Source organism: Helianthus annuus, chromosome 15, assembly GCF_002127325.2.
Source record: "Helianthus annuus cultivar XRQ/B chromosome 15, HanXRQr2.0-SUNRISE, whole genome shotgun sequence".
In the NCBI taxonomy this organism is placed as follows: Eukaryota; Viridiplantae; Streptophyta; class Magnoliopsida; order Asterales; family Asteraceae; genus Helianthus; species Helianthus annuus.
This window is the reverse complement of record NC_035447.2, coordinates 41,520,822-41,592,910: the sequence shown is the minus strand read 5'-3', so window position 1 is coordinate 41,592,910 and position 72,089 is coordinate 41,520,822. Positions and strand designations below refer to the sequence as shown.

The following is a 72,089-nucleotide window of genomic DNA, read 5'->3' as shown; positions in this document are numbered from 1 at the left end:
CTACGTAAACCCCACGCGTACCACTGTCCTCGGGGAAGGGCACTCACGTAAAACCTACGTGACCTTGTACGTATTCCTGTTCTCGGATTAAGAAGAACACATGGTTACAATAGTCTAGTAAGGATAAACATGGGAAGCCCCCATTAGTAATAAATATAATCACGGGAAACCCCCACTAATAGTACATACATACGTGGGAAGCCCCCACCAAATGAACATACGTATTACTGCTACGAATTTACTTTCTGTGAACTCGCTCAACTAGTTGTTGATCCTCTGTTACATGCCTTGCAGGTCGTTAGATATATGGAGCTTGCACAGGGAGGAGCAGGTCGTTGTGGAGCATGGATCGTGGATGCCATGTTAAAACATTTAAACATTTGAACTATGTTATATTTTGGGCTTTCATACTTATGCTTCCGCTACACTTGATACTATAATTATGTTTTGAACACCTATCGTATTGAATGATTGGTTTGCATTTATTTTACTTGATATTAATTACGTGTTCAATATGATTGGTGGCTTGATCCTGGTCAGTCACGCTCCCAAGCGGTGATATTCCGCAGGTGGATTTTGGGGGTGTGACAGATTGGTATAAGAGCCATTGGTTATAGAGAACTTGGTTTTAATATGGGAAAACGTTTTTATTAAAACCAAACTATAACCAGAACAGTGCTCTCAACGATCCACAACGACGCTTCGATCCACGTGCAAGACTCAACATCCTAGGTAATAAGGTTTATATTTATTGCCTACATGCTAGAATTGCATAGAACTTTGCTCGTAGTATGCTTAGATTACATTGCTCACTACTTGTTATTGCTTGAGAACGCCTATGTGCTTACACTCTTCTGTCATCGCACTATTCGCGAACCTTTCTCACTTATGTTGCCTTTGATATGAAGATCAATGGCCGGACGAATTAACTTGACACAAGCCCAGTTGACGGCTCTTATCAATGAACAACTTGCTGCGGCACTTGCAGCTGCAAACGTAGGAGGTATACCCTGCAGTCGTAACTCATTCTAGGATCTTTAGATCCTACGTTCCTAAACAACTCTTATGTTTAACCTCGTTCTGTTCTTACACATTAGGTCAACACGCACATCAGCCTGTTTGTACATTCAAGAACTTCATGGACTGTCGTCCAAGCACATTCAGTGGCACCGAGGGGGCAGTGGGACTCCTCCATTGGTTTGAGAAACTAGAGTCAGTATTCGAAATGTGTGAATGCCCTGAGGCTCGCAGGGTCAAGTATGCCACTGGTACCTTAGAGGGGATTGCGTTAACTTGGTGGAACGCACAAGTGCAGATCTTAGGTTTGGCAGCTGCTAACGCCACCCCTTGGAATGACTTCAAGGAACTGATTAAACGTGAATACTGCACACGGGAAGATATTCACAAGTTGGAAGATGAGTTGTACCATCTGAAAATGATTGGGTCAGAGATCGAAGCTTACACTAAATGGTCGAACGAGCTGGCCGTGCTGTGCCCAACTATGGTGGAAGCTCCAATCAAGCGCATTGAGTTGTACCTCAAGGGATTAGCGCCAGAGATCCAGAGCCATGTGACATCGGCTAATCTTGACAACATCCAGGCTATTCAACGCCTCGCTCATCGCCTCACGGATCAGGCAGTGGAACAGAACAAGCTGCCAAAACGCATCAGTGCTACCACTACTGCTGTTACTACTTCTGCTACTCCCAGTGACAACAAAAGAAAATGGGATGGGGATTCCAGTAAAGGTTCAGCAACAGTTCATTCTCAGGCTCAACAGCAGAAGATTGATCACTACCAGAGTCCTAGTCAGCAATCTTCTGGTGGTCACAGGCAGAAAAGGTATCAAGGATTTCACCCCAAGTGTCATAACTGTAACAGGCATCACAGCGGCCAGTGCAACAAGGGTCGTTGCCAAAGGTGTCTCAAGATGGGTCACGAGGCCAAAGACTGTAGGAGTCCACGGCCTGCGAATCAGAATCAGCAACACCCACCACCAGCTCCACAGTACCAGCATCAGCAGCAGCAACAGCGGGGCAACAGGGGATGTTTTCAGTGTGGGGCTGAAGGTCATTTCAAGCGTGATTGCCCACAGTTAAACCAGAACCAGAATCGCAACAATAACAACAATCAGGGAAACGGCAACAACAACAACAATGGTGGGAACAACAACGGCAACGAAGCTAGGGGACGAGTTTTTGTGCTGGGGCAGGGAGAAGCGAGAAATGATCCCAACGTAGTCATGGGTAAGTTTCTTCTTGACGACTTTTATGTTACTGCATTGTTTGATTCGGGTGCGGATACAAGTTACGTGTCATTGAAAGTTAGCCAAATGTTAAAACGTGCACCAACTCCCCTAAATACCAAACATGTTGTAGAATTAGCTAACGGTAAAAGTCTAGAGGCTACACACATAGTTCAGGGTTGTAATCTTATCCTCGCTGGTCAGACTTTCTCCATCGACCTCATTCCTATAGTTCTGGGTAGTTTTGACATCGTCGCCGGCATGGATTGGTTATCCAAGCAGCAAGCAGAAATCCTATGCAAGGAGAAGATCATTCGTATTCCTCGTTCGGGTAAGGAACCTCTCGAAGTTCAGGGCGACAAGAGTGGTGCTGTGGTTGGCATCATCTCTTTCCTGAAGGCTCAGAAATGTTTACGAAAGGGGCACACTGCTATTTTGGCATTAGTTACTGATGCATCGATGAAAGAGAAAAGAATAGAGGATATTCCAGTTGTACGCGAATTTCCTCAAGTGTTTCCTGAAGATTTACCTGGTCTACCGCCTCATCGCCAGGTCGAGTTTCAAATCGAGCTAGCTCAAAGAGCAGCACCTATAGCTCGCGCACCGTATCGTTTAGCTCCAACTGAACTGGAAGAACTTTCAAAGCAACTACAAGAGCTCTTGGATAAAGGCTTCATTCGTCCAAGCTCTTCGCCTTGGGGAGCTCCGGTACTATTCGTGAAAAAGAAGGATGACACTTTCAGAATGTGCATAGACTACCGCGAACTGAACAAGGTCACAGTGAAGAACCGCTATCCTCTTCCTCGTATTGACGACTTATTCGACCAGTTGCAGGGGTCGAGTTACTACTCCAAGATTGATCTCAGGTCAGGGTACCATCAGCTGAGAGTCCGGGATGAGGACGTCTCCAAGACAGCATTCAGAACTCGCTACGATCACTACGAGTTTCTAGTCATGCCATTTGGGCTTACGAACGCGCCGACAGTTTTCATGGATCTTATGAACAGGGTGTGCAAACCCTATCTAGACAAGTTCGTCATCGTTTTCATCGACGACATCCTGATCTACTCTAAGAGTCAGGAGGAACACGAGCAGCACTTACGACTTATCTTGGAACTTCTTCGAAAGGAACAACTGTACGCAAAGTTTTCAAAATGTGACTTCTGGCTTCGTGAAGTCCACTTCTTAGGCCATGTGGTGAACAGGGATGGGATCCATGTTGACCCATCCAAGGTAGATTCGATCAGGAACTGGCCTGCACCGCGTACACCAACGGAAATACGCCAATTCTTGGGTTTGGTGGGGTATTACAGACGATTCATCAAAGACTTTTCAAAGATCGCACAGCCGCTTACAATACTGACACAGAAGGGTGTCACCTACCGTTGGGGAGATTCCCAGGAAACCGCTTTCCAGTACTTGAAGGATAGACTATGCAGCGCACCTATTCTCTCACTGCCAGAGGGCACAGACGATTTTGTGGTCTATTGTGACGCATCGATACAGGAGCTTGGTTGTGTATTGATGCAGTGGGATAAAGTTCTTGCCTACGCTTCGCGACAACTCAAAGTTCATGAACGGAACTATACGACGCACGATTTAGAGCTGGGAGCTGTTGTTTTCGCGCTTAAGATATGGCGACACTACTTGTACGGTACCAAGTTCACTATTTACACCGATCACAGGAGTCTCGAACATATCTTCAAGCAGAAGGAATTGAACATGCGTCAACGACGATGGGTCGAGTTACTTAATGATTACGAATGCGCCATCAAGTACCATCCAGGCAAAGCCAATGTTGTGGCTGACGCACTCAGTCGAAAAGACACTCTACCTAGGCGTGTACGAGCTTTGCAGCTCACTATTCAGTCTAATCTTCCTGCACAAATACGAGATGCTCAGGTGGAAGCATTGAAACCAGAAAACGTCAGGGCTGAAGCCTTATGCGGCTCAAGGCAACGATTAGAACAGAAAGAAGACGGTGCCTACTATGTAACAGGACGTATTTGGGTCCCACTATATGGCGGTTTACGAGAACTTGTGATGGATGAAGCTCATAAGTCTCGCTACTCGGTACATCCAGGTTCGGATAAAATGTACCACGACATCAGAACTGCATATTGGTGGCCTAGTATGAAGGCCCACATTGCAACTTACGTCGGCAAATGTTTGACTTGTGCGAGAGTCAAGACAGAGTACCAGAAACCCTCAGGCCTACTTCAACAACCCAGGATACCACAGTGGAAATGGGAAGAAATTTCCATGGATTTTTTTACTGGCCTGCCTAGGTCCCAGCGTGGGAATGATACTATTTGGGTGATCGTTGACCGACTCACAAAGTCTGCTCATTTCTTGGCTATCAAAGAAACAGATAAGTTCTCTACATTAGCAGACATCTACTTGAAAGAAGTTGTTTCGAGGCACGGGGTGCCAACTTCTATTATTTCGGATCGGGATGCACGATTCACTTCAGAACTATGGCAAGCAATGCACAAAGCTTTTGGCTCTCGATTAGACATGATAACAGCTTATCACCCTCAGACGGATGGGCAGTCTGAGCACACGATCCAAACTCTAGAAGACATGCTTCGGGCGTGTGTTATCGATTTCGGCAACAGCTGGGAAAAGCACCTCCCGTTAGTGGAGTTTTCGTACAATAACAGTTACCACACCAGCATACAAGCCGCTCCATTCGAGGCATTGTACGGACGTAAATGCCGGTCACCTCTCTGTTGGGCAGAGGTGGGGGATAGTCAGATTACAGGTCCAGAAATGGTAGTTGACGCTACTGAACGAATTGCACAAATACGACAACGCATGGCGGCAGCTCGTGATCGCCAGAAAAGCTACGCTGATAAACGCAGAAAACCGCTCGAATTCCAAGTTGGGGATCGAGTGCTACTCAAAGTCTCACCCTGGAAGGGTGTGGTTCGATTTGGTAAACGGGGCAAGCTCAATCCACGGTACGTTGGACCATTCGAAATCACTGAAAGAATAGGCAAAGTAGCCGACAGACGAAACCTACCAGCTGAACTCGGGACAGTTCACAACGTATTCCACGTGTCGAATCTGAAGAAGTGTCTGTTAGATGAGACCCTCATAGTTCCTTTTAAGGAACTCACTATCGACGAACGGTTGCAGTTCGTCGAGTAACCAGTTGAAATCACGAATCGGGATGTCAAGGTCCTCAAGAACACTAGAATACCTCTTGTACGAGTTCGTTGGAACTCCCGTCGTGGCCCAGAGTATACCTGGGAACGTGAAGATTAAATGAAACTCAAGTATCCCCAGTTATTTGAAACCAATGCAACTACTACTGAGGCTGAAGCTACAACAGCAGAATTTCGGGACGAAATTCCAAATCAGCGGGGGGATGATGTGACACCCCCGGAAAATCAGTAAACGATACAACTCACCTAGCTTCCTCAGTAACCGCATGCTAAATTTCGGGACGAAATTTCTTTCAAGTTGAGGATAATGTGACAACTCGAATTTCCAAGATTCCTATTTCGCATTTATTGCACGTTCATTTATTGTTTAGTTGTTTATTTGCACAATTAGTTGCTATGGAATTGTATACGTTTTGATGCAATGAATCGTATTGTGTGATTGTGCATGGTTATATGTTAATTGTGAAAGACTTGTGAAATGCATAAACTTGGCGGTGAAACTATGAAATTGTTTGAGATGGCGCACTATTGTAAAATATAATAATTAAGGGTGTATAGAGTTATTAGTGAAACTTAAACTATTCTTAACCCTAATCTCTTTTCACTAATCACTACACAAAAACCAAAAACACGTACTTGCAATCCTCTGATCTTCTCTGGCAATCATCATCTCCATCACAAGCACAAGTCTCCTGCATCAATCTTAATCTTGCAATCTAGCTAGAATCAATTCAAGGTAATTGTTTATTGATTGTTTGGTTGTCCTTAATTCTTGAATCTTGTAATACTTGAAAACCCTAGTTCTTCATATGCTATTCTTTGTTTAATTGATTCTGATTTATTGTGAAAGGAAGTTGATCATTGTGTAATCATTGCTTGATGATTAAGATACTTGATTTGTAGAATGACTGATTAAGAAATTGGATTACCACTATACAAATGCATAGGAAATTAGGGTTTTGGATCGTATGAATGCTAGAACGTAACTGTTTCAATCGATTCTGTAAACTAGTTCTGGAAAATCACGTGTCTGAGTTTTGTGAATGTCATAGGTCCGAGTTTTGCTTTTGTTATGAATGGTCCGAACTTTTTATCATGTTTGAAGGGGGTCCGAGTTTTGTTGCTTATATACACGTTGTCCGAATTTTTGAGTATATATACATGTTGTCCGAGTTTGTTATAAGGACCCTAAGGTCCGACTTTTATGGACAACAAGATGTCCGACTTTTATAGGGAATAAGGGGTCCGACTTTCTCATGTTATACCCTGTCCGATCTTTAAGCATTGAAGGGGGTCCGACTTTGTGGCCCTTGCCCCTTTGGTCCGAGCTTTGAACCCCCACCCCCCCATGTCCGAGTTTTAATCCCCAACCCTTGGTCCGACTTTTGACCCCCATGTCCCCTAGTCCGAGTTTTACCCCCCCTCACTTTATGTTCGACCTTTAATAGCACCACAAAGGTCCGAGTTTCATGCTTAGGGACTCTTGTCCGACTTTTGAACAGGGGAAACCCCCCCCCCCCACACTTGTCCGAGCTTTTAAGAAGGGCAAGGCCCTGTCTGACTTTGTGTATGATTAATATGAGGCCATGAGTTGTATGTTAATCGATGATTGAATCTGTTAAGGTTTGAATGATGTATATGTGTCCAAATTTCATATGTATGATGTGTTGTCCGAGCTTTAAATATATGCACACATGATTCACTGTTGTTAATGTTTGAAAAGACTGAGTTTATGTTGATGCCAAGTTCAGAACTCCGTGTGAAGAACAACATACTACTGCATGCTACTGCTTACTACTGTATACGATTATGTGATACTGTCTGATATGATGCTACGTGTTACTGAATGATACTGCATGTTATTGTGCGATACGTTACCGTATGTTACTGTTTGAACACCAAAGAGTTGTAATGGACTTAAACACAAATTAACCGTAGAAGCAATAACATACCGAGCAAACCAAGGTGAGTTCACACAGCCAAGGCATGGGATTCCCGGGTTGGGAATTGGGTTGGAAAGATTGGAATTGGATAATTACTCGTATTTACACCATTGCTAGACTATATACCATCGTCCTCATGTTAGTCAGGACACTTACGTAAAACCTACGTAAACTAGTATCTGCCACTGTCTCCCGGGTCGGGAGGACACTTACGTAAAACCTACGTAAACTCATGCCTACTACTGTCTTCCGGGTCGGAAGGACACTTACGTAAAACCTACGTAAACCCCACGTGTACCACTGTCCTCGGGGAAGGGCACTCACGTAAAACCTACGTGACCTTGTACGTATTCCTGTTCTCGGATTAAGAAGAACACATGGTTACAATAGTCTAGTAAGGATAAACATGGGAAGCCCCCATTAGTAATAAATATAATCAAGGGAAACCCCCACTAATAGTACATACATACGTGGGAAGCCCCCACCAAATGAACATACGTATTACTGCTACGAATTTACTTTCTGTGAACTCGCTCAACTAGTTGTTGATCCTCTGTTACATGCCTTGCAGGTCGTTAGATATATGGAGCTTGCACAGGGAGGAGCAGGTCGTTGTGGAGCATGGATCGTGGATGCCATGTTAAAACATTTAAATATTTGAACTATGTTATATTTTGGGCTTTCATACTTATGCTTCCGCTACACTTGATACTATAATTATGTTTTGAACACCTATCGTATTGAATGATTGGTTTGCATTTATTTTACTTGATATTAATTACGTGTTCAATATGATTGGTGGCTTGATCCTGGTCAGTAACGCTCCCAAGCGGTGATATTCCGCAGGTGGATTTTGGGGGTGTGACATCAACCCAAATTCATCTCTTTCTCTCTCAAAAACGTTCGATCTTCCCAAAACCCACCGGAGAAGAAAAGGGGCACCGGAGAATATAATCTGACCGGAGAAGAAAGTCTCGCCGGAGAAGAATAAAAAGGTGCTACGGTGAATCGCAAAACAAAATAAAAACAAGGTGCGACGGTGAATCGAAATCCCTATATATGAGATCAACATTTCATTGTTATCGTCCGGTAAAAGTCACCGGAAATGGAAGAAAGCAAGAACCAAGTGCAGAAGCAAGTAAGTTTCATTCAGTTTTTTATCGGTAGGTGTTTTGATTGGTGATGATTTTTGTTTTTTCCGATCGGTAGGTGTTTTGATTGGATAAATGTTGGGTTTTCTGTTTTTTCCGATCGATCGGTGTTTTGGTCCGATCGGTGTATGATTTGATCAGTGGTGATTTTTGTTTTGAATGAGACTAGAAAGTGTTAATGTTGGTTTTTATGTTTTTTTCCAATCGGTAGGTGTTTTTTGGTAGAAATTGTCTCGGGTTAACGTTGGTTTTAATGTTGGTTGAATGAGACTAGGAAGTGTTTGTTATTTTGAGTAGAAACTGTCTCGGGTTATTATTATTATTATTATTTTTTTTTTTTTTGGATTGCCAACTTGCCAACAGCACGTTAAAACTATTGATTTGTAACAATAATTGGGTGGTTCAGTCGTGTATGGGATTGATTTGTAACAATAATTTGGTGGTTCAGCCGTGTATAGGTAGGTTAAAGTTACATGGCGGGAACAGCGGCGAGTTCAAGAGGTAGGTGTTTTATCGAAATTAGGTAACATGTGTTAAACCTACCTTGTTTTTATCGAAAACAAGTTAGGTAAACCTGTCTTATTAGGGTTCGATGTGTTAAACATCTGTAAACATATTATCATAACATGTGTTAAACCCGTCTTATTTTTATCAAATTAGGTAACATGTCTTAAACCTGTCTTATATTTTTTATCAAAAACATATTAGGTAACATGTGTTAGACCTGCCTAGTTTTTTGTCAAAAACAAATTAGGTAAACCTCTGCTATTAGGGTACAAGTCTAAGGGCTCAAAAGCATATAAATATATTAGCGTAACATGTGTTAAACCAGTCTGATATTAGGGTACAAGTCAACGGACTCAAAAGCATATAAACATATTAGCATAACATGTGTTAAACCTTCTTATTAAGGTACCATGTGTTAAACCTCCCTGATTAGGTAAACATATTAGTGTAACATGTGTTAAACCTGTCTCATTTTTATCAAATGATGTAACATGTGTTAAACCTGTCTTATTACTATGTGTTAAACCTCTCATATTAGGTAAACATGTTAGTGTAACATGTATTACACCTGTCTTATTTTTATCAAATTATGTAACATGTGTTAAACCTGTATTATTTTTATCAGATTAGTTAACATGTGTTAAGCTCTCATATTTTTTCTAAGTTATCTAACAAGTGTTAAACTTGTCTTATTTTTATAAAAATAGGTAACATATGTTAAACCTGACTTTATTTTATCAAAAACATATTAGGTAACCTGTTTTATTTTTATGAAATTAAATAACATGTTTAAACTTGTTTTATTTTCAGCAACAAAGAGAGTAACAAGATCGCAAACTGGTAAGATACCAAAAAAGCGAAAGAAAGTAGACGAAGAAATGGACGATGAATGGGATGAAGAAAGAGAAGAAGCTGAAGGGGAGGTCGTGTATAGGTTGAGGAAAAAGTCGAAGCGTGATAATTGGCCAGGGATTAGAACGAGATCATCACGAATCCAACTGGCCCGATGCATTAACGTGTTGTCGTTCGAACAAAGAATGGCAATAAAAGAAATGGGATTTGGTTTTTGTAACTATCGTAGTCACCACGAATTTTGTTTATTTTAAATTATGGCCATAACACAAAATACAATATGACCATTCTGGTCTTCTCTGTAATATGTTGTAACTATCGTAGTCACCACGAATTTTGTTTATTTTAAATAGTTATGATGGGAAATGTATTTGGTTACCACTTATCAGTTAACATGTGTTATTAGTTAACATGTTTTATTCATTACCAATTGTAAGAAAAGAAGTAGACGAGTATTGGGTAGTGAACATACTGTTTCAATTGTAACCTGTGATACTCATTAACAAGTGTAATGTGTGTTACACAGGATGAAGTAGAAAACAAGGTACATACCTTTACTGTTACTTGAAAACAATAAGCAATTGTAACATGTGTTACACGTCTTACGTAAGTATATGTAGTACATGGTGGAACATGTAAGTAACATGTGTTACATACGATGTAGTGAATAAAAAACAAGGCACATATATAGTGAATAACATACGTATAGATGTAACACGCGTATATGCACCACAAAGGCATACGCATGTTACATGTGTGTATGAAACACACTTGGTATATATAAAACACTTAGTATATGTAACGTGTATACATCCAAACATGCTAGTACATGTGATTTGTAACACACGTTACAAAAGTATATGCAACACATGGGCATCATTGTCATCTAATATGATTGAAGTAATCGCATAAAAGCAGTGTGTAACACAAGTAATACATGATGGTTTGATTGGTTACCGAATTGGTTACAGGGGTGCACCTGTCACGACCCCCGTACCCGGTTTGACCCGGTCCAGGAGCCGCGGGACAGAAAACCCGTGGTATTCATGTTTACAGTGGAAGTCTTATCAGGATCGTTTTAAATTTGAAAAAAAATGCCCGCGTATTATTTATTTACATTTCGGGATAAACCCCGTAAATATCATAATTTCATTATTTTACAAACAGGTTTAATTATCTATTTGAGCCACCACTTCAAGCTTGATAGTGCTCCGTAGCACGTGTACTTAATTCAGTAGGTCACCTGAAACATGTTGTAAAAAGGTTTTGTCAGCGGGGAAATACTGAGTGAATCATTCATTTTGATTAAAATGACACATAGTTATAAATTACAGCATAAGAGCGATTACTATGGCAGTATCTTAATTAATATCTGGCCTTGCCACCCGTGTGACGATGGTCATACCACTATTGGGTCCAGTAACCCAATTAGTGACGTTTTGTCACTGTTAGGTCTTATTAGCCTAACCCATGTTAGGGCTTATTGCCTAACTGTGAAAAATTAGTAATGTGCACAATACCCCATTAGCCAGCGGTTAAGATAACCACGACTTAATCCCTGTAATTATAACATTTTGAAAATAATTTGAGGTATTGTAAAACAGTTGATAAAAAGAGAATGACTCACATTGCAGATTTAGCGGGCAAGGTTTAAGCCTACTGATTAGCCTAGATTACACCTAATGTGATAATAATGCACACACAACAGGTTAGTAACTTAATACAGCAGTTACGACAATTCACGAGATTAAACCCTCACAACGATTAACAAGTGCAATACTTAACAATTCAATCGGATTCACAATGAATAACAGAGCATAGTCCGAATTCGAACAGCACTCAAATATTCAAGTCGAAATCACGACGAATAATCATAGTAGAAGCTCAATTTGAGCAGCACTCGGACAATCGTTGGATAGTTATAATCGATCGGATGTTGAATCGTAATAGCGATCGAGTTATTACCCTGATTGCGGTAGCACTTCGTGACCGTGTGTGTGTTTATTGTAGTATTACAGCCTTAACTCGACGTATAGACAGCAACTTTACGTCGTTTTCATTTCTCAGTTCAAGTCCCAAGGTCGGCTATTTATAGCAATTTTTGAGACTCGCTTATGGACCATAAACCCTTTCCCTTGTGGTCCGTAAGCTAAGCAGTCTAATTCATAGGCTGCCTAGGCTCGGGATTAGCTTTGGTGATTCAACAATTGGGCCAATCAGAGCATAACAACGTTTAATTTAGATAATTATTCAACTAGGGTTTGCCCCCCTTGAGTTTTAGGGGCCCTGATCCTGTTTCCGATTGTTCTGAAAATTTTAGGGCCAATGCAGAATTACTTGGGTGTCTCAATTAGGGTTTTCTTATTGACTAATTATCGTCCTAATTATTGATTTTAGTGACAGTTGTTACATCCTCCCCACCTTGAGAAAAATCTCGTCCTCGAGATTTACTGAAATAGATGAGGGTATTTTTGCTTCATCTCTGATTCCAGTTCCCAAGTGTACTCTGGTCCTCTTCTGGATTCCCATTTGACTTTCACTAGTACTAGTCGTTTGTGTTTGAGAAACTTAATCTTCAGGTCTTCTATTTGTAGGGGTTTCTGTACGAATTTCAGCTTTTTATTTACCTTTATATCTTGAAGAGGTACTACCAGGGATTCGTTGGATAAACATTTCTTGAGATTGGATACATGGAATACATCATGTATTCCAGCTAATTCTTCTGGTAGTTGTAGATGATAGGCTACTGGTCCTATACGTTGAATTATCGGAATGGCCCAATGTACCTTGGACTCAATTTTCCTTTCTTACCGAATCGTACTACTCCTTTCCAAGGAGAAACTTTCAGAAAGTACTTTATCTCCGACTTGGAATTCTAATGGCTTGCGGAGATTGTCTGCCTAGCTTTTCTGGTTTTGGGTAACTTGGTAACAAAATCTATTGTTATGCGTCCCCATTTCCATACAGGGATCTTTTAATTGTTGTAGTAATCCTAAAGGTTTCTGGTGTTTGGCCTTAAATTGTGAACAGGTGAAACACTTAGATACGTATTCAACTACATCCTTTTTCATTTCTATCCATCAGGAATTGTTTCTTAAATCTTGGTATATTTTTATTGTTTCCTGGATGTACAGTATACCTAGATTTATGGGCTTCCTTTAAAATCCAACTTCTTTTCTTGTGGAATTTCCAAATTCCATCACTTTCTTGTTCCAATTCTATTGTTTGTCCTTTCATTCTTTCAGCATCATCCTTGATTGCTGTTGTTTGAACGTTCTTTAATTGTTCTATTAAATCTCACTGTAAATTTTAATCTAAGGGTACGAATTTCGCTTTTTTTTTTTGCATGATACTTACGACTTAAGGCATCTGCAACTACATTTGACCTTCTCCCGTGATATTGAATATCACAGTCGTAATTGCTTAGGATTTCCATCCACCTCCTTTGCCTCATATTTAACTCTTTTTGCCTAAATATGTACTTTAAGCTTTTATGATCTGTGGAGGCTGTAAACTTATTTCCATACAAATAATGTCTCCGAATCTTAAGGGCAAAAATTACTGTTCCTAATTCTAAGTCATGAGTCGTATAGTTTCCCTTATGCTTTTTCAATTACCTTAAGGCATATGCAATTACCTTTTTGCGTTGCATTAGCACTTATCCTAATCCTACTTAGAAGCATCACAGTATACTTCAAAATTTTCCGTTCCTTCTGGAAGTGCTAATATTAGAGCATTGGTAAGTTTCTGCTTTAAAAATCTTAAAGGCTTTTTCTTGTCTAGGTCCCTACTTAAGCTTAACTGTTTTATATGTTAACTTAGTCAAAAGTACAGCTATCTTAGAGAAGTCTTTAATAAATCGTCTATAGTATCCAGCTAATCCTAGAAAACTTCTAACTTCGATAGCCCTTTGTGGAACCTTCTAATTAGTAATTGCTTCTATTTTAGCAGGATCTACGTGAATTCCTTTGTGATTCATCATATGACCTAAAAATTGTACTTCCTGCAGCCAGAATTCATACTTCGAGAATTTGGCATAAAGCTTTTCCTTTCTTAACAAGGTTAAGAGTGCATGCAGGTGCTTACGATAGTCCTCCTGATTTTGAATAAATAAATATATCGTCGATGAAACAATTACGAATTTATCCAAATATGGTTTACACATTCTATTCATCATGTCCATAAATGCGGCTGGAGCATTAGTTAATCCGAAGGGCATGACTGTAAACTCATAATGACCATATCTAGTCCTGAAAGCAGTTTTAGATATGTCTTCTTCCGGTACCTTCAGTTGATGATATCCGGAGCGCAAATCTATCTTAGAAAAATACCTAGCTTCCTGAAGTAGATCAAATATATTATCAATCCTAGGTAATGGGTATCTATTCCTAATTGTAACTTTGTTTAATTCCCTATAATCGATACATTCTTATTGATCCGTCCTTCTGTAACATTCGTAAAAAATGGATATCCAAAAATCCGACCCGTTTTGAATCTCGGATCCTAACCCTTAAAACTCGAATTTTTTTTCCAAAGAATAAGTAAATCGTTGAAAGATTTTTTATCATTAATGTAATTCATTTATAGATATGAATTATTTATTAAAAATTAATTAATAAACTTTTGTGATTACGTAGATCACAAATTGGTTTTCCTTTTCATATTATTACAAGGTTAAAAGGTATGGAGATGTTATTATTTATTATTTAAATGTTTTATTTTTTTTCCTAAGAGAAATTGATTGGTAAAAATAACATTAGCTATAATTTCGTTTAAACCACAACCATTTTTTCCGCCAAAAAACTTCCAGCCTTTGACCACGAAGAAACAGCTTCACCACCTTCCTTTTTGGCTTATAGTCGCTAACTTATCGGTGATTGATATCGATTACGCGTTTCCGTTTTTACAATCAATCAAGAACGAATACAAAGGTGATGTCCACATTCATCGAGTCTTACCATGTATCGCTTTTCGGAAACTTCAATCAATCTCGAGACCGAAACGTGCTATATATACGACAACATCTTCGAACAACCTTACACCCTTCGAACAACCCAGAACATCTTCGAACAACCTTACACCCTTGTCGGAGAAAACCAAAGCCGCCGAAACCTTTTCCTTCTTGAACCACCACGAACGAATACGGCAACCACCACCTTTCATCACCGGTTTTGGACGCTCTCACTCCCACTCGATCTGTTTCGACACACATCCATACTCCCTCATACCCTCACAGCACCGTTTCGTATCTCCCACACACTCACTGGAGTCTTTATCATGCGACTTGAAGCTTCGCCGGAGAATTCGCCGGAGGCACTCGGAGTCCACGACAAGAACCACCTTATTTCGTTTCGGTATACTTTCTGTTTAAAAATCCATTTTGTTGTTTCCTTGTTTCATCCTCATATTTGTTCACTATATCAATCTTTCAAACAAGAAATCATATCACAATATGGCCAAGTTTAAATAAAGATGATAATTTATGATGCTACTGTCGATGTTTTCTTAATGGAAGATGATGTCTGATTTCAAAAATGGTTGGTGGGTAAATATTCTATATATATTATTCTGAATTCTGAATTTCAGTAATTAAATTTGAAATTCTGAAATAACAGACCCAAAGATTAAAAAGGTATAAAAAAAAGTATAAAAGTATGTGATACCAGATTTGTTAAGCTTGAGTGATAACTTTATCACTTTTCCAATATCCAAATCAAAGATATTCAAAAGGTTACTGTTTGATATTTTAGTTGTGATTTCTAAAAGATGGCAAAGGTATTTTACAAAAGAAAATAAATCATTTTAATCCTTTAATTTTTTTAATATATAACAGTTTACATATCCTTTTGTTTATTTATATTCTTTTTCTTTATAATTAAAATCTTAAACTTTAACTTAAATAAATAACAATTTATTAAGGAAAAGAAGTATTATATACAAATAATTAATTTATAAGCAAAATATTAAAAACTTCAAACCTAAATGTTAACAAGTTCGTTATGTGTTATTCTAAATATCTAGGTTAATCACTTTTGATCGTCCCCTTGGTTTCCAATCAATTACTCGTGCGTTTTTACAAGAAATACGCAACGCAATCTAAGGTGAGTATACTCGATCCCATTTTCGTTTTAAACACATTTGGGTGCAACATGTATTACATATTCAAATTACACAACACTTGAGTCTTGTTTTTATCACACTCTATCCACATTTAAACATGAAACGGTTTGATGCTTGTAACCCCACATTCTATGCAACTTGAACGATAGTTGAATGCAACTTCAACACTCTTTGAGTGCAACTTCATTATATGCAACTTGAACGATATTTGAATGCAACTTCAACACTCTTTGAGTGCAACTTCAATATATGCAACTTGAACGATATTTGAATGCAACTTCAACACTCTTTGAGTGCAACTTCATTTGGATGCAACTTTATTGGAATGCAACTTCAACACTCTTTGAGTGCAACTTCATTTGGATGCAACTTGAACGATATTTGAAAGCAACTTGAACAATGTTGAAAAGTGGTAGCTAGTGTCATCGTCTTCATGTTGGATATTGAGCAACTTCAAAACTTGTTTTATCCTACTATGCTATGTATCAAACTTGTATACTCGCCAACTTGTTGTTGATTTTATTTTAATACATGTTGCAGGTTGATTTGTTCAAGATTCAAGAAACAAGCTAGGATGGCTTTAGATACCCATTTTAGCAATTAAACCATGTGAATTTATGTTTACTATTTGAGACATTGTATTACTTTCTTAGTTTTAATAAAACGAATTAATTCATATTGTCACCTTTAGTGTTATGTTGTTTTGAGCAATTTGTTCGTCTCATCCCGATGTTTCCGCCATCGGTTGGGGTGTGACAGATTAGTATCAGAGCCATAACTATAGGGAATTAGGTAGGATTGCCTTACTTTTGCCTAGCCTATAGTAGGAGTACTCTGATACCAGATTGGTATCAGAGCCATAACTATAGGGAATTAGGAATGCCTTGCCTAGTCTATAGTTTAGGAGCTTTTTCACTATGTGTTGCTTAAAACAACTTCCTTTCTACCTCACTTGCTTCTCTCTATTCCTTTGGACTTCCAATATACATGCCTTTCCTAAGGCTAACCCAATACACACTTGGGAGACACTCTTACAACACAATCGAAATGACTTGTCAAGATAGGGGTGATTCCCATACTTGGTGATGATTTTCACTCAGCTATACTTTGATTTTTGCACGAAATCTACCCTCAAGTTAGGAGTGATATCCAAATCTTGAAGGAAAGTTCCATTTCACACTCTAGTGGACCCTTATCTTTTGATAAGTACCAACCACGTTAGGGTACGATGTTATCAAGTTAGAAGTGAAACTCGCATCTTGTTTAACTAGTCCCACTCCTCGATTTTCATTCTCGCCAAAGTTTTGATTTTCCCAATCGATTAAGGACGTGTAGTAACTGGAAGGACAAATATCGTTAATCGCTTCTCGATGAGAGTATTTGTCTATTAGGCCATAACACGTTTCCTTAATTCGAAAAGGACTTCGATTTACATTGGAATAGTCTTATGTTACGTTCCGTGACAATCCAATTTTTATGTTAAATTTTTTTTATGCTATCTCAATTTTCATGTGTTTTACATTTGTGCGATATATCATTTCAATCTGATACATGCATGCTAGTATGTTATACTGGATTCGTGTTACTGGGTTATTCTTATGTGATGAACTTGTCCTTTAACCCACACCTTAACATGTATAGCACTATGCGTAGTGCTATAGGAGTAGCGCCCGCCCGTATTCTAGTGGTCATGTTAAATTAACAACATTACACCCTCTTCGTTGCGACGATGTTGGGTAGTCAACTTTGCGGTACACGATGGGTTGACCTGTTTATTCACATGCCAGTGATACGTTAATCTTGTTTACAAAGTATGTCATGTGAATTGTTCTGAATTTTATGCTAATACTCATATTCCCAAGTTTATCATCAAGATAGGAGTGATTTCCTTACCTTGACGATTAGCTTCGCTCAATTTTCAACTTCACCAATGAGCTAGGGGTGATTTCCTTACCTCAGAGGTAGTTGCCAACTCTTTTTCGTTATTAATGAAACTTTTTATTTGAACGTTACTTTCATTTCAAGCTTGGAGACATGAATTGCACTATCTTCGCAATCTAAAACAAATAATAATAATCTCTATTGAACAAACTAAATTTACGATGCTTTCATTATCTATGTTACCCTACGTGAAATTCATGATTATGCTATGTGAAACTAAGTGAGCCTTATATATGCTATGTGAAACTATATGCTATGTGACGCATTCGTGAAAACAATTTCCTTAAACAAACAACTATTATTTATTTTTTTTTTTTTGAATCTTTAGATTTCATATTTTCAAAAGTCTTCCTCTTAGATTTCGAGGACGAAATCTCCTAAAGTAGGGGAGACTGTAACATCCGTAAAAAATGGATATCCAAAAATCCGACCCGTTTTGAATCTTGGATCCTAACCCTTAAAACTCGAATTTTTTTTTCCAAAGAATAAGTAAATCCTTAAAAGATTTTTTATCATTAATGTAATTCATTTATAGATATGAATTATTTATTAAAAATTAATTAATAAACTTTTGTGATTACGTAGATCACAAATTGGTTTTCCTTTTCATATTATTACAAGGTTAAAAGGTATGGAGATGTTATTATTTATTATTTAAATGTTTTATTTTTTTTCCTAAGAGAAATTGATTGGTAAAAATAACATTAGCTATAATTTCGTTTAAACCACAACCATTTTTGCCGCCAAAAAACTTCCAGCCTTTGACCACGAAGAAACAGCTTCACCACCTTCCTTTTTGGCTTATAGTCGCTAACTTATCGGTGATTGATATCGATTACGCGTTTCCGTTTTTACAATCAATCAAGAACGAATACAAAGGTGATGTCCACATTCATCGAGTCTTACCATGTATCGCTTTTCGGAAACTTCAATCAATCTCGAGACCGAAACGTGCTATATATACGACAACATCTTCGAACAACCTTACACCCTTCGAACAACCCACAACATCTTCGAACAACCTTACACCCTTGTCGGAGAAAACCAAAGCCGCCGAAACCTTTTCCTTCTTGAACCGCCACGAACGAATACGGCAACCACCACCTTTCATCACCGGTTTTGGACGCTCTCACTCCCACTCGATCTGTTTCGACACACATCCATACTCCCTCATACCCTCACAGCACCTTTTCGTATCTCCCACACACTCACCGGAGTCTTTATCATACGACTTGAAGCTTCGCCGGAGAAGTAGCCGGAGGCACTCGGAGTCCACGACAAGAACCACCTTATTTCGTTTCGGTATACTTTCTGTTTAAAAATCCATTTTGTTGTTTCCTTGTTTCATCCTCATATTTGTTCACTATATCAATCTTTCAAACAAGAAATCATATCACAATATGGCCAAGTTTAAATAAAGATGATAATTTATGATGCTACTGTCGATGTTTTCTTAATGGAAGATGATGTCTGATTTCGAAAATGGTTGGTGAGTAAATATTCTATATATATTATTCTGAATTCTGAATTTTAGTAATTAAATTTGAAATTCTGAAATAACAGACCCAAAGATTAAAAAGCTATAAAAAAGGTATAAAAGTATGTGATACCAGATTTGTTAAGCTTGAGTGATAACTTTATCACATTTCCAATATCCAAATCAAAGATATTCAAAAGGTTACTGTTCGATATTTTAGTTGTGATTTCTAAAAGATGGCAAAGGTATTTTACAAAAGAAAATAAATCATTTTAATCCTTTAATTTTTTTAATATATAACAGTTTACATATCCTTTTGTTTATTTATATTCTTTTTCTTTATAATTAAAATCTTAAACTTTAACTTAAATAAATAACAATTTATTAAGGAAAAGAAGTATTATATACAAATAATTAATTTATAAGCAAAATATTAAAAACTTCAAACCTAAATGTTAACAAGTTCGTTATGTGTTATTCTAAATATCTAGGTTAATCACTTTTGATCGTCCCCTTGGTTTCCAATCAATTACTCGTGCGTTTTTACAAGAAATACGCAACGCAATCTAAGGTGAGTATACTCGATCCCATTTTCGTTTTAAACACATTTGGGTGCAACATGTATTACATATTCAAATTACACAACACTTGAGTCTTGTTTTTATCACACTCTATCCACATTTAAACATGAAACGATTTGATGCTTGTAACCCCACATTCTATGCAACTTGAACGATATTTAAATGCAACTTCAACACTCTTTGAGTGCAACTTCATTATATGCAACTTGAACGATATTTGAATGCAACTTCAACACTCTTTGAGTGCAACTTCAATATATGCAACTTGAACGATATTTGAATGCAACTTCAACACTCTTTGAGTGCAACTTCATTTGGATGCAACTTTACTGGAATGCAACTTCAACACTCTTTGAGTGCAACTTCATTTGGATGCAACTTGAACGATATTTGAAAGCAACTTGAACAATGTTGAAAAGTGGTAGCTAGTGTCATCGTCTTTATGTTGGATATTGAGCAACTTCAAAACTTGTTTTATCCTACTATGCTATGTATCAAACTTGTATACTAGCCAACTTGTTGTTGATTTTATTTTAATACATGTTGCAGGTTGATTTGTTCAAGATTCAAGAAACAAGCTAGGATGGCTTTAGATACCCATTTTAGCAATTAAACCATGTGAATTTATGTTTACTATTTGAGACATTGTATTACTTTCTTAGTTTTAATAAAACGAATTAATTCATATTGTCACCTTTAGTGTTATGTTGTTTTGAGCAATTTGTTCGTCTCATCCCGATATTTCCGCCATCGGTTGGGGTGTCACACCTTCTTCTTTACAAACAATAATGGAGATCCCCACGGGGAGGAACTTGATCGTATAAATCCTCTAATTGTTTCTTTAGTTCTAACATTTCAGTAAGTGCTAATCGATAAGGTGCCTTAGCTATCGGTACAGTTCCTGGAATTAGATGAATTCTAAATTCTATTTCTCTATTGGGTGATAATCCTGGTAGGTCTTGGGGGAAAATATCAGGATGTTTCGATACAATCGGAATGTCTTCTATTTTCTTTTCTTTGGTATCAACAATTATCGATACCATATATGTTATTCCTTGTTTCCTTGAATAATTGGACAACTTCATTACTGAAATTAAATTTCAGTGACTTTTATGGTTTATCTCCGGTTATTATTACTAATTCTCTTGTGGTTGTATGGATTTCTATGGGACTTTTATTATAGAGAATTCAAGCATGGTTGGCTATTAACTAATCTATTCCTAATATAACATCGAATCCGGCTAAATTTATTAGTAACAAGTTTTGCAGAAAATTTATATCCTAACTCTATCTTTGCTTCTCGCAAAATCTTATTTATTCTAACGGAATTCCCATCTGCTGTTTCAATCGTAAAAGTCTGCCTAAGGTTGGTTAAGGGTAATTTAAGGGCTTGGCAGAATGAAGTATTTTTAAAACTTTGGTTTGCACCAGAGTCGAATAATACTTGCATAAACGTTTGTGAACTAAAACGTACCAACTATGATGTCAGGAATTAGTTCAGCTTCCTGAGTGGTTAATTGAAAAGCTCTTGCGTTTTTCTTGGTAGTCCCTTCTGCAGGTTTCGTCTTTTGGTTTGCTGGGTTGCCTAAGTTCGGATAGTTTGTTCTGAACTGTCCGGATTCTCCACAATTATAGCAGGTTATTGTCTTCTTTTTCCTGCAATCCTCTTCTCGATGTCTTGGAATTTTGCAGTAATTGCAACATCCTTTGCATTTTCTAAAATGCTTTCCCTTGCAGGTATTGCAAAATGGGATAGTGGAAAATCGTCCGGTTCCTCTTTTTCTGAAATTGCTACTATTACCCATATGGAATTCTTGGGAAATTTTCTGGGCTAAATCCTTCCTTATATTTTCTTCTCGAGTGCGTACCAGTCCGTCAGTTAGAGTGTTGGCTAACTCTACCGCATCGTCAATCGTGCGGGGTCTCGCAGCTTTGATAATGTCACGAATCTCACTAATCAAACCCCAGATATAGCGAGAGATAAGTACCAGTTCTGGCGAAGCCAGAGTAGGTACAATTCTGGCATACTCAAAGAATTTTGAAGTATACTCTCGACAATCTACATCCACCATTCGGTGACTTAAAAACTTATTTGCCATTTGCTCTTTCTCATATTCGGGACAGAATTTTCTTTCTATTAATTGCTTAAATTCTTCCCAACTCATGGCATAGGCCACGTCACTTCCTTTAGCTTGTAACACTGTATTCCACCATTCTAACGCTTCTTCTTTGAAAAGGTGCGAAGCGTACATAACCTCATCTTCCTCAACACATTTACTTATTCTGATCACTGCCTCGGTTTTCTCTAACCAACGCAGTGCCGCAGTTGCCCCTTCATTGCCTGCGAACTCTACAGGTTTACAGGCAAGGAATTCCTTGTAAGTGCAACCAAGCGTTGCAGCTTTCCTTTTCTTAGGGAGCGGAGCTTGTCGTGGTTCCTCATTATGATTAACATGATCATTGCCTCCATTTACACTATTACTGAAGTTATCTTCAGAAATACGTTTGCTAGGAATGATTTGCTGTGGTTCTACCGGATTTTTAACAGCAGCAATGATTGCTGGAATAGCGTTGGCTATCCCTTGAGCAATTATTGTTGGAATAGTGTTGGCTATCCCTTGAGCAACGATATTTTCTATATCATGTCTAGTCATATATTGATCCCTTGATTGTTGCTCAGATTGATTAACCTCGTTAACTGGTTCATTATTAGCGTTTTCCATCGGATAACTAATTTATAGATAAATAATTAGTATACTAGAAGTATTCCAATGTTACCCTTAATTGCACATAATTACGTAAACAAACCAAAATTTCTAAAATTTTATTATATCATGCTTCTATATATAACCGTTTTATTATTTATTTTACACATACTGGTTTTTACTATTACTATTACACAACCAAAATTTCATAAATCCCCTATCCTTTTGTCGCGAGTGGATTGAAGGGTTTGGAATAGATGGTTCTATGTTAATTGGTAGTTGTGTTTCATTAACAGTCTTGATAGTATTATAATCTATCAATATAAAATCTAACTCTTCCTGAGATGGTAACCCCTCAATTTGCCTAGAGCTTTCCCCAATTTCTATTTTCTTAGGCGTGGGTTTTTCGAAAGGTACAGCGTTGAATTCTATAGGTTCCTCTATGTCCGGTATATATCTATTGAAATCTCTGGAAACTTCTATTCTTACTGGATAGAGATTTAAATTCTGAAGGGCATCAGACAAGTCACTCATGCTGTTCAGCAACATACACACAATGACTAAGTCAGAATTTATAACAAATTTGGTAGAAAACTTTGAAATACTATTTCATACTGTTTAACTGAAATTTAAAACACCCTAGGTTTTATTTATAAATTTATTGTACTGAATAAGATAAAGGTGCTAAAGCTTAGGTCAGGAATTGCATTATTTGCTACATTGGCTAGCCTATAAAGATCTGCCCATCCTATACCCAACTAATCAGATAATAAAACATATATTCATAGAATGACAGTTTAAATATTTTCTAAATACTTAATAGGCTTAAATCAGTGGCTTGATCAGTGGCTCTGATACCACCTTTTTCTATCACGACCCCCGTACCCGGTTTGACCCGGTCCAGGAGCCGCGGGACAGAAAACCCGTGGTATTCATGTTTACAACGGAAGTCTTATCAGGATCGTTTTAAATTTGAAAAAAAATGCCCGAGTATTATTTATTTACATTTCGGGATAAACCCCGTAAATATCATAATTTCATTATTTTACAAACATGTTTAATTATCTATTTGAGCCACCACTTCAAGCTTGATAGTGCTCCGTAGCACGTGTACTTAATTCAGTAGGTCACCTGAAACATGTTGTAAAAAGGTTTTGTCAGCGGGGAAATACTGAGTGAATCATTCATTTTGATTAAAATGACACATCGTTATAAATTACAGTATAAGAGCGATTACTATGGCAGTATCTTAATTAATATCTGGCCTTCCCACCCGTGTGACGATGGTCATACCACTATTGGGTCCAGTCACCCAATTAGTGACGTTTTGTCACTGTTAGGTCTTATTAGCCTAACCCCTGTTAGGGCTTATTGCCTAACTGTGAAAAATTAGTAATGTGCACAATACCCCACTAGCCAGCGGTTAAGATAACCACGACTTAATCCCTGTAATTATAACATTTTGAAAATAATTTGAGGTATTGTAAAACAGTTGATAAAAAGAGAATGACTCACATTGCAGATTTAGCGGGCAAGGTTTAAGCCTACTGATTAGCCTTGATTACACCTAATGTGATAATAATGCACACACAACAGGTTAGTAACTTAATAAAGCAGTTACGACAATTCACGAGATTAAACCCTCACAACGACTAACAAGTGCAATACTTAACAATTCAATCGGATTCACAACGAATAACAGAGCATAGTCCGAATTCGAACAGCACTCAAATATTCAAGTCGAAATCACGACGAATAATCATAGTAGAAGCTCAATTTGAGCAGCACTCGGACAATCGTTGGATAGTTATAATCGATCGGATGTTGAATCGTAATAGCGATCGAGTTATTACCCTGATTGCGGCAGCACTTCGTGACCGTGTGTGTGTTTATTGTAGTATTACAGCCTTAACTCGACGTACAGACAGCAACTTTACGTCGTTTTCATTTCTCAGTTCAAGTCCCAAGGTCGGCTATTTATAGCAATTTTTGAGACTCGCTTACGGACCGTAAACCCTTTCCCTTGCGGTCCGTAAGCTAAGCAGTCTAATTCATAGGCTGCCTAGGCTCGGGACTAGCTTTGGTGATTCAACAATTGGGCCAATCAGAACATAACAACGTTTAATTTAGATAATTATTCAACTAGGGTTTGCCCCCCTTGAGTTTTAGGGGCCCTGATCCTGTTTCCGATTGTTCTGAAAATTTTAGGGCCAATGCAGAATTACTTGGGTGTCTCAATTAGGGTTTTCTTATTGACTAATTATCGTCCTAATTATTGATTTTAGTGACAGTTGTTACAGCACCCTTTTAAAAAAATAAAAATAGGTCGTTAAACATAAAAAGTGGTAAAGGTAACATATAAAAGTGGTACCATACACAAGAATATACACATCTAGTAAAACAAGTTAAGAGCAATCATGCCATTGTCAAATTACAACCAAAATACATGTTGAAACACGAGCGGTATATTGTTTATGTTTCACATGAAACGTACATACGTTAAACTAAGTAACGATGAACATACTGAGCTTCACCAATCAACTTCCAAAAAGTAGCTTACCTAAACAAAAACAACCATTGGAAAATGCGTGTTACACACGTAACACATGTTACAACTACCTATTGTTTTGAAGTAACAATGAAAAAAGATATCTTTACTGTTACTTCTAAATAATAAGCAATTGTAACATGTGTTACACATGTTAGGAAAGATTGTAATATAAGAGCTACATGTGTAACACATGTTACAACTGCCTATTGTTTTGAAGTAACAATGAAGGAATCTTTTTTCACAACATTATGCAGGTACATATAAGAATGTCTATTGCTACCTCAAAACAATAGATAATTCTAACATCTTTGACACATCTTAGAAGGCCCACATGTAAAGGTGTAAGAAATGTAAAAAATGCAGATATGTAACACGTGTAACACATGTTACAAATGCTTATTGTTTTGAAGTAACAGTAAAGATATCTTTCTTCACAACCATTTACCTTAATAGTTAGATGTGTAACACATGTAATACGCCTAATGTTTGTTAGGAGACATTGTAAGACAAAAGCTACATGTGTAACACATGTTACGACTGCCTAATGTTTTGAAATAAGAATAAAGAAATCTTTTTAAAATGTCTATTGTTACTTCAAAACAATGAACAATTTTAACATGTGTAACACATCTTAGAGGGCAGGCGGTTAGCACAAAATCATGTTACATGTCGGGGGTAACACATGTAACAAGTGTCAGAACTCAAAATAAAATGAATATTCTTATTCGAACCCTTAACATTATCTAGATACATGTCATAATGCCTGTTGTTATTTGAAAAAGATAGACAATTTTAAGATGTGTAACACATGTTACAACTACCTATTGTTTTGAAGTAACAATGAAAAAAGATATCTTTACTGTTACTTCAAAACAATAAGCAATTGTAGCATGTTTTACACATACTAGGAAAGATTGTAATATAAGAGCTACATGTGTAACACATGTTACAACTGCCTATTCTTATTTGGAAAACCTTGTCATAAGGGCCACATTTTGTAACACATGTTACATGTGTAATGTGTACGTGTTACGTTGATCAATGCATGTGAGACTTGTAAACAATGCATTTCTTTTTAAATATACAAACGTAAAAGTTATTTTTATTGCAATGCTAACACTTTTATTGGAATGCTAACACATGTTACAATGTTACGAATGAATATTTTTCAAAAATATTTATGGTTTCATGCTGCCAAAAAGGTTAAAGATAACCTTCATGAACATCAGGTCCGGTTAGCGAGAATTTCCCTCTGTCTTTAGCTCGTGCGCGTAGCGGTGATTCCTCGTCATACTCATCACTCCACATATCTGAAAATCGAGTTTGCACCGGTAATTAGAAAAACAAGAATAAGATATTTTTTTTAGAAAAAAAACTTTTAAATCTAAATGTTAAAACCTTCTTCATTTGGTGAAAACATCTGAAAGTGAGACTGTTGAAGTTCTACCTCTGGCTGCATGTTCTCATCTCTAATATGTCCAACATCTGATTATACAATAAATCATAAACTTGTATAGTAATGAGTTTCAAACACCAACAAAACAAAAAGAAAAATACAAATTGGTTGCTTGGGTTTGCAAGATATTAAAAAATGTGAAAAAACTTCAAATAAGTTAAACAAAAGGATCCAAAATAAATCATCTAATCCGCAACACCAACAAACATGTAAATGGCAGGGTGTTCATGATTCACTCATAAAAAATGAAGAACATGAACCAAAAGAAGATGATTACCCAGAAAAGAAGATGAATGACTTCTAAAAAAAGAAGAACAGGAACAAAAAAAACATGATTGTCTTCTAAAAAAAGAACAGATTTTTTATTCATTCGCATATCTGAAGAACCTGATGCCTGTTGGAAGTAAACCGCCGGTGATTCATCACCGATGAAGTTGTTCCGGAATACACGACTAGGAGAATAAGCCTGAAAATCGGCCATGAAAGATGGAAGAAAGCAATGGAGTTAGGGGTTTTAAAGAAGAAAGGAATTGAGGATGAAGAAGGAAGAAAGAAATGGAAGTTTTGTATATATTTTTTGGTTTAAAAAGGTGATGAGTTGATGGGTAATAAATGTGACTTGATGGGATAGGGAATAAGGTGAAGTGATGGCTTGAACAAATGACCAATTTGCCCTTTTAACATGTGTTTTAAAGATATAATTTGGATCAATCTTGTCCATACAATTCAGGTTTCCCATATTTTATAGATTAAATGGGTTTTCCATAGATACTTACATTACACAACAATTATATATAATAGTTCCCGTTATTACTTCCACACAATAATTTCACACAAAGCTACATCATAAAACAAGACGTACGGGAAAACCCGAACCTAATAATACATATTTAAATCTATAAAAAGTCAACTTGTTACCTAATAATACATATTTAAATCTATAAATAGTCAACTTGTTATCTAATAATACATATTTAAATCTAATTGCCATATTCCAATTTACACTATTACCTACATATACATAAAGAAGTTGAGGGAATAGTGCCAGGCAAGCGCTACAAGCGCTACATATACATAAAGAAGTTGAGGGAATAGTGTCAGGCAGCTTGTCTGGCACTCCCCTATTGGATCAAACAAATTTTTTATTTTATTTTATTCCTAGCTTAAAATTACTGTTTCGTCCTTTGTTTAAAATTATGTTCTCGCCCCTAATTCAAAATAAAATTATATTTTTTGCCCTGGCTCAAAATTTACGCTTTTGTCCTCAGTTCAAAAACCCATTTATAATTCTATTCCCAGTTTAAATTTACGGTACGTTTCGCCCTCCGTCTAAAATTACGCTTTCCCCCCCCCCCCCCTTCAAAATAAAAATATGTTTTTGCCCCTAGCTCAAAATTACGATCTTGCCCCCCAACTCAAATTTACGTTTTTGCCCACAGTTAAAAATAAAATTTCCTACATATACATTTATAAGTTAGGGGAATAGTGTCAGGCAGCTTGCCTGACACTTCCATATTGGACCAACTTTTTTTTTAATTTAATTTTTTTCCAGTTTAAAATTACGCTTTCGTCCTTTGTTTAAAATTACGTTTTTGTCCCCAGCTCAAAATACAATTGTAATTTTGCCCTAGCTCAAAATTATGCTTTTGCCCTCGGTTCAAAAACTCACTTTTAATTTTGTTCTCAGTTTCAAATTACGGTTTCGCCCTCCGTTTAAAATTACGTTTTTGCACTCAGTTCAAAATAAAATGTTGTTCTTTCCTCTAGCTCAAAATTACAATTCTGCCCATAGCTCAAAATTACGTTTTTGCCCACAGTTCAAAATAAAATTATGTTTTCTTCCCTAGCTCAAAATTATGATTTTGCTCTCAGTTTAAAATTATGATTTCGCCTCCAGTTCAAAATATAATTTATGATTTTGCCCTCTGTACAGACATACATGTTATGAGAAAGAAATATTCGGCTTATTGCCCCGCAACGCAGGCGGGGCAAAAACTAATTTCTACAACAATTGCGAATCACGTTCACTGCATATAATATTCCAATTTACAATATTTCTACAAGGATTATTTTAAAATTATTATATCGTACTATTGCCAATCACGTTCCCTGCTTATAATATGCCGATTTACACTGTTTCTACAACGATTATTTTAAATTATCGTACAACTAATTCTAATCTTTCAATATGTTGCACGCATCGTATAATTAATTCTAATATTTTAAATTAATTTCTAACATTATATTCGAATAATAATTATAAGTGTATTTTTTTAATTTGAGTTGTATTTTGACCAAGTTATCGCAGTTTTTTCATTCGTTCTCACCGTTCTCACAATATTTAGCGTTCTCATTTAAATCTTCGCCAATATTTATATATTGTTAGGTTCCAGTACAAATAGGTCTTAGCATAAAATTTACGCTTAAGGTGAGAAGTGAAACGCATCAACATCAAACAACAGTCTTTGCTTATTTATATATATGGAAGTTGAAACTCAACAATATCAAACAAAAGAAAATGCTGGCTTCCATCTACTGGCGTTCCTCACTACCCTTACTCTCTACCAAAACCTCAACTTTCTCAAACACATTGTTTCGGGTTAAACAACGTGTTAAAACACCATTAACATGTATCTCCATTAATAAAGAAGCAGCCTCTGATGGTACGTTACATTGTCTCCTGCTTAAAACTACTTTTTCCTCAACTATGCCGGAACCAGAACGATTTTGTTAGGGGGTCATCATAAGCTTAAATTCTATACCGGTTCAAATTAGGGAGTCCATCTCTAAGTTTGTCATTCAAAAACTCAAAATTTATAAATAAAAATTCAAAAATTTCCGGTGATCGGAAGGTCAACGGACCCTCTTGACCCTCTCTGACTATCTAACTCTTTACTTATTTATAACTCGCAATTACACATGCATGGATAGTATGATTTTTCAAACTTTTGTAGGCAATGCTTGCATTGTTGATTCTTTATCTCATCATTGTGACAATGACAACAATGTAGGATTACTACAAACTGAGTGTGAAGATGCGCCAATGGTGACGCTTGATTCAATGCAACGAGCAAATTCCACTTTAGAAGATTTTGTAAGAATTACCAATCATTTTTAGTTTATACGCATTTGATATATAGATAGTTGTCAAAAATCAAATTTTTCATCGCGTGGAGAGCAAAGAAGGTCGTTCGAAATTTGGATGCTAACTTGATCCAAATCTGGCTCGCTAGCTTGATCCAAATCTGGCTACGAGTCAAGCCGGCTCTGCTAGCTTGATCCAAATCTGGCTCGCTAATGTCCCTATGCTTTTTCTGAACTCTAATCTATTTCTCCATCCTTATGTGATTAAACAGTGCAAATCTTACTTTATGTTTCATGAAATGGATGCTAACTGTGCTGAATCTATATTCAAATACCTACCATTGCTTTCCTTCACAGAAAGTTACATTTATCAGGTATCATAACCTTTGGTAATTATTCTGGAATCCTCCATTTAATCATATTAGCTATCTTGATGTAAATCTGCAACACATGTCACAAGTCGTTAAAAGCTCCGTGGTGCACGCCTTCTAATATATCTGCAGTTGGACTCCCGAAACGAGAAACTTATGCAGTCTCCATCTGGTGGAACTTCAGATTTCTTAGTTAGAAAACTTTTTGTTCTTCTAGAGAGCTGTGGGCTATTGACAGACAGGTTAGAAAATTTTAATTTCTGTTTCATATTTCCTTGGAAGGTGTCATTTTATTTGTGGTCTTTTTGATGATTTTAGGATAAGAAATGAGTTAAAGAGTGGGAAAGAATATTTTGCTCTTGAAAGAAAGCTATGTTGTGCATTAACAAGCAAACAAGAGGTAAAAGATGTTGTGTTGATGGTTGTCCTAATATAACATGTAACAGTTTAAAACTTATGACACAGATTCGATTAGAGGACGTAATGAAAGCCAATTACTTAAGATCCACTGACTATCGGGTGCTGAATCTACTCTTGTACCAGTTAAATGGCAAAGAGGTAAAGGAATTAATAATAGTTTTATTTGTCACATTGTGAGACTATCACAGTGGCGCACCCAGGAATTATTTGCTAGGGTGCGGATGGGACGTTTAACCATATTTTTAAGGGGTGCGATCGGGTTTTTTTGCCTAAAATATACACTAACTTTTTTAAGGGGTGCGGCCGCTCATCCACGATTATAGATAGGTCCGCCACTACTGATCCATGAGTTTAGAAACTCCCAAGTATAGAGGAAGGGCACCAAGGGTAGTACCCTCTCTCCAACGAATCAAATCTTACCCTTGCAATAAACATTTTTTTAATTTAATAAATTCAACAATTAACTTTAACTAAAATTAAATTTCATTAAATAACAATTTAAATTGAGCAAACTAATTAAATTAAACTAAAAAAACATAACTTGAAAAACAACAAAAAAAAAATATAGAACAAACTACTCCTCGTTTTCCTGTATGAGGTACGGTAGATCTTGAGCTGTAAGATGGACTATAAGATCATTTCTAAGCCGAAAATGCATTTCTCGGTCCATCAACTCCCGAAGAATAGTATCATCAAAATCGGGTTCGACGACTAGATCCTGGATGTGGACCGATGAGAAAGCATGCCTGTCGTCCTTTAAGATCATAGTGTGCAGTATGATGCACGCATACGTCACGCTAATAATCTTGTCCATAGTCATAGCATGCATGGGTCTCCTAAGTATGCCTCATCTTCCTTTTAACACACTAAAAGCATGCTCCACATCTTTTCTTGCCCCTTCTTACAATTTCATTAATTTCTTTTCATTCAGATCGGCGGGATATGAAAATGTTTTCACAAGCGTTAACCAAGTAGGGTAGATCCCGTCGGTTAAATAGTATCCACGTTTGTATGTATCCCTTCACTTGAAATAGACACTTACGTGCGGTTCCATTCCGTTCAACGAGATATTTTGGAGATTGTTGGAGCACATTGATGTTGTTTAGTGAACCGGGTAGACCATAATACGCATGCCAAAACAATAAATCTTCTGATGCAATCCTACCATGACCATTGGGTATTCTTGATCACCTCTCATATGTTAGCCTCAAACTCAGTGGGACACATCCTCCAAACAAGATGCATACAATCAGTGACAAGTGACACCCCTGGATTGTGGTGTTTTTCTTCATGGTTTTCGAACAAATTCGCTACGTCGTTTCTTGTCAGCCTATGCAAGAACTCATGACCGTACAATTGATTCACGACATTACAAAAAAAAAAAAAAAAAAATGCAGGCATTCGTGAAGTCCTTTTGGACATTTGTAAGTACTCGTTGTTCTGGTCGGGACTATTACCGCTCGCAAGTTATCTACTGGCGGGTGTAACTTTTTGTATTGCCATAAAACTCTTTTTCACCCGCCTGTCATATCCCTCTTGAAACAAAGGATATTGTGCTTCTACATCACCATCAATTTTTAAGAACAATTGTTTCGACATACGAAACCAGTAGCAGAATGTTTCATGAACATACTTTGGTTCATCAACAAAATAATCATTCTTAAGATTTTTTGTTACCCTGTACGGGATCACGTTTGACGATTTTTTCTTGGAATGCCCGATGACGTTGTTGTGTCTTCCGCTTTGGCTTCCTCAAGCATCTCTTTGAAAAAAAAAAAAAACTAAGCTACTATCGATTGACAAAAAAATGTCTTCGAAATCTTCTGGCGGTAAAAAATACCCAAGTTATCGTAGGAGAAATTAGTCATTGAGAAATGAGATTGATTTGAGTGAAAATGGTATAAGATTTGAGTGAAAATGGTTTAAGATTTGAGTGAAATGTAAAATGGGGTGATTATTTATATGGCAAATAATAAAATAATTTATTTATTAAACGTTCCGTTGCTTGGTCAACATGTGCATCCATCAACTGCAATTCTTCACGGCTAACCTTTGTGGCAAAACCAACCCGCCTGCCTAACCCACATCGGTGGCAGCGGTGTTATGACTCGGTTACGAACCCGGGAAAAGTTTTTTATATGAAACTTTTTGAGAATTTCACTTGGTTTATCTTTATAGATTCATTTGGTTTATTGTTTTTCTATCCTGAAGGTCAATGAGACTCATATGGAATTCCTGTCCGCATCCGAGTTCCTTGGTGAAATATCCGATGACTTGTTAGTACTTTCCTTTTTCTTTATCCAAAGCTGTGTACTTTTACTTTTGAATATTGCGTTTAATATTACACTTAGCTTGAGCTAATGAATAACTTCATTCTTGCATTAACTTTGAAACATGTACACATGCGTGCTGTAGGTTTGACTATGAGGTGAGTCATCGGTTCGCATTTTCACCAAAACTATATTTTAATTGGTTGGAATCATAAATGGTGTCTGATGCAGGATGATGTGTTGCATGTGGTCATGACCCTCATAACCACCATGATCCTCCACATAGGCACTATGTCATCCATCTTTAATTCATCATTTAAAACCACTATCCTAAGGGTGTGGTCATGACCCAAACCACTATCCCCTTTATTTTTTTTAATTTATTTTTGTCTTAAAATTTTCAAATGGGAGGGTCGTGGCAATCGTGGTTTAATCCATGGGAACCACCATCAATCAAGGAGGGGGGTGGTATACCATTTAATTAATGGTCCTATGTGGAAATAATGTTCCAATCCATGACCCCCACACCCCATAGCCTAACACTTTCAATATGTTGCGCATGTTTATCGGAATATATGGAGCTTCCTCCGGACCGACTTTGCTTGTGAGTTCTTACAAATAATATAACTTGTTCAAATATAAATTATAATCACACCAATCTCAAGGTTTTTAAGCTCGATTGAAGTAACCATCAACTTCAAAGCTCACAATATATATAACTAAATCAGACTTCACATCAAGATCACGTGAGTAGGTGAAATAGAATATTTGGTTACAGCTAAATCGAAAGGTGCATGCATCAATTTAATAAATTCTACCAAGTGTCAAGGATAATGATATACGTTTACAAATCAAATAAGGGGAGGCGGGGTGGTCCGTGATGGCCACCCCATCACGCGTGAAAAGATAACGAACACCGCCGCCACCGAAAAAGTAACGCGTTAAATTTGAAACGCGTTGAAATAATCACGCGTTGAAAGTTTAAAAAATTCGAACGTTTGGCTTCTTTTGACCGTTGAATAACGGTACAATTCAATTAAAAAAAAAAAAAAAAACTTTAAACCCTTTATCTATTTATATCTCCATTTTAAACCATTTTACACACACCAATCTACATCTTTAAACCATTTTAAACCCATTTCACACAATCCACATCTATCTTAAATGGAGTTCCTTACGGATTCGACGTTTCCGATGTCTAGCGATAGCGATACCGAGTCGTCTTCCGACAATGAGACGCTAAAATAATTTGTGTCGGTGTATAACGAACTTGATGTCGAGTCGTCCCGCCCAAAGAAGAAGATGGTAGACCGTAATCGTATACGTGCCAACGAAGTGTTAATGAACGATTATTTTGTGGAAAATCCGCTCTACAATGCCGAAACGTTTAGAGATCGGTTTCGTTTACCCAAAGAATTATTTTTAAAGATTGTTGGAGACAATGAAGCAAGCGAGGAATGGTTTCAAGAACGTTACGATGCGATGGGCAAACCAAGTTTCATGCCGATACAAAAATGCACGTCCGCCATTCGCCAACTAGCGACAGGTAACCCTCCCGATCAATATGATGAATACCTAGCTATGTCGGCCAGAACTTCACGTGAATGTTTGCAATTTTTTTGCAACGCGGTCATTAAGTTGTATGGTAAAGAGTTTTTGCGTAAACCGACGAGCCACGACATCTCACGTATTTACGCCGCACATGAGGCTAGATGGCATTTTTCCGGGATGCTCGGTAGCATCGATTTTACACATATCGAGTGGAAAAATTGTCCAAGAGAGTTGCGAGGGGCGTATGTTAGGGGAGACATCAAAAGACCAACCATCATACTAGAAGCGGTGGCGTCGAATGATTTATGGATTTGGCATTCGTATTTCAGTGTTCCAGGTTCAAACAACGACATCAATGTGTTGCACACGTCGCCGTTGTTTCAAACCGTAACGGATGGTACCGCACCTTCCTCTCCTTTCTATGTTAACGGTCGACATTACAAACGAGTCTTTTTTCTTGTGGATGGTATCTACCCGTCATGGTCTGTTTTTGTGAAAGCTCCCTCATTTCCTGTCGAGTCGTGTTCAAAAAATTGCAAGAATCGGCAAGAAAAGATGTTGAGAGGGCATTTGGTGTTTTAAAGGGTAGATGGGGTATACTACACCGACCGGTTCATGCGATGAACAAAAAAGCAATACATAACATAGTGTATGCATGTATCATATTGCACAATATGATGATCAAAGAAAACGAACGTGCAATATCCACGGATTGGGTGCCGGATCCTCCTACACAAGTTCAAGTTCCACAAAATATCCAAGAAGAATTGCGTAATGAAGAAACTCACTTTCGGTTGAGATACGATTTAATTGAACTAGTAGGTTCTCTAGGTTTGGAGTTTCATGAGTCGGAATTGTAGTCTAAAATATTTCTAGTATGTTAAATTGAAGTAGTTTGTTTTAATTTTAATGAAATTTATAATTTTAGTGTTTTATTGTTAATTTCTAATTTAAAATAACAAATTAAAAAAAATTGTGAGTGATGGAATTCTATCACTAGTGACCACCCCCACTACATTTCTATCACTAGTGATAGAATAGTGGATGATGACATGGCATGAGTTGATTGGATATTGGGAGTGATAGAATTCTATCACTAGTGACCACCCCCACTCCCCTAAGAGTGATGAGAATTCATTGTAAACCAAAAGAATTAGATAAGGAAAGATACGAAAAATCAACATATGATCAAGATTTAAAATCAGAATTTAGAGAAGAGAAAACCAAAGGCATATAGCCTACCGTCTAGCTGTACTAATGCGTGTTGGAAAGATGTTCCTCCTCACATGGTTGAGATAGTGCATATTTAAAGGTGGGTGTAGAGGGTGTATGAGTTAGCTGTTACGCGTTCAAAAAAAGATAAATAAAGAAATAAAATATAGTTGATCTAGGACGCCAAGATAATAGATGATGTCTATCAAGCAAAACAATAAATTGGAGCAAATTTGGGTCACTTAAACTGGGGCCATAAGTAGAGCTTTTCTTTCACTGAGTTATGTTCTTTTTCAATATATCTATATCTACTAAATGGGCTATATAATGAGTTGTTAGATTTACAAAATTCTGCTATTTTCTGATAGTCAATAGTATGGTCTAGAGTGTGGTTTCTTATTTGTTTACATCTAGGTATGTTTATACATATGTAAGTTTTCATGTGTACCTTAAGCAACTCTTCATATCACTAGGCAAGATTAATTACAGAGGCGCAGGAGAAGTACAAGCACTTGCTAAGCATTTTGGATCCTCAGCTTGCTCTTAAATATCAAAACGGGCGTGAAGAGGCCGCCAGACAAAGTAAGAACTGGATGAGTATTTGATTTATATTTAGCCAAACATATTTTGAATTTGCATATATTTCAGGTGGGAAGGAACTTGCTTCTCGTCTCGGGAAATGGAGCATGCCACCGGCTATCGAAGATGAAGATCTGTATAGATACGAGATCTCAAACACTAGGTTCATATCAAAGTGAAACATTACGAGGGAGAAATGGGCACTCAGGAGTAGTACAGTTGCTCTAACCAACCTACACCTGCTGTTGCCCCGTCCGCCATGAAACTACATACTCCATCGAGGGTTAAACTATTATCATGTATGTGTGTAATAACTGGAAAACTGATAATCCTAAAATAATTAATAATGTTTGACAATCGTACATTGTTGTCGCATGCTATACATTGCATTTATGTTCATTTTGTATTTTTCGATGGATTGCACATCTTCGATTACACTATAGTTGGTTTCAGAGAATACACACTCTCACGGTCACTCAGATTATTTAAGGAACAAGAATTACTTTGGCAGAAAACATGCAAATTTCATTTATCACACAATGCTTAAATAGGCAAAAAACAAAACTACCATGACTCCACGAGACAAACATGCAAAAGGTAACTGACACACTACTTTAGACCCCACTACATTACTTGACCCACTACTATTAAACATAAAATAAACAAACACAAATAAGAAACATGTGCAGATAGTTCATGCATGCAATTGAATTATATCAATATCCCCCCCCCCATAATTCAAATGCTTCTCATTCCCAGCTTAGACCTCAGAACACAGAACTGCTCCACTCCAAGAGCATTAGTAAAAATATCAACCACTTGCTCCTTTGTATCACACGGTGTCACAACCCCCGACCCCTTATACAAACACAGGAACAGGCGGTCGCGAGCCAGTTTCGGTGGTATCGTGTATTGTCTAATTTGGCAGCGGAAAAATTTCATCAGGACCGTAGTTAGGAATATTTTATCAGAGTAAACCACCATATTTTATAAATACAAATACATGGGAAAAACCCACGTTTGCAGTACACACATTTTCATAGGAAGAAATCCTATTTTATATAATAAAAGCATCTATTTTTATTTGAGGTAACTTTATTGCCACTTTTCCAAGCCTTCAGTGCTCTCCAGCCGGCTTTTATTGGTTTCACACTAAGTTACCTGAAACACGTGTTTAAAACATTTTCTCAGCAGGAAATACTGGTGAGTGAATCCCAGTTTAATCAAGTTTAAATAAAAACCAATTTACAGTATTGAGGGCGCATCCGCAATTACATTTGTTTCCAAGTTATATCAATTACCACCACACGGTACTATCGTTCCGACTTATGGTCATATACTCCTTTACCAGGTGGTAACAAATTTTGTATACAAAACCCCAAATTTACCGACTGTAATTGTATTCTTACAAATACTCAATAACTGCTATTCGCATGGAAAAATATTTAAGGTTTTGTAAAACAATTCACAAAATAGGTTTACAAAAAGAGGATTAACTCACATTGCTATTATAGGGCTTTCCTTTGTGATTCCCTGGTTATAATCTACTTAAATAAACAATGCACACGTGTTAGTATAATAACTCATTTTAACATTAGTAATACTCTCCCCGAGACGGCATTCCAACGACTACGATGGGTAGAACCACGACAGCCGTTACGGAACCCTAGATCAATCGGGCAGAGTATCTAATACGTATCCAGGGGTTATGATACTTACAACGAGGCAGAGCTTCGCTAATTATTGGGGTATTATACCCGCGTATAAAGCCTACACTTTAGAATTGACAGAAAGAACATATTTGTGAACGAATTCAACTGAAGATCCGATGCATTCTATATATAGGTGCTGATCTTGACCTTGTCGCGGCCCGCGTAACACAAGAGCAGGGCCTACGCGGCCCGCGTTGACCCCAGGTCAATGCGTAGCTTGGCTGGTTCAGCTTATAGACTCGCCGGGTGTTGGGCCACGTGGCCGCACCGGGCTGCGCCACCTTTTTAGCCTCTCGCGGCCCGCGTAAGGGTTATGGGGTACCTTACGCGGCCCGCCTCAACTTAAATTTCATATTTTTAATTAAATTTATTTAGGGTATTCGGAGCCCGTTTTCGCGTATGGGGTGTATTTTGGGACCTATTGGGATATTTTAAAATATATTATGGTGTCAGAAAAATATTCGGGAGGGTTGTTATATTTTGGGTAAAACTCCTGGATTATTTAATAAAATATATAGTGCACTCACATTAAGTATAGTAACCCAATTCTACTTTATCCCAACGTCACCAGACAGAACCCCAATGAATTTAGGCAGAGCCTTGACATACGTTACGGGGCCCTACGTCAGTCGGACAGGGCATCAGTGACCCGGGATTATAATACTTAAAATGGGGCAAGGCTTTACTATTATTATTATTATTATTATTATTATTGTGGGGGTGATGAAAAGAATATAGATATACAGAAGAGATAGTCGATAGAAGGAAAAGAATTTTTGAACACTTGAATGTTTGTCTTCAGCCTTCTATATATACTCTATTTGGAAGCTTGAAGTATACGCAAGGATAGCCAGTCATACATACACGTCAACCTTTAGATTATGATTATGATTATTTAATTCAAATATGACACGTACGTTTCTATACGTCATATGTAAAGTTGATTTTGATTTTATCTTAAAAGTGTACACGTACTTTACACATTTCATATGTAAATTGGTTAAATTATTATTTTATTATATATTAATTTAACTGCTTTACTTATTTGGCGCTTATAACTTCTAAAATATGATGTTTTATAAAATAAGGAATATGTCATTAGAATGAGAATAATTTTATCTACATTTTGAACCAAGTTTTATTAAAAAACGAAGTAGGTTCAAATATAATGGATTTTTACAATTTAATTATTAAGTGGTTCCTACTCTTGCCCAAAATACCTCATATTTCCCTTGGTCAACTTACCCATAATGCATCCTTTCAATAACATAAGTTTTTATATATTTTATATAAATAAAAAAATTTTTGGGAATGTTACATCCTCCCCACCTTGTTTTAAATCTCGTCCTCGAGATTCCTTGAAATATGGATGAATATTTTTAGTTAGTTTAGTTTTAAGATATATTCTGGTCTTTGTTTTGAATTTCACTTTACTTTGACCAGAACTATTCTCCATGAGATTCTTATCCTTGACTGAAATATGTTGTGTATTTTAACACAGCTTTTAGTTACAGGTTTCCTAATGCGTTAATAATTGCAAAGGAAATTCTTACACTTTTGATGACGTCCCAACTTAAAGAGTTCCCGTCATTCATCTTGTCACACGAATTTCGAGACGGATGATCAAACGAAATAATGTTTGATATTGGAATTATAGATGTATACGAGAGATTCCTGATTAAATCTAAAATTATCATTGACACACCTGTTCGTGATTTATTTCTAATTGTCAATCATTATGGTTTTTGGATTTCCTCATAGACATACATGTCTATATAATCATATAATTCACATACTAGTAGTATACATACCATTTATAAGGTCAGTGTATTTAATAGATTCATATTTCCAAAAACATGTCATACATCAGGTCATGGTACTATTTAGGGAATTTCATTATCATAACATATACCCCATCTCACCCGGTCTCGCCGGAGAGGTACCCTCATCTCACCCGAACAAGCTGGAGAGTCTACTACACCATACCCAGTCTTGCCGGAGAGGTAATTATCATTGTAATTCCCTTAAATAGGATTTTCTCAAATCATGATTTTAAAAGTGCATCATTTATTATGGCTTGCATCAAGAAACAAGGAAATTAGTATTCTCATGATGGATCATATTCTAGAACCGAGTAGTACTAATAAACAAGAAATAACAGTGGCCAGGTGTTATCGCTTATTTATCATACTTACACTGTTCTAGTTATTATCCTCACGGGATACCAATAACCATCACACTTTATCTCTGCAAGTAATTGGCTTATCTCAAAGCTTTATCCTAAGGCATTTTCTTAAGTTCAAGTCTAAATACTATTCTAGGTGTTACCTGTAATTATCAATATCCTAACTCTTTCATTAAGCATGATTATTATTATGGTTGTGGCTTTCTTTTGCTTGGAAAAATGGAGTTTCGACAAAATATCGTTGTCTCCATTGACTCTATGGTTTGGTTAAATGTGAAGAGTATGCTTACAACTAACTTTATTAGATTCCGTCACAAGGAATATTTTATTGAGACAGATGGCATTTTAAAACATAGCAGGTTTCATGGTTTATAATGACTTCATGTTTTCATATGAATTACCAATGATATTCTCTCTCATGTTTATCTTTCAGAAGATATTATATTGGGTATACCATCAAGAAATTCTATTGGGTATATGCATATATGTATATAAAATTTCAAATCTCTAGTTAATATTAAACTTACGGAAAATATACACACATATATAAAATAATAACTATACATCCGATGGTACCAATCATCAAGCTTATTTCCATGAGTTTATTTTATCCTCTTATAAAAGTAGTATATTGAAATAAATTTCTGTCAAATATAATATTTTGGAATTAAAAGTTTAGGGAAATAAATTACTCAAAATATAAATTTTCTGGACTCATAAGAACAATTTCATTTTTAACTAATGGGTTAAACTATACAAGACTCACTATTTATATTACCTTAATAATTTCTCCTCAAGTAACCATCTATATATATATTCCAATTATCACATTCCTACCTTTTCCTTTATATGAATCAATTATAATATACATTTAAGATTGAGAGGCATTATTTAAAAGAATATGTGCATATGTGACCCATGACATTGTATTTATGGGTTACCAAGAGATATATATACTAAACATAAATTACTTTCTGTAATTGAAAACTTTAGTTATAACAATATAGCTGATATATAAGATTAAATATTAATATATAGTATAAATTTAAAACACATAACATATTTTTTTTCAAACCTTATGTAGCATACTTCATCCCATACTATCAAAGTTTGTCTATTTTATATTCAAAAATATGTTAAGATTAATACCCTTTACTTTGTATATACTCGAGATCTATTTTTCAAGTATTTAATTAAATAGATCTTTAATAGATTCATGTAACCGACTTTATAAAATTTATTTGTGTCACGGTTACATTACTTGATATTTTATTACTACAGTTATTTTATGAGAACCTCCATCTTTATTATTTTAGTATTAAGTTTAACCAATCACAATTCAATCTCATCTCTTTTATTTTCATTATAATCTTCTTAAAGTACGAGAACTTCGAGATTACTTAAGGTAAATTTAACATCCAATTCATCAACTCAACCCATTTACTAATATTGTATTATTTAGCTATTATACATCAGCGAGCTGACTCGAATACTTTTCTTTATAATTTAGGATACACAATCCTATAACTAATATGACTGGTTAATCTTATAATATTAATTATTTCCATGCATAATACCTATTCTGGACATACTTTAATATTAAAGATTTGTAGAAATGCTTTCAACGATTAGTTAGGCCTTTCTACGTAGTCCAAACAACCCAAATCTCAAAAAATTTTAAATGATTTTATTTAATCATGAATAACCATCATATTCATTTAACCATTTATTTTATTGCTAAGTATTTTAATAGAAATCTTTACAAGTAATCCCAACATCAGTTATTTCATAAAACTATGAAAACATGAAGTCTTATGGCCAACTGGTTATAAACCAGAAGGAATAAAATGGAGTGGTAAATTGGTACACCTGGGTTTCAAAACTTGCTTTGGCTAGATCCACTAAAGAAATCTTTTAAATTTTTATAAATTCTTAAAATCCTTTCGGTTAATTTAATAGCTTCAGTTTTATTTATATAAATTATTTTGTAACGATATTATGAAAACCACGAAGGTTTAAAGTTTTATACCATATATTTCAATATGTATTATAAACCAAAGTAAATGATTGGTTCCAAAAGAAAGTTATGAACATGATTACTTTGTTAACAAACTAACTTAGTTTGATGTATATTATAATATTATTTGAGTAGGTGGTATTAATTATCACAGACAAATTTCTAGTATAAACATTTGGGTACAATCATAAAAATAGATTGATTAAAAACGGCGAACATTGCGACTTATATATATATATATATATATATATATATATATATATATATATATATATATATATATATGTCTTTATTATAAACTACAACTGGAATTCAAAATATACTAATGATTATGCATCCATAACTTATTTCAGTCTATCTAGGTTATAGGAGTATTATGCTCAACATGCTTTTATATAAAGTTTATTCTATCTCCTGTCTCTACTAAGTTGTTATTTAATGGGCGAAGTTCTTTTAAAGTTTCTAGCTCATAGGTGGCATGGGTGCTGGTACTGGTTTGGCGGTTCAACTATTTAATATCAGTTAGCATTTACTGTTGTAGTGGCTAACATATGGAGATTTACCTATTGTCCATTTAATTCATCTTTCCATGGTAGGTTATTGCCTGTTTCCTGAGTTTGTGCATTTATTTCCTTATTAATTATCGCTCCCTTTGGTTGTGACTTCTCTATTTTCTCTCGACTTTTTCTAATAATCCTACTTCTCTTCTTAGTGGTAAATGGTTTTTCAGACTGTGCCTTACGAATAAATATTCCTTCCTCAGTATCTACTACTCAGTAGTATCCTGAGGGATTTGGTTGAAATGAGGTTCCCATATATTTTGGTGAACTATCTAATTGACGATAGATGTCCGAAATTCTTTGCTTACCCATACTGTAGACTATCAAATAGTCAAATAACATGAAGCACATAATTACATAAGTTATTTCCTAACACAGAATTTAAAACTTAAGTGTCAGCAGAACACTCCTTTGGCTTGAACCAGTGGCATAGCTCTGATACCACCTTATGTCACAACCCACGATCCCTTATACAAACACAGGAACAGGCGGTCGCGAGCCAGTTTCGGTGGTATCGTATATTGTCTAATTTGGCAGCGGAAAAATTTCATCAGGACCGTAGTTAGGAAATATTTTAACAGAGTAAACCACCATATTTTATAAATACAAATACATGGGGAAAACCCACGTTTGCAGTACACACATTCTCATAGGAACAAATCCTATTTTATTTAATAAAAACATCTATTTTTATTTTAGGTAACTTTATTGCCACTTTTCCAAGCCTTCAGTGCTCTCCAGCCGGCTTTTATTGGTTTTACACTAAGTTACCTGAAACAAGTGTTTAAAACATTTTAACAGCAGCAAATACTTGTGAGTGAATCCCAGTTTAATAAAGTTTAAATAAAAACCAATTTACAGTATTGATGGCGCATCCGCAATTACATTTGTTTCCAAGTTATATCAATTACCACCACACAGTACTGTCGTTCCGACTTATGGTCATGTTACTCCTTTACTAGGTGGTATAACAAATTTCGTATATGTAACCCCAAATTTACCGACTGTAATTGTATTCGTACAAATACTCAATAACTCCTATTCGCATGGAATGATATTTAAGGTTTTGTAAAACAATTCACAAAATAGGTTTACAAAAAGATGATTAACTCACATTGCTATTATAGGGCTTTCCTTTGTGATTCCCTGGTTATAATCTAGTTAAATAAACAATGCACATGTGTTAGTATAATAACCCATTTTAACATTAGTAATACTCTCCCCGAGACGGCATTCCAACGACTACGTCGGGAAGAACCACGACAGCCGTTACGGAACCCTAGATCAATCGGGCAGAGTATCTAATATGTATCTAGGGGTTATGATATTTACAACGACGAAGAGCTTCACTTATTAGGGGGGTATTATACCCGCGTATAAAGCCTACATTTTAGAATTGAGAGAAAGAAAATATTTGTGAACGAATTCAACTGAAGATCCGATGCATTCTATATATAGGTGTTGATCTTGACCTTGTCGCGGCCCGCGTAACACAAGAGCAGGGCCTACGCGGCCCCCGTTGACCCCAGGTCAATGCGTAGCTTGGCTGGTTCAGCTTATAGACTGGCCGGGTGTTGGTCCACGTGGCCGCACCGGGCTGCGCCACCTTTTTAGCCTCTCGCGGCCCGCGTAAGGGTTATGGGGTACCTTACGCGGCCCGCCTCAACTTAAATTTCATATTTTTAATTAAATTTATTTAGGGTATTCGGAGCCCGTTTTCGCGTATGGGGTGTATTTTGGGACCTATTGGGATATTTTAAAATATATTAGGGTGTCAGAAAAATATTCGGGAGGGTTGTTATATTTTGGATAAAACTCCTGGATTATTTATTAAAATATATAGTGCACTCACATTAAGTATAGTAACTCAATTCTACTTTATCCCTACGTCACGAGACAGAACCCCAATGAATTTAGGCAGAGCCTTGACATACGTTACGGGGCCCTACGTCAGTCGGACAGGACATCAGTGACCCAGGATTATAATACTTAAAATGGGGCATGGCTTTACTATTATTATTATTATTATTATTATTATTATTATTATTATTATTATTATTATTATTATTATGGGGGTGATGAAAAGAATATAGATATACATAAGAGATGGGTCGACAGAAGGAAAAGAATTTTTGAACACTTGAATGTTTGTCTTGAGCCTTCTATATATACTCTATTTGGAAGCTTGAAGTATACGCAAGGATAGCCAGTCATACATACACGTCAACCTTTAGATTATGATTATGATTATTTAATTCAAATATGAGACGTACGTTTCTATGCATCACATGTAAAGTTGATTTTGATTTTATCTTAAAAGTGTACACATACTTTACACATTTCATATGTAAATTTGTTAAATTATTATTTTATTATATATTAATTTAACTGCTTTACTTATTTGGCGCTTATAACTTCTAAAATATGACCTTTTATAAAATAAGGAATATGTCATTAGAACGAGAACAATTTTATCTACATTTTGAACCAAGTTTTATTAAAACGGAGTAGGTTCAAATATAATGTATTTTTATAATTTAATTATTAAATGATTCCTACGCTTGCCCAAAATACCTCATATTTCCCTTGGTCAACTTACCCATAATGTATCCTTTCAATAACATAAGTTTTTATATATTTTATATAAATAAAAAAAATTTTGGGAATGTTACACACGGCATAATCTCTATTTCCTTTTCTTCCACCACCAAACTTCGAATGAAGTGATACTTTATGCTTATGTGTTTAGTTCGGCTATGAAATCCTTGGTTCTTGGTGAGAAAAATTGTAGACTCGTTGTCACATATTATGGGGGTTGCTTCCAGTTGTTCATGACCAAGTTCCTTCAACATCTTTCTCATCCAAATAGCTTGACAAGCTCCGGTACCTGCTGCGACATACTCGGCTTCGGCGGTGGAAAGTGCCACCACTGCTTGTTTCTTTGACATCCACGATATAACACCCGTACCCAGAAAAAATGCATTTGCCGATAGACTCTTCATGTCTTCTGAAGTACCAGCCCAATCACTATCCGTAAACCCCAAGAGCTTCACATTATTGGTCTTGCCGTACCATAAACCAAACCCGACCGTTCCTGCGAGATACCTCATAATCCGTTTGGCTTTACTATAGTGATAAACTGATGGCTTTTGCATATATCGAGAAACTATTCCAACTGAAAAAGCGATATCGGGTCGAGTGTGCGTAACATAATTAACCCACCGATCATGCTTCGGCACATGTAGGCATCAACCAAGTCTCCTCCATCCACCATCTTGAGTTTCTCGTTAGTGTTCATGGGAGTTGTAGCTATCTTGCATAACACCATGCCAAACCTTTTTAAAAACTTTAATGTGTACTTCTTCTGTGAAACAAAGATGCCTCCATCTTTTTGCATGACTTCAAGACCTAAAAAATACTTTAAGACTCCAATATCAGTCATGTCAAATTCCTTAATCATCTCTTCTTTAAACTTCTGTATCATTTCATACGACGAGCTCGTGTAAATTATGTCATCAACATATAGACATATAACAATAAATTCACCAACCTTACCTCGTTCATATCCGTTCTCTATAAAAACCGATCGATCCTGTTGTACCAGGCCCTTGGGGCCTGTTTTAACCTGTATAGAGCCTTGTGTAGGTTGAATACTTTATGATCCTCTCCCTTAACTTCGAAACCAGGAGGCTGCGTGACATACACTTCTTCTTGTAGAAACCCGTTCAGAAACGCAGATTTAACGTCAAATTGGTGAACCAACCATCCCTTTTGAGCTGCAAGAGACAAGATGAGCCGTATTGTTTCAAAACATGCAACCGGAGAAAAAGTTTCTTCATAATCAATCCCTTATTCTTGGACGTATCCTTTGGCCACTATCCGAGCTTTATAACGGTTCACTTGACCATGAGCATCCATTTTTGCTTTAAACACCCATTTTAGGCCTATTGCTTGTTTTCTAGTAGGGAGATCTGTAAGTGTCCACGTCTTGTGTTTCTCAAGTGCACTAAGTTCTTCCTTCATGGCCCGCATCCATTCTTCACTTTCCGAGGCTTCTTTATAGTGGTTGGTTCCATGAGAGAGAGAGAGAGAGAGAGCAAATTGACATGAGTAGTCAATTTCATCCAGCATGGGTACAGTATTTTCATAAAGATCTGCCAAGCTTCTTTCTTTAAAAGGTGTTGAAGAACTGGATCCAACACTACTACTCCCACTTGCATCATGTCCACCATTTGTGGTTGACCCTTGGATATTAGAATTATTCCCATCTTGACTTTGGGAATTTTCATTTCTTGTTGCAGAGTGTGGAGGTGATCCATCACCATCACTTTGGTCAACTAAGGACCCATCACTATCATACCCCATCATAGCTTGTACCACCTCTATTGGTAGCCCCTCTTTATCAACTTTCCAGCTTGCTTTCTCTAGAAACAACACATCCCTACTCACAATAATTTTCTTTGTCTCTATATCAAAAATTCTATAAGCTTTTGACTGTGGACAATACCCAATGAAGACTCCTCTTTTTAACCGAGAATCTAATTTCCTTTTTTGTTGTTTTGGGATCATAACATATACAGGACATCCAAAAACCTTGAGATGGTAGACAGAGGGTTTTCTTCCATACCAAACTTCAAAAGGAGTTTGATTATTTAAAGCTTTGGTTGGTGACAACCTTAACAAATACACAGTCGTAGCCATGGCTTCACCCCAAAACAAGTCACTCAAATTTTTTTCCTTTTAACATACACATAGCCATTTCCCACACAGTTCGGTTCTTACATTCCGCTACAACATTTTGCTCAGGTGTGTACAGAGCCGTAAGTTGCCTATTTATCCCATGATCTTCACAAAATTTGTTGAATTCAAATGAACAGAACTCCCCCCCCCCCCTGTTTGTCCTTAAAGTGACCACCTTTTTGTTTGTTTCATTTTCCACTTTAGCCTTAAAAACTTTAAACTTTCCAAATGCTTCTGACTTTTTATTTAGAAAATAAACCCAAGACATCCTACTATACTCATCTGTAAACAATAGAAAATACCTATTACCACCAAGGGAAAGAGTTTGGATGGGCCCCACTATATCTGCATGCACAAGCTGGAGAACTCTTGTAGCTCGTAGAGCTTCCTTTGGAAACGGGTTTCTTGTTTGTTTTTCACTTGCACAACTTTCACACTTCTCCCATGCATAGATCTTCGGTAACCCGTACACAAGCTTCTTATTGCTCAACATCTCCAACCCTTGCTCATGAAGATGACCATATCTCTTGTGCCATAACAGTGATTCTTCTTTACCAACTGCACCGAGTGCTTGTGATCCAGTTAACTTTGTATGTTGAGAGACATTTAGTGGAAAAGTGTTATTGTTTGACATAGGAATAACACATACAACTTTTGCAGACTTCTTGTGAGTGACAGTACATACATTGTCATCAAATAATAGAGCATACCCACTCTTCATCAACTGACCCACACTCAAAAGATTGTAACTTAAGTCGGGTGAGAATTGTACGTCATGAATTACCTTGACCTGCCCTTCGTTCACTTGTAACTTTACATCACCCATTCCTTCTACCTTGATGGACTTTCCATTTCCCATTTTCACATTCAACCTTCTAGTTTCATCAACATTCTGAAATAACTTCCTTTTCCCAGTCATGTGGTTTGAGCATCCGCTATCAATGAACCACACATCACCCTTCTCTTTCTTTTCATCTCCAATAGCCATAAACAATCTGTTCTCATTCTCATCTTCCTCTTCTGTTTCTTCAACCGTAGCCTGAACATGGGGTTCACTCCAACAATCAGCCTTCACGTGCCCAAACCTATTACGATTGTAGCACTGAATGCTACCTCTGCCCCTTCCTGAGAACCTACCGCGTCCTCTTCCACGACAGCGAGATGAGAATCTCCCCTACCTCTGTATGAATCGGTTCGCTCCTCTTCTTGTGTACTGGTTTGTTCCCTTGAGACTGCCTGAAGACTTTGTTCCTCATTCATGGATTCTACACCTCTGTTCACTCTTGCTTCATGAGCTTGTAGTGACCCCATCAATTGATCAAAGGATAAGACATTTAGATCCTTCGACTCTTCGATGACGGCTACAACATGATCCTATCTCACTGGCAAGCTCCTGAGCATTTTCTAAACCAATGTTTGATCCGTAGCCGTTTCTCCATATGCTCGTTTCTGGTTAACAATCTTCATTGTTTGTGACAAGAAGTCATCGACGGGCTCACCATCCTTCATCTGTAGAGTTTCAAACTCTCTCCTCAGCCCTTGCAATTTCACCGTCTTCACTTTTCTATCTCCCTGATACTTGGTCTGTAACAGATTCCACGCTTGCCTCGCCGTGGTAGCAGCCGCAATTCTCGAAAACACATCATCATGGACAGCTTGTTGGATGAGAGATAAGGCCCTTGCATCTTTTTTCTTATTCTCCCTTAGACACCCTCAATCACCCATCTGCTTCATTGAATCCAGTAGCAACAAACTCCCAAAGGTCCTGCGACATCAACAACGTTGTCACACCCCCAAAATCCACATGCAGAGTACCACCGCATAGAGGCGTGACATGACCAGGATCAAGCCACCAATCATATTGAACATGTAAGTAAATAGTAAAAGTCATCCATCAATACGAAAGGTGTTTTCAAAACCAACATAACAAGTGTGTAGCGGAAGCAATAATGTAAAAACCCAGCGTAAGTATTAAGTTGAAATGTCATAAAAGTGTTTAACATAACAGCCACGATTCATGCCCACAACGACCGTGCCTCCCGTGCAAGCTCCATGAGTACCTATGGTCCTGCAAGGCATGTAACAGAACGTCAACAACTAGTTGAGCGAGTTCACAGCAAGTAAGTTCGTAATAGTAGGTCCGTTGCATCACCATGCGTTAGTAACTAAGTCAATTGTATGTTCAATTAGTGGGGGCTTCCCATGTGTGCGTGTACTAGACTAGAGGTAACCATAAGTGTTCTTCTGACCCGAGAACAGTAGTACGTATGAGGTTTACGTAGGTTTTACGTAAGTGTCCTTCTTATCCCGAGGACAGTGGTACGCGGGGGTTTACGTAGGTTTTACGTAAGTGCTCTTCACAACCCGAGGCAGTAGTGAGTATTAGTTTACGTAGGTTTTACGTAAGTGTCCTTCGCAACCTGAGGACAGTGATAAGTACAAGTATACGTAGGTTTTACGTATGGGTCCTTCGCAACCAAGGACGATGGTAGATAGTCTAGTAACAGTGTAAGTACAAGTATTTGTTCAATCCCATTCCTTCAATCCCATTCCCTACCCACCGGGAATCCCATGCCTTGGTAAGAGTGCGAACTCACCTTGGTTTGCTCGGCAGATACACGAAAAGGGTACTTGAGTTATAAGTGGTCAACCACGTCCTAGCATGGTTACCATACCAGTCAGGTTTTGGTTCAAGTATTGCACACAAGTTTACACATAAGCTAACAAGTCACATCACATAGTGAGCATGGCAAACACAAGGATCATATTAACAGTCATAACGTACCCAACTTGTGTGATCAGAAGATTGGGCTCGCACAAGTCCAACAACCTTGTGCGAGTCACCCCTTTGAAACCCAATAGTACCCGACCCATTAACTAGAAAGCCCCAACACATCCCTATACATTTACACGGCCCAAGATAATAAATGAGAAACTATCTTGTGCGATCCAGTTGATCTTGTGCGACTGGACTTGGGCTTCGAGGCCCAACAGTATAAGTGAAGTTCAACCATTATGTGTGGCCCAAAGCCTTGTGCGATCGGTACCATCTTGTGCGACCCACAAGGCCTTGTGCGATCATGCAGAATCTATGTTGTACACTGCGTTTAACTAGTTGCACTTTATGACTTGTGCGATTGTGTTGTGCGACCAAACACTTGTGCGATTGAGCTCGTGTGCGATCAGATCAGGTCTTGTGCGACCGGATCTTGTGTGATTGAGCTCTTGTGCGAGATTTGGTGTTGAATTCCGATTAATATGGCAATCAGTTACATAACATTAATCAATGCAAATCAATTCTAGCAGTTTTCCATATTTGCACACAATCAATCAATCAACAGTTTTAGATAATGCAACTATCGATCAAAGCAAGGTTTTTATCATGAATTTCATATGAACCCTAACCGATTCAAGGTTGTGATTACTAACATACACACCAATCATAACAATATACCAATCATACAAACAGTAGCACATCACAGTCGATTATCATATCTTCGGTTAACAATCCTCTTTAACATTATTTGAACAAAACATATAATCAGCCGATTACTTGCATGACATCCCATTTACATACATATAAAACATCACTATTCATCATACATGCAACCCTAATCATGAAATCGAACATGTAATCATACATCATTTACAAACACATATCATGAAGCACTAACCGATTAAGAGAGTGTGATGAGAATGATCCGAACAATAAGAATCTTCGATTAGAAAGGGGATGCTTGCCGTCGGCTTCAAGAGGAGAGGAAAGAGAGTAGGGTTTGTGTGTGTTGTGTGTTTGTAACTAATGAGAAAACAAAACCCTATCTTAGGTGATAGTATACGCTAAAAGGAGTGGGCCGAACCCTCCCTTGGGCTGCCTTGGTTTCGGATACAAGAAATACGGCCCAAATGGGCTTGTGCGATTGAACGGGTGTTGTGCGGTCGGTTCGAATACATAATAACACATAACATAACATACATTCATTCAATTAATAAAGTTCATGTAATTACATAACGTTACACAAAGATAGGTTCGAAATACGAGTTGTCACAAACGTTCTCCTTCGAATCTGCCAGAAATCGTACCCTTCTCCTCTAAAAATTGGAAGAGGAGGAAGGGGTTGAGTTGACTGATTGTTTGCCATGTTGAAGATCAGATTGTTATCGAACAAAAAACACACAGAACTCGAACACAGCTCTGAAACCAAATGTTGGTTTCAGAGAATACACACTCTCACGGTCATTCGGATTATTTAAGGAACAAGAATTACTTTGGCAGAAAACATGCAAATTTCATTCATCACACAATGCTTAAATAGGAAAAAAGAAAAAACAAAACTACCATGACTCCACGACACAAACATGCAAAAGGTAATTGACACAACAGACCCACTACTTTAGACCCCACTACATTACTTGACCCACTACTATTAAACATAAAATAAACAAAGACAAATAAGAAACGCGTGCAGATAGTTCATGCATGCAATTGAATTATATCACTACCAAAAAGAAAACAAAAACAAAAAAAACCCACTAGTTGTAGCGGTCTAAATTTTTAACTAAAGTGGTCTAGTATTACATGCGCATATAAAAAAACACCATTTCAAAGAAAAAAAGTAACGCTTGCTAGGGATGGGGTTTTTTTTTTTTTTTTTTTGAACTGTTTTATTTAAAATCTTAAAACACTAGTTATGATTAAATCTCATATTTTTTTTTATAAATCTATTACAATGATTAGGAATAGACCATTTCATAAAAGCATAACAATACACCAATGAACAAAATGTTGGATACTATTTGTTTGATGATCGATTAATCAATGTTGTTATCGATGTACGATCAAAGGTGTAACGCTCTGCATTTTTTGTACTTTTCTTAACTAGAATGATGAAATCGTGTTTCTATTTATGGAAATTTATATTCGTATCATGTTTGTATTCCATTTCTAACTTTGTATTCCGGGATCTTGATCATAATGAAATTCTTATTTTATACATACATGTTATACTTACAATCAATCGTGAAATACGTGTTTACAAGCAAACCAATGCTTATTATACGTGCTATTATTCATACTTACATTAACGATACTCGAGTTATACTTACATGTATTTTACAAACTTAAAAACATAATAATTATGAAAGTTATGCATAAAATGATACTCGGATTATATTTACATGTGTTTTAACACTTTTGGGTGCAATATGTGTAACTTATCAAAAACGCACACATACACTTATAAAGATGCTTACAAATAAACAATCCAATATACATGCTTGATACGATATATTTGAACTCATACATGATACTTGTTGCTTTATTCTTGTCATTAACTTCGTACGAGCCTTCCTTAACATGTATAGCGCTATAGATTTAACACACCGCCCGTATTCTTGAGGTCATGTTAAGTAAACAAAACAGTCTTATCATTGCTATGATAGGATGATGCTAGCGGGAATCTTTGGGTTGACAACTATAAATTGCATGATAGTATTGCCATGTTAGGTTCTTAGTATCCGAATTTTGCCATGTGGATTCATTTAAACTTTTATTCTTATGCTAGTACTTAAACTTGTATGCTCGCCAATACTTTATGTATTAATCTATACATTAACACGTATTGTAGGAAATTGATGATGATGAATCAAATCTAGTAGGAAGACTAGAAACGCACCTTTAAATTTTAGTACTTATGTTGTATTTTGTTCCTTTGATTAAGTTATTGTATTTGCTTCAAAACGATGTACTTGAATTTAGCAATGAAATGAAATTTTAATTATATTAAATATTGTCACAAATAGTGTTATGAAGTTACTTTCAATCTCGTTTTCGCGTCACTCCGATGTTTCCGCCATCGGTTGGGGTGTGACAAAAAGATTTATACTTTAGACGGCAAACAAGTATAATACTTAATAGTTAAATAGTACTTCACAAAACATGGTATTGATATTGTGGGAGTTACATATTTAGTAAAATATTTAATAGATTATTTATTTGGGAAATAGTTATCGTTTAATTGCTTGGAGAAACAATTGACAGGTTTATGGCGATGAGAATTTAATTGTTAAACATAACCAATTTTATATTTATATTATAACTATTAACTTGAGAGTTAATTTTATAACTAATTATTAATTATTAATATTAATATATACTAATAAAAGAATTGAAATGAATAGTGATTTTAATATTATAATAATATATAGTTTTTTAAATACTTTTATTACTTTAATATTATAATAATAGTTATTTTCTTTACTTTTTAACATTTATCTTTTTCTAATATCAGGGGTTGGGATAAGCTTGGTGTCAACCAGTATCGAACCAGTACTGGTATCGAAAATACCGGGACGGTCCTGTTCGGTATCAGTACATGAAGGTAAAAACCGGCACTAATATAGAAAACGCCAAAAATTGGTGCCGAATTGATATTGGAAATCTTTTAGTTCGGGAAATTCAGTGATGCTACCCGGTACCATTTGCTCATCCCTGATCACGGTTACCGTAGAAACAACGGTATCGTACAACCTTTTTTTGTTGATTTTCTTCAACTTTTAATTTTTCTTTTTTTTAGTTTCAGGGGTAGGGATGAGCTCGGTGCAAACCGATACAGAATCGGTACTGATACCGAAAATACCAATTACCGTACCCGTATATGAAGGTAAAAAACGGTAGTGAACCGATACCAGGAATGCTAAAAGTTGGTACCGAATTGGTACTTAAGCTCTTTCGATTCGGCAAATTTGGTAGCGGTACGCAGAACAATTTGCTCATCTCTGACCACGGGTTTCATACGAACAACATCGTTACCAAACAAATTTTTTGGTTGCTTTTCTTTCGGTTATCTTTTAGTTTTTTTTCTACATTTTCATTTTATTCTTGTCAGCAGTTCCGTTCGCAACATGCTTGTAATGATTTCAAAACACATGTAAACACGGACTAAATAACAAAAGAAATTTGCCGCAACGCGACGAACTTCTTTAAACCTAGTTAATTATTAATTTACAAAATAAGGAGGTGGAATTAGTAAGGGGTCTACTATACATAAATAGTTTGGTTACAGATACAAACTGTAAGGACCTGCAAAATTGTCCCATAACAACCCGTAAGTGAAAACCCGGACCCCTAAAACCCCAATCCTTGTGAAAAACAAACAAATTCAAAATTTATGGGTCGCTCGCGGGCCGCGTAAGACTTAAGCTGAGCTTACGCGGGCCTCAACAGCTTCGAAGATCTCCGGATAAGCTTCCAAGCCACATGTCAGACACGTGGCGAGCCTACGCGTGACACGGTAGACCTAGCCGTAGCTAGGGTGGCCCTCGCGGTCCGCGTAAGATCTTCTTAAGGTTTATGCGGGCCGTGAGAGACTCAAATTTCAGCTATATAACGAGCAGTGCATGGCCTTTTCATCTGTGTTCGTAAAACTTTCACAAAGACAAAATATACTGCTCAAATTCATAGTTTTACATAGGGAAACGCTGCTACGAGTACAGGGTATTAACTCGATCACTGCTACGATACAATGTCCGACCGATTGAAACCGATCTGATGGATGTTTAAGTGTTGCCCAAATTCGGGCTATACTTTGTCATTCGTACTGAGGGTTTTCATTTCGAGAGTTTATCGTAAATGTTATATTAAGTTACTGACCTAGTTTCGTGTGCATTGTTATTTAACTAGGTTTCGAGGCTAAATCAGTATGCAAAGTTCTGTCCAACTAAACTTGCAATGTGAGTCATTCTCTTTTTTATCAAAAGTGTTTTACAATACCTAAATGTTTTCCAGTTATATGTTACAGGGATTAAGTCTTTGTTATCTTGAATTACTGGCAGTAAGTGGGGTATTGTGTGTAAGGACTCTAAAAAATATCCTAAAACAAACCTACAAGTAAAAACCCAGACCCTGAAACCATACCACGCATCAAAAATCAAGAAATCAAGATTTATGGTTTTCAGGCGGGCCGCGTAAGGATTAAGCATGTCCTTACGCGGGTCGCGTCAATGCGAGGTTTGACCGGATAAACATCCGGGCCACGTGTCGCACGCGTGGCAAGTCTAATGATGACAACGTAGCCCTAATCTTCGAATAGGTGCCCCTCGCGGGCCGCGTAAGGATCGGGCCAAGGTTCACACGGGCCGCGTGAACCCTATTTTTCACCTATAAATAGATTTGATCCCGAGTTATCATTCTGTGTCGAAATTTCAATCAAAATCACGAAGTATACTGTCCAAAAGTCGAAATTACAAGTTACAATAGCGAGGCGCTGCTACGATACAGGATATTAACTCGATCGCTGCTACGATTCAATGTCCGATCGATTGAAACTATCCGATGAATGTTTAAGTGCTGCTCAAATTGGGATTATACTTTGTCATTCGTCATGAATTCGATGGATGTTTAAGTATTGCACTTTGTCATTCTTCGTGAGGGTTTAATCTCGTGAGTTATCGTAAATGTTGTATTAGTTACTGACCTAGTTCGTATGCATTGTTGTTTAAATTAGGTTATCAGGCTTATCAGTAGGCTAAACTCTGCCCGTATAAATCTGCAATGTGAGTCATTCTCTTTTTATCAATCATATTTTACAATACTCCATACATTTTCGAAAGTTATAATTACAGGGACTAAGTCGTGGTTATCTTAAATCACTGGCTAGTGGGGTATTGTGCACATTACTAATTTCTCACAGTTAGGCTAATAAATCCTAACAGTGATAAACGTTACTACTTGGAGAAAGACCCAATACTGGTATGACAATCGTCACCAGGTGACACGGCGCCAGATAAAAATAAGATAGAAGCCATTGTAATCGCTCTATGCTGTAATTTATAACTATGTGTCATTTTATCAAAATGAATGATTCACCAGTATTTCCCCACTGACAAAATATTTTTAAAACATGTTTCAGGCGACCTGTTGTAAATCAAGGAAAACGTGCTACGGAGCACTAACAAGCTTGAAGAGGTGGCTCAGTTAAAATGAATAAACATGTTTTAATAAATCAGGGAATTTCCTAGTAAAATTCCTCTATCATAAATTACGGGGTTTATCCCGAATTATGAAATAAAATAATCGGGCATTTCAAGTTTTAAAAGATCCTGTTAAAATCTTCCGCTGTCGCATCAATTAAATACCACGGGTTCCTGTCTCGCGGCTCCTGACCGGGTCAAACCGAGGCTGGGGCCGTGACAGGAAAATGTGGTATCAGAGCCACCGATTTAAGCCAATTAAGTATTTAGAGAATACTTAATTTTACTGATTGCCATTTTGTGATTACATGTTTTATTATTTGAATATTTGTTTACAGTATGGTGATCGATGTCGTAAGGTCGGTCAAAAATAAAGTAAAGATGTCCTATTCACCTTTTACTAGTAAAGGGCAAGTAGGGTGTCGAATCCACGGGGAATCAGTGGAAAGTATGAAAGTTCGTTGTTTTAATTATCATCTATGTCTAAACTAATTGCTTTTTGCAGTTGTGAGAATGAATGTGAAAACAAATGTAAATTAGAGTTGTAAACAATGATGAGAAAATGGACCAATCTCCGGGTTTTCAGGTTATGTAGAAAATCAGGTTACTTAGTTACCACTATTTGGAAATCACATAGACATGATTCGTAAAACTTGTAATGATAAATAATTACCGGACAATATATTTGATTGCAGTGATCCACGATCGAAACCGAAAGATTGATGCAAATGAATAGTAATCCAGTTAATCACCAATTTTAGATTTCATAAACATATCAAGTTCAATGATTAAAGGTTTAAAACAATGACATCCTAGAATTTAATCCCGGTTGTTGATGAACAAACCAAATAATTGATGAACAAGAATGAATACGATAATCAAATATTGTTTAATCAAGACAAAAACAATAAGAATAACTAACCGAAAGATTAATTAATTCTCAATCCAACAAGTTGTAAACATAAGCAAACCCAATGTTCAAACATAAACCCTAGTCTCGTAGACGGTCACGGGACGACTAGCCGCTCATGACGCGCGAAAAACCTTCAAAAGCTTGATACGAAATTGAGTTCATGATGATTCCGCGGGAGAGGTGTGATGAATAATGATGATCTCGTGATGAGTTGAGAGCCAAAAGTAATGAATATGGCTGCCCCCAATCGATGGTGTATGGCTGCCAATTAATTCGATGGATATGGATGTGTTGTTGGGTTGACTTAGGAGCCCAAAATAATTAATGTTCCTCCAATATTTCGATGATGATGATGTTAAGTTGTCAGCTCCCCATTAATCGATGATATTGGAGCCCACCAAACAATAAATGAGTCCTGCTCCAATAATCGATATAGTGGCTGCCCAAAAGTTGTTTGTGATGGATTCAAGAGCCCAAAGTGTTGTAAATGATGCCCTCTTTCGTGGATCAACAGGCCCACCAAGTAATCAAATGGCTGCCTTTATTCGATGATCATAATAATGAATATCAGGTGTCGTTTGGGCGCCCAATTAATACTGACTGCTGCTGCTCTTTATTCCGTAAGCTACAAGTCTGAAGCGTAAACCACAAGCTCATGTTTCTGTTCATTTTTGTAATACCATGCATGAAACCCGTTGGTTACGAACGTAATTCCGTAGATCGCAAGTCCCCATGTGCCGTCTACATCTCTTTGTTTATTGTGAGCTCCTAATGAAAGTTGTTGTTTCCTTTCACTTTGTAAATATGTGCATATTAATGATGATGTGATATTATGGCCATTCAAAGAGAATCTTCCACGTGTGACAATGGCTGCCTACAAATTGTGATGATGTAAATGAAAAGCCCTTTTCTTCAAATCCCATTGTATGCGTGTGTATGTAGATGTATATGGATGGATGATGTGATAAACAAAAGCCCCCCATGTGCATATGTCAGCCATCTTTTATTCTTTCCTTTCCCTTAGGCTCACATGTCCTCACATTAATGATGATTTGTTGACTTTTATGATAACCCGATCACGTGACATTGCAAGATGATAACATTTGATTATATGATAATTCAACTCCAAATTTGATGGCTTCCTTTGTAGTTGCCATAACCCCTGAACTTCCATCTTTCACATTTCTCATACATCAAAGTTGCATCTTAATTCGAAACACATCCCGAACATCGCCGTTCACCTTGTTTATCAACTTCAGACGTTCCGCATCATCTTTAACCTTGCCATATTACGCGTTTTACCTGTACACATACAAACACTCGCAAATAACTAATTCCAGGCATATAGTTATATAAAATAAGCTAAACCACACAAAATCAACCCTTAAACACCCATGTTTCACACTCTCCATCACATCCCCACACTTACCTTTGATTGTCCTCAAGCAAATCGATATGGAACTACTCACCATAATAACAACACCTCTAAACCCCTATACCAATGCAACAGTTTAAGTCCCAAGTCATACCCGTTCCATAGACTGACACAATCGAGATTGACAGTCCGACAAGCAACTGATACAATTTTTTTTTAAACTTAAGACTTGTCTATTCAAACTAACATGCTTAGGATTCTAACACATGCTACATGCCCCTCACAATAAACTCTCCTCTCGGTTTAATATCTGAACTAGCGTGTAAGGTGCTAGTATGTATAACACTCAAAACCAACCATGAAATCCTGTAATCATATGCTTGTATGACAATCACACCTCCACTGTATCATGTAGCACGGCACATATCAAAAGGACTTTCGGTTTTGGGCTTAGGCTAAGGGTAGGAAATTTTTTCGGCTTATATTTTTTTTTCGTGGCGAATAAACAAATGACCAACCGTGACAACTTTCTTTGCAAACATAACATACTTGTGGGTTGGTTTATACCCAAGACATGAACAATATGCACAACACTTTCTTTTTGTCTTTTCTTTTTCTATTTTTTTTTTCTTTTCTTTGTTTTCTTTTTTTTTCATTTTCACATATTCATAATCTATCGTTCACGGTCGGTATCAAACAATTCACATTAGGTGGACAAACGAAAGGTGAATAGGCTCAACAGGGCTACTAAGGGTGATAACTAGGTAAACACAAAACAAACATAACGGGCGTAAGGGATATCCTAATGCCTTTATCATTTATGTGCACATGTCAAAGCACAATCTCAGCATGTATCAAGTCATACGAGTTCTAACACAGAATAACACGCGGCCTGCTCTCAACAAATGAATTCAATATGTAAATCACTCTATCATTCTACAGGCTCAAATCCCACCAAAGAAGGGTAAAAAGGTTGCCGACACGTAGCATATGCAATCTAAAGCATGTTACCCCTAAATAGACATCTCTTTTCAATTCTTTTAACTAAAAACACCTGCCAGACCTACTCTCATGAAACTTAAAGGAATGACCATGACAAGGGACTACGTTAGTTTACTACCGGCAAGGGACTCATTAGTGATTGAAACTTCGGTTTTCATATCCATTTAGTTCACTTAAGGCGATGAAATTTTTTTAAAATTTTAAAAAAATTTCAATTTTTTCAGTTTTCATCGTTTTCAATCACTTTCAACCTCTTCAAACTCTTATCCCAAGCCTTTCCTTCCCGGGTTTCCATATCCCCACACTTGGGCGACATTGTCCCCAATGTATAGTGCTTTTAGAACAAACCCGGGAATACCAACCAACAAACATCATGAGCGACCGTTTCTAACACAATAAGCAAAAATACATTCCCTAGCACATAAATTTTAACACCACCAAGAACACGAATAAAAATGTAGTAATAAAAGTGGAACAGACTCCCCTGGTTTAAAACGTAGACTCCTCGTGCGCGCTGTTCCTCCACGACCGTATAGCATTTCATTCACGGCCGTGTCAAACAAGTACTCGGGCCAATCTCTACGACTAGCGTGCAAACCATCCCCATCCAAATGGAGATTGAGTATGGACGATTTTGACTGAACTCTAATCTGTGCATTGTCCGCCACTACAACTAGAACGTATTGGGATTTCACCAAACATCCCCACACTTGGACCATTGCATCCGTAGAGATTAAATACCTGGTAACCTGCAAAAAATACTCATGCGAAAACAAAACAAATATACACTACTCTACATCCTCGGGCTGCCTCCCGAGAGCGCTAAGTTTATAGGTCTTCAGCCAGACCGTACCTGATGTTCCCTTATGGTGGTCGAGTGGGATGCTTGCATCCCATGGTCTCTAAGTATGTACCCCGCCAATGCTCTAGTAAGTCATCTGTTGTCTTCCACATTGGATTGAATAACTCTAACCTCCTTTTTGCATTATCACATTCGGGCGGTTTCTTTTTCTTCTTCCCTCGTGGCTTCCCTTTTTCTGTCTTGAACTCCTCATGAGCCACACTTTCCTTTTTCCTCACCGCTTTGCTTCCTGCCACTTCAAACCTGTCAACCATAAAACACTCATGTTTGGTATGAATCTCCTTTGTAGGAGAGACATTTTCTTCACCACTTTCAGCTTTTGAGTGTTCACCTGTAATAAGAGGATCAGTAGCATTTGAAAACACATTTAACCGCAATTCACGGTCACCAAACCTCATACTTACCGTTCCATCAACACAATTGATAATGGCATGAGCAGTGAACGGTCTACCCAAAATGACTGGAGGGTGCGTGTTCTTTGAACTTGTGGCACAATCAAGCACTAAGAAGTCAACCGGGTAGTAACACTCTTCTACCTTCCAATTACATCCCTTACAATCCCCCTCGGACACATGGGAGTCTGATCAGCCAACACCACGGTGGTGTTGACTTTTTGTAGCGGACCAAAATCATATTGGTCATACAGACTCCCTGGTAAGATACTAACACACGCTCCAAGATCCAACAGTGCCCTGTCTATTTTAAATTCACCCACTTGCACTGAAATAATGGGTGCTCCTGGATCTTGGAGTTTTGGGGGAAGGGTACCCAACAAAACGGCATTCACATTTGCAGTCAAATCAAGTTTTTTAGGAAACTGGTGAAGTCGTTTTTGGGTACTTAACTCTTTAAAACACTCAACCTGATCAGGATTCTCTTTAATCGCATCGAGTAAGGGTAGATTAATTTTAACTTGTTTAAAATTCTCCCACCTTTTATCCCTTGGTGGGCCCCGTTTACTCAAACCAAATATTTCAGCTGGTTCTAATAAAGCCATAGGATATGGAACCTTCACTTTCTTACCATCAACTTCCCTAAACATTTCCTTTTCACAAAAAGATTTTTTCAACTTAGTGCTTTCCTGATCATGTTGAGAATCTGATTCAGTATCAACATCCTCCACCACCTCCTCAACTACTTGTGATGGTGGAGCTACCTCAATGCTGCCAGTGTCAAAAGTTGGACGAACACTTACCGCATTGATATGCACATTTCTTCCATTCTTTGAGCTAGATGACTGATGTGCTGGATTAACTGTGGTAGTGCTTGGCAACTTACCTGGATCTCTTCTCAGCTGAGCTAGATCTTCTGCTAGCTGCCCCAACTGTTTCTCCATTGCTTCCGAAGTTTTGTCTCGAACTTCATTATCCTTTTGGATGTCCTTCATAAACTTCATAATAGCATCCAACTTGTCATCACTTGTTCCACCACTAGCACTTGAGGAGTTCCCCTGCTGATTACCCTAATTATATTGGCCCTGAGTTTGGTAATTACCTTGCGAGTAGTTACCTTAACGACTCTGATACTGCTGGCCTCCTTGCATGGGTACCTGAAAATTAGGGTTCATTTGATTAGTAGAATTACCGTAACTAAAATTGGGGTGGTTTCGCAAACCTGGATGATATGTATTCGATTTCATATCATACTGCTTTCGTTCACCGAATACTTGGTTCACTTCTTCATTCGAACCCATCCTTGAGAGACACTCTCCAACCAGGTGTCCTAACTCACCACAATCTGTACATACGGCGAATGCATTAGCTGCCCTAACTTCAGCTCCCTTTCCCAACTTCATCTGAGCTACCTGTCGCTCTAATAGCAAATTCTGTTGTTTTAATTTCTCAACCCGTTCTTCAGCTTCATAATCAACTGATCTCGCTGATGCTGATCTTGCTCTCCTGCTAGACTGTGCCTGTCTCTTAGAAGTAGCACTCTGTCTCTCCAAATATGCCCAATCTGCAGCTTCTGTATTCGTGAGAAACGTCCCATTACTGATAGTTATGAGATCTCTTACATCATCAGGAAGTAGCCCATCGTAGAACGCTTTAATCAATTCCCATGTCTGAATGCTATGATGGGGGCATTTACTAAGCAACTCCTTAAACCTTGTGAACGCCTCGTGAAACGCTTCCCCTGAATGTTGCTGGAATGCTCTGATTGCATCCCGAGCTTCACTGGTTCTATTCATGGTGTAATACTCTTCCAAAAACACTTGCTGCATCTCTTGCCAAGTGTATATACTACCTGGAGGTAATGTGGCGAACCAGTGGCGTGCTTTGTCTTTCAGGGTAAATTGAAACAACATTAACTTTACTTCATCCTTTGTAAACCCCGAAACCCCAATTATTTGGCAAATTGAATCAAAACTTGCAATGTGCAAGTATGGTTCTTCGGTCCTTTTTCCATAAAACTCGGGCAAATGGCCTAAGTATTGAGGCCTTACCTCAAAAGGTCGGTTATTATTTCCCACTGGTGTAACTATAGCTGACGAGTTTGGTACTACAACTGGTCGACAGTGACCTTCAATGCCTTGAATGGGTGCCCCTTGAACGACTTGTGGGACACCATCCACAAACTATATCTGATCGCCCCCAACCCGATTAATAGCTCTTTGATTCCCCGCATTGAATCGTGGGACTCCATGTTGAACTAGATTTTGTGGAATCGGGCGCGGGATGTAATTTCTTTGATTGACCTGTTGTACTGAGTAGCCTTGATTCACATTGAATCCCTCATTGTATCTGTAATCAACATATCTCCCATCATACTGATTCTGATAATCATCTTCTTCCCAACCAGATTCCCAAGTATGCACACTGCCTTCTCTGTGTTGGAAACCCTCATCATACCCGTGTTGATGTTGTGGTTGGTTGTGACGAATGATCTCCCCATGTCGAAGATTTAGATTTCCCGGTTAGTTTTGTGGGCCTGGGTTGAATTGTGGAAATGGTTGTAGTGGTGGTTGATTCTGGTTTTGGTTATTGGGCTGGTTCTGATTTTGGTTTTGAGGGATTGGTGGATCTGGAATGGGTGGAATTGGTTCGTTTGGTACTTGGTTTTGTGGCTCTTGATCAGCCATTTCGTGAGCTGCCTGTTCAAGATCTTGAGCAACTGTTGATGACTGAGCTTTAGCTTTCACTGCTGAACGGAAAAGAACGAGATTCTGTCGAGCAGTCTTTTCTATTTCTGGATCAAACAAAAGCGATGATGATTTCTTTGAAAACCTGGTATGCATGCAACACGAGAATCACCTGCACACAGACAAACAAGAAACCAAGCGTAATACTGAACTAATCAAATAAAAGACAAACAAAAGGAAATAATTTTGGATTTTTTTTTGAATTTTCTAATTTTGTTTTAAGAAACAAAGACAACTAACTAAACTAAGCGCACCGATTCCCCGGCAACGACGCCATTTTGATCGATGTCGTAAGGTCGGTCAAAAATAAAGTAAAGATGTCCTATTCACCTTTTACTAGTAAAGGGCAAGTAGGGTGTCGAATCCACGGGGAATCAGTGGAAAGTATGAAAGTTCGTTGTTTTAATTATCATCTATGTCTAAAATAATTGCTTTTTGCAGTTGTGAGAATGAATGTGAAAACAAATGTAAATTAGAGTTGTAAACAATGATGAGAAAATGGACCAATCTCCGGGTTTTCAGGTTATGTAGAAACTCAGGTTACTTAGTTACCACTATTTGGAAATCACATATACATGATTCGTAAAACTTGTAATGATAAATAATTAACGGACAATATATTTGATTGCAGTGATCCACGATCGAAACCGAAAGATTGATGCAAATGAATAGTAATCCAGTTAATCACCAATTTTAGATTTCATAAACATATCAAGTTCAATGATTAAAGGTTTAAAACAATGACATCCTAGAATTTAATCCCGGTTGTTGATGAACAAACCAAATAATTGATGAACAAGAATGAATACGATAATCAAATATTGTTTAATCAAGACAAAAACAATAAGAATAACTAACCAAAAGATTAATTAATTCTCAATCCAACAAGTTGTAAACATAAGCAAACCCAATGTTCAAACACAAACCCTAGTCTCGGAGACGGTCACGGGACGACTAGCCGCTCATGACGCGCGAAAAACCTTCAAAAGCTTGATACGAAATTGAGTTCATGATGATTCCGCGGGAGAGGTGTGATGAATAATGATGATCTCGTGATGAGTTGAGAGCCAAAAGTAATGAATATGGCTGCCCCCAATCGATGTTGTATGGCTGCCAATTAATTCGATGGATATGGATGTGTTGTTGGGTTGACTTAGGAGCCCAAAATAATTAATGTTCCTCCAATATTTCGATGATGATGATGTTAAGTTGTCAGCTCCTCGTAAATCGATGATATTGGAGCCCACTAAACAATAAATGAGTCCTACTCCAATAATCGATATAGTGGCTGCCCAAAAGTTGTTTGTGATGGATTCAAGAGCCCAAAGTGTTGTAAATGCTGCCCTCTTTCGTGGATCAACAGGCCCACCAAGTAATCAAATGGCTGCCTTTATTCGATGATCATAATAATGAATATGTGGTGTCGTTTGGGCGCCCAATTAATACTGACTGCTGCTGCTCTTTATTCCGTAAGCTACAAGTCTGAAGCGTAAACCACAAGCTCATGTTTCTGTTCATTTTTGTAATACCATGCATGAAACCCGTTGGTTACGAACGTAATTCCATAGATCGCAAGTCCCCATGTGTTGTCTACATCTCTTTGTTTATTGTGAGCTCCTAATGAAAGTTGTTGCTTCCTTTCACTTTGTAAATATGTGCTTATTAATGATGATGTGATATTATGGCCATTCAAAGAGAATCTTCCACGTGTGACAATGGCTGCCTACAAATTGTGATGATGTAAATGAAAAGCCCTTTTCTTCAAATCCCATTGTATGCGTGTGTATGTAGATGTATATGGATGGATGATGTGATAAACAAAAGCCCCCCATGTGCATATGTCAGCCATCTTTTATTTTTTCCTTTCCCTTAGGCTCACATGTCCTCACATTAATGATGATTTGTTGACTTTTATGATAACCCCATCACGTGACATTGCAAGATGATAACATTTGATTATATGATAATTCAACTCCAAATTTGATGGCTTCCTTTGTAGTTGCCATAACCCCTGAACTTCCATCTTTCACATTTCTCATACATCAAAGTTGCATCTTAATTCGAAACACATCCCGAACATCGTCGTTCACCTTGTTTATCAACTTCAGACGTTCCGCATCATCTTTAACCTTGCCATATTACGCGTTTTACCTGTACACATACAAACACTCGCAAATAACTAATTCCAAGCATATAGTTATATAAAATAAGCTATACCACACAAAATCAACCCTTAAACACCCATGTTTCACACTCTCCATCATATGGGTAAACAAAGACTTTCGGACATCTATCATAAATTAGATACTTCACCAAAAGAAAAAGGAACTTCATCCTCAAAATACCCAGCAGATACTGGGGAAGGAATATTTGTCCGTAAGGCACAGTTTGAGAAACCACTTTCTCCTAATAAAAGAAATTGGATTATTAGAAAAAGTCAGGATAAAAGAAAGAAATCACAACCAAAAGAAGTGAAGGTTAATCAGGAAATCCAAGAAATAGGCAATAACCCACCATGGGAATAAGAGTTAGATGAAAAATGGGCAGATCTCTATATGTTAGCCATTATAACAGTAAATGCTAACGTTTAAAATACCCTGACCCAGTACTAGCACCCATATCACCTACAAAACTGAAGCTTTGTCCTTTAAATAAAACATTTAGTAAGAGAAAATAAAATAAATTAGGATTATGCCACCTTAGTATATTTTAAATTTCACTTGTAATTTGTATTAGAAAGTCGCAGTGTGTGCAGTATTAATATTTGAATAGTTATATTACATATTCGCTTGTGAAAAAAAAAATTTTACTTAGCATTTTTTGTGCATTTTGCATATATGCTAAACAGCATGAATGAGTTATCTGAAGCCCTTCAGAATCTCAATCTCTATCCCGTAAAAGTGGAAGTTTCCAGAGACTTTACTGGTTACTTACCCGATATAGAGGAACCTATGGAATTTCGAGCTCCACCTCCGGAGAAACCAAAGCCTAAGAAAAGGAGAAGATTTGTAGGCTGGAGGCGAGTACGTAGGAGGAAACCAGCAACTAGAAAAGTTCCCAAAATAGAAAATCCCATTGATAAAGGAAAAGGGATCGAGATTGAGGAAAATGCTAGGCAAGTAGAAACGGAAATTGGGGAAAGTTCTAGGCAAGTCGAGGAATTTCCACTGCAGGAGGAATTGGATCGCGTACTAGCAAGTTGCGATATTCTCAGGCCTATCAATAATTACCTCTTTCCTTATCCTACTGAAACCCAACTTCCAATAAATTTGGAACCATCCATCCCAGAACCTTTGATCCACACCCAACCTTTAGGAGAAATGGATGAGTGGTGGACTAACGACTGGCAGTTTCAAAACCTCCTTAATAACCCCTATACCTTTTTCCCTCAGTTCGACCCAGAACCTATACCAAACCCACCAATGAGCAATGAAAACCTAGCTGAACTCTGCCATTTTGGCGAGAAACTGGTGGATGCTGGAAATAGGATCCGGGAGGTGGGAGAACAGATCTCCTGGAAATACGACGAGAGGGAACGTCGTTTCTGAAATATCAGCAGAAGGGATGGGGTGAGAAAGTAGCTGTGATTGTATAATAATAATAATAATAATAATAATAATAATAATAATAATAATAATAATAATAATAATAATAATAATAATAATAATAATAGAGATATAATCTTGTAAAATAACTTAAAAATAAAACTTTTTGTAAGATAACAGTGTGTACGGATGCATAATATAATATATATATAAAAATGGAAGTCGAGAAATCGACAATTTTGGCTATACATGTGTTGTGAAGTTGTGTGGTTGTTTTGCATATAATTGTTATTTATTCTATAATAATAATTTATACATATATTAATCACCAGATGGAACATGCTAGTAATGAACCAGTTAACGAAGTTAACCAATCAGAGTAAAACTAGGAAGATCAATTTATGACTAGGCAAGATATCGAGAATATCGTTGGTCAAGGAATAGCCAATGCTATTCCAGCAATCCTTGCTGCTGCCCAGAAACCTGTTGAATCTCAGCAAATTATTCCTATCAAATATACTCATGAAGATAACTTCAGTAATAGCGTAAACGGGGGCGGTCATCATACTAACAACGATAATGAGATACGGCAAGCCCCAATTCTCAAAAGAATGAATGCTGCAACGCCTGGTTGCACTTATAAAGAATTTCTTGCTTGTAAACCAGCTGAATTTGCAGGCAATGAAGGGGCGACTGCGGCACTGCATCGGTTGGAGAAAACTGAAGCAGTACTTATGATAAGTAAATGTGCTGAGGAAGACAAGGTCATGTATGCGTCGCATCTTTTTAAGGAAGGGGCGCTAGAATGGTGGAATACGGTACTTCAAGCCAAAGGAAGAAATATGGCCTATGCCATGAATTGGGAAGAATTTAAGCAGCTAATGGAAAGAAAATTTTGTCCTGAATATGAAAAGGAACAAATAGCAAATAAGTTCCTGAACCATCGGATGTTGGGTGTAGATTGTCGAGGGTATACTTCGACATTCTTCGAATATGCGAGAGTGGTACCAACCCTCGCTTCGCCAGAACCGGTGCTTATTTCCCGCTATATTTGAGGATTGATTGGCGAAATCCGTAATATCGTTAAAGCTGCGAGACCTCGCACTATTGACGATGCGGTAGAATTAGCTAACATCCTAACTGACGAACTGGTGCGCACAAGTGAAGAAAACCGGAAAATGGAAGTAGCCCAAAAGATTACCCAAGGATTCTGTGTGGGTAACCGTAGTAATTTCCAAAAAAAAAGGAACTGGGCAATCTTCCACTGTTCCATTTTGCAATGCCTGTAAAAGAAAGCATTTTGGAAGATGCAAGGGGTATTGCAATTTCTGTAAAATTCCAGGGCATCAAGAAGAAGATTGCAGGAAGAAGAAAGCCACAGTCTGCTATAATTGTGGAGAAGCTGGACATTTTAGGCCAGACTGCCCAAAATTGGTCAAACCAGCTGACAATAAAGCCAAACCTGCAGACGGAACTACCAAGGAAAACGTAAGAGCCTTTCAGTTGACTACTCGGGAAGCTGAACTAATTCCTGACGTAATAGCTGGTACGTTCCTAGTTCACAACGTTTATGCAAAAGTATTATTTGACTCTGGTGCAAACCAAAGTTTTATAAATACTTCATTCTGCCAAGCACTTAAATTACCCTTAACCAACCTTAGGCAGATTTTTATAGTTGAAACAGCATATGGGAATTCTGTTAACATAGATAAGGTTTTACGAGAAGAAAAGATAGAACTCTTAGGTCATAAATTTTCTGCAAATCTGTTACCTATGAATTTAGCTGGATTCGATGTGGTGTTAGGAATGGATTGGTTAGTAGCCAACCATGCTCGAATTCTTTGTGATAAAAATGCCAAAGAAATATATACACCTACAGGAGAAGTAATTTCAATTACAGGAGATAAACCACGAAAGCCAATGAAATTCATTTCAGTAATGAAGTTGGCCAGTTATTCAAGAAAACAAGAAGTAATGTATATGATTTCAGTAATCATTAACATGAAAAGTAAGGAACTTAAGGAAATCCCAGTAGTCTCAGAATACCCCGATGTATCCCTAGAAGAACTACCTGGATTACCACCCGACAGGGAAGTAGAATTTAGGATTCATCTAACTCCTGGAACTACACCGATAGCCAAAGCACCTTACCGTTTAGCACCCACTGAAATGCTAGAATTGAAAAAGCAGTTAGATAATTGCTAAGTAAAGGATTCATACAACCTAGTTCATCCCCGTGGGGAGCTCCAGTATTGTTTGTGAAAAAGAAAGATGGATCGATGCGAATGTGTATCGATTATAGGGAACTGAATAAGGTTACAATTAAGAATCGATACCCATTACCTAGGATTGATGATCTTTTTGATCAACTCCAGGGAGCTAGGTATTTTTCTAAGATAGACTTACGCTCCGGATACCATCAGTTGAAAGTACAAGAAGAAGACATACCTAAAACTGCTTTCAGAACTAGGTATGGTCATTATGAGTTTACAATCATGCCCTTCGGACTAACGAATGCACCTGCGGCATTCATGGACATGATAAATCGGATCTGTAAACCGTATTTGGATAAATTGGTAATTGTCTTCATCGACGATATACTTATTTATTCCAAAAGTCAGGATGAACACTGTCAGCACTTGCATGCACTCTTAACTTTGTTAAGAAAATAAAAACTTTACTCCAAATTCTTGAAGTGTGAATTTTGGCTGCAAGAAGTGCAATTTCTAGGACACCTAGTGAATCACGAAGGTATTCACGTAGATCCTGTTAAGATAGAAGCGATCACCAAATGGAAGATTCCACAATCAGCTATGGAAATTAGAAGCTTTCTAGGGTTAGCTGGTTATTATAGACGATTCATTGAGGATTTTTCCAAGATAGCTGTACCATTAACTAAGCTAACCTGTAAAGCAGTTAAGTTTGAATGGGGACCTAGGCAAGAAGAGGCTTTTAGGATTTTAAAGCAAAAGTTAACAAATGCTCCAATTCTAGCCTTGCTAGAAGGAACAGAAGATTTTGAAGTATACTGTGATGCTTCAAAATTAGGATTAGGATGTGTACTTATGCAACGTAAGAAGGTAATTGCGTATGCCTCAAGACAATTGAAAAAGCACGAGGAAAACTATACAACTCATGACCTAGAGTTAGGAGCTATAATTTTTGCCCTTAAGATTTGGAGACATTATCTATATGGAAGTAAGTTTACTGTCTATACGGATCACAAGAGTTTAAGGTACATATTTAGCCAAAAAGAATTAAACATGAGGCAAAGAAGATGGATGGATATCCTAAGTGACTACGACTGTGATATCCAATATCACGAAGGAAAAGCAAACGTAGTTGCAGATGCTTTAAGTCGTAAGTATCATGAGAAACAACGACGAGTTCATGCTCTTAGATTAAATCTGCAATTGGATTTAATGGAACAATTAAAGAATGTTCAAGAAACAGCAATCGAAGATGATGCTGAAGGAATGAAAGGACGATTAAAAGAGTTAGAGCAAGGAAATGATGGAATTTGGAGATTCCATAAGAAAAGAAATTTGGCTACCTAAGCAAGGAGAATTAAGAGATAAGATTTTAGAAGAAGCTCATAAATCTAGGTATACCATGCATCCAGGAAACAATAAAATGTACCAAGACATAAGAGATAATTTCTGGTGGATAGGAATGAAAAAGGACATCGCTAGATATGTTTCTAAATGTCTTACTTGTTCACAAGTTAAGGCAGAACACCAGAAACCCTCAGGTCTACTACAACAATTAGAAATGCCTGTATGGAAATGGGAGCTCATAACAATGGACTTTGTTACAAAGTTACCCAAAACCAGAAAAGGTAATGATGCGATTTGGGTAATTGTGGATCGATTAACCAAGTCAGTTCATTTTCTACCCATGATAGAAACCTTTAGTATGGAAAGGTTAGCCAAGTTGTATGTAGACGAAGTAGTATCCTTACATGGAGTTCCATTCTCCATTGTATCAGATAGAGATAGTCGTTTCACTTCCCACTTCTGGACAAGTTTCCAAGAAGCAATGGGAACCCGACTAAATTTAAGTACTGCATATCAACCACAAACAGATGGGCAAAGTGAAAGGACGATCCAAACCCTGGAAGACATGCTCCGGGCATGTGTGATAGATTTCGGTGGAAACTGGGATGATCACCTACCCTTAATTGAATTCTCCTATAATAATAGTTATCATGCAAGCATTGAAGCTACCCCATTCGAAGCACTGTATGGACGAAAGTGCAGAACTCCAGTTTGCTGGGCAGAAATAGGAGAAAGTCAATTGTCAGGTCCTGAAATTGTGCAAGAGACTACCGACAAGATAACTCAAATCAAGGAAAGATTGAAGACGGCTAGAGATCGCCAGAAAAGTTATGCAGACAATCGACGCAAGCCACTAGAGTTTCAAGTTGGAGATAAGGTACTCCTGAAAGTTTCTCCTTGGAAAGGAGTAGTACGGTTCGATAAGAAAGGAAAGTTAAGCCCAAGATACGTAGGACCATTTCCAGTGATCCAACGTATAGGACCAGTTGCTTATCGTTTACAACTACCAGAAGAACTAGCCGGAGTACATGATGTATTTCATGTATCCAACCTCAAACACACGAAGTATCTCTTCGGGATATAGAGTTAAACGAAAAGTTAAAATTTGTTGAGAAACCACTTCAAATAGAAGACAGAAAGATCAAGTTTCTCAAACACAAAAGATTGGTACTAGTTAAAGTCAAGTGGGATTCAAAGAGAGAACCCGAGTACATTTGGGAGCTGGAATCAGAAATGAAGCGAAAGTATCCTCACGTATTTCAATAAAATCTCAAGGACAAGATTTTAAATAAGGTGGGGAGGATGTAAGGACTCTCAAAAAATATC

At 37.2% G+C, this 72,089-nt stretch overlaps 2 protein-coding genes across 2 annotated transcripts; one reads left to right on the top strand and one right to left on the bottom strand.

Moving 5' to 3' along the window:
* Window positions 1-29,256: 29,256 nt before the first annotated feature.
* LOC110911484 lies at window positions 29,257-36,585 on the top strand. Its single transcript, XM_022156109.2, has 10 exons — window positions 29,257-29,362; window positions 29,711-29,793; window positions 30,056-30,157; window positions 30,287-30,396; window positions 30,473-30,554; window positions 30,620-30,712; window positions 32,786-32,850; window positions 32,990-33,002; window positions 36,081-36,189; window positions 36,256-36,585. Exons 2-10 carry the CDS (start codon window positions 29,743-29,745, stop codon window positions 36,363-36,365), a joined length of 735 nt encoding a protein of 244 aa, XP_022011801.1. The 5' UTR covers window positions 29,257-29,362; window positions 29,711-29,742; the 3' UTR covers window positions 36,366-36,585.
* Window positions 36,586-60,305: 23,720 nt separating this feature from the next.
* Window positions 60,306-62,743, bottom strand: LOC110913634. The gene is made up of 4 exons (XM_022158456.1): window positions 62,072-62,743; window positions 61,190-61,984; window positions 60,575-61,058; window positions 60,306-60,409 (listed from the first exon to the last, which is right to left on the bottom strand). Exons 1-4 carry the CDS (start codon window positions 62,741-62,743, stop codon window positions 60,306-60,308), a joined length of 2,055 nt encoding a protein of 684 aa, XP_022014148.1.
* Between the last annotated feature and the right edge of the window lie 9,346 nt (window positions 62,744-72,089).

Bases quoted from the DNA above. Each gene is read 5' to 3' on its own strand.
- LOC110913634 (XM_022158456.1), bottom strand. From the start codon at position 62,743: ATGCAGCAAGTGTTTTTGGAAGAGTATTACACCATGAATAGAACCAGT. The intron at 61,059-61,189 runs GTTAGTATCTTA...TGTAATTGGAAG, and splicing joins TGTTGGATCTTGGAGCGTGT to GTAGAAGAGTGTTACTACCC. The intron at 60,410-60,574 runs GTACATACTTAG...TATTTTTTGCAG, and splicing joins CTTACTAGAGCATTGGCGGG to GTTACCAGGTATTTAATCTC.
- LOC110911484 (XM_022156109.2), top strand. From the start codon at position 29,743: ATGGTGACGCTTGATTCAATGCAACGAGCAAATTCCACTTTAGAAGAT. The intron at 30,713-32,785 runs GTAAAGGAATTA...TCTATCCTGAAG, and splicing joins ACCAGTTAAATGGCAAAGAG to GTCAATGAGACTCATATGGA. The intron at 36,190-36,255 runs GTAAGAACTGGA...CATATATTTCAG, and splicing joins TGAAGAGGCCGCCAGACAAA to GTGGGAAGGAACTTGCTTCT.